Consider the following 71427-nt stretch of genomic DNA (forward strand, 5'->3'; position numbering starts at 1 on the left):
CGTTTTGCTCATCAATCTTAATTTAAGAGTTTTTAGATATTTGTACTGAAAACAAGACAAAAATACTAAGAATTTTTCTCTTGAAAATCAAGTTTTGCAGTTTACTTCACTGCAAAAAAATTATTTTCTTAGTTTTTTTATCTTGTTTTCAGTAGAAATATCTACAAATTCTTAAATCAAGATGTATTTTCTTGATGTGCAAAATGACCTAAGAAAATAAGTGTAGTTTTAAGATGAAGATTATACAATTTAAGTGAATTTGTGCTTAAAACAAGCAAAAATATCTGCCAGTGGGCTGAGAAAATTTTACTTGAATTAAGCGTTTTTTATTTTTTTAAATTTGATATTTTTTGTCTAAAAACTAGACTTATTTTCTTAGATCATTTTGCTCATCAAGAAAATGCATCTTGATATAAGACATTTTTAAATATTTGTACTGAAAACAAGACAGAATACGAAGTAAGAAGGTCATTTTTTGCAGTGTACAGATGTGTCTGTGTTTCTCATTGACACAGATATTACTGCTGAAATCACTCAATCAGAGCGTGACAGACTTCAACAGAGAGGAAACTGAACACACACACACACACACACACCTTCACTGTTTACACACCAGAAAACACTCAAGACAAATATGATGAAACTGTGAAGCTTACCAATTGACCCAAATTATTCAGTGGGACCCATCCATATTATTCTTTTTTCTTACTATGGAAGTCAATGGGCCTCTGATCGGTTTGGTTACAAACATTTCTTGAAATATCTTTCTTTGTGTTCATCAGAACAAAGACATTAACACAGGTTTGTAACTACATTAGAGTAAGAAATTCATGAGAGAATTTTTGGGTGAACTATCCCTTTCAGGGAATAACCATTCTGTCGTTATGTTGTTTTAAACATTGTGAGAAAGTCAATTGGATGTTTAGCAAATTAATTTGATTGAATTATTTTTGTTTTATTGAATTATTTAAACAATTTTTTTAACAGGTGTAACAAAAACTTTGTTTGTTACAATTAGAGGTAAGTTATTACCTATGGGGTAAGTTGTCACATTTGCACTCCTGTCAGTTTCAGTGTAATTGTACGATAATGGCAGGTCTCACAAACAAACTTTAATTGTTCATTTGTAGCAGAGAAATTTTTTTATGATTTTTTCAAAGCCAAATAGCGTTACTTTATGCCCCGCTCTCAACTGCACAAATGTGAAACCAGATGTATAATGCACAGATCTGAAAAAGAAATAATTTTAATAATTACAGTTTATCTAAAAATCAGTGCTGGTATAAAACATCTAAAGAGATTTCTTTCTATCAATGACAGTATGATGAGTCGTTTTAATTTAATGAGACACACAAGTAAAGTTCCAGACAGACTGAGAGGCAGATAAAATATTCAATCATTTTGCCTTGGCAAAGTGACACCAAAATAGTTTTTATTGTCAATTTATTTATTTATTATTTGGAGAACATCGCAAACATCTGAATTTAGATGTAGCTGAACCATCCCATCATAAACCTTTCACTTTCTGCCAACCCGGGAATCCCTTATTTCAATCAGAAGTCCCACCTGAGCATCCCACCTAAATAAAATCTAATTTCTTACCTTTGTCTTCAAAAACACAAGTGTGTTAAAATGAGAAACACACATTACTGAAGACATATTACTGTTTTAAATATGTTATATATTGTTTTAATGTTGTGTAAATACATAAAAGAAGCCTGAATTTACCTGAACTTCATGAAACTTCAGAAATGTCTAACTGCATCCCATAATCATTCATGTTCATAAACATTTATTAAATGCATTTATTTTCCTTATGAAGCAACATTAAAAATTGAACTCCATTTACAGGATTTCTACACAATGTTATTTCATTGCCCTTACATAAATGCTGATTTATGCAAGTTTAATCACTGAGAATATTGAATAGAATGGAGAAAGAAAATGTACATTTTATTGCAAACATATTGTGGTACAGACAAGTTTTTATGATCATTGATTATATTGTCAACATTCAATAACTCAATATGAGAACTATCTTCCATTATCTTTTAACTACATTTCTGCTCATATTTGCAGGGGATATTTAAATATGATTCTGTGGAATTCAGTGGATGTTTAGGTATGTAAACATATATAAGGGTGGTGAGGAAACTTCATGGCTTGAGGTTTAATCTTTCAAAGTCCAGTTATTAAGAGTCTGTTAACAGCCAATGAAACCATGAGAACCTGATTTGATCTTCATTATGGCTCGTTACACACACACACGTCAATCATTATGAATGAACTCTGAATGAGAGTGTGCGTCTCTGCAGCCTGACTACATGTGTGTATATATATATATACAGTATTTTTAAGCACCAAAAACAGACAGATACGAGAATGCTCATTGTCCTCAACACGCTCAAACCTTCCGGAAAACTTCAAAAAGAGACGCCACAGAGTGCATCCGGTAGAAGAGGTTTAGAGGGATGGCCACATTCAGCACGGTGCTCCAAACGCTAAAGCCGAACATCTCCTGCTCCGGAAGGTTATCGTACTGCGGACGGCAGCCGAAAGCCGGTAGCAGCCAAAGCTAAAGAAAATAAACAAGCTGTCAAATCTTTTGTACAGTGGGAATCATTTCTCACTCATACAAATACAATGTAACCCAAACTTTTGGGGCCTCATTTATAACATGTGCATACACACAGATTTGGTCGTAAAGAGTGCGTACGCAAAAATCCACAACAATCCACAAAAAAGTGCTTAATCAGGGTCTGCTGCAGGTTTTTAGAAAATAGGTTTTCTTGCTGCAAGAAAATGATTTAAACCTTGACAGGTGTTTAAAGGTGGAAATCTGCAACTTTTCAGCTGCACACAATTTCAAGCTCATTTGCGATTTATAGATTTACGTCTGAAGGTACATTCACATTATAAGCGACTAGCAGTAGCAGAGCGACGCAATCTCATTGATTTCAATGGAAGCTCGGTGGCATCCGGGGACACGAGCGACAGTGACCGTTGACGGCTGGATGGGCGTGTCCAGTCGCGCGACAAAGTTGAGAAATGTTTAACTTTATGCAAATTATGAGTGACATTTGGGAGCGACTACCAATGAGAACAAAGCAGGGGAGTTCACGTCATTGTCTCTCGTGGACATTACTCATTTGTTTATGATAACCAGATATAGAAACGCCTCTTTTGAAAGTGACGAGCGACACACAGCGACAATGTCGCTTATAATGTGAATGTACCTTGACACCCCATTCAGACCGCCAGCGACTAGCAGTAGCAGAGCAATGCAATCTCATTAATTTCAATGGAAGCTTGGCGACTTCTGGTGACACGAGCTAAAGTGACCGTTGGCGAGAAACCAAACTCAATGCGAGAAAGATCAAAAAAGTTGAACTATGCAAATGATGAGCGATTTTCGGGAGTGACTACCAATGGAAGCGTAGCAGTGGATTTCACGTCATCCTTCTATTGTCAGTTACTGGAGTGGAGGGTACTCATTTGTTCATGACAACCAGATTTAGAAACGCCTCATTGAAAGAGACGGGTAACACACAGCGCGAATGTCACTGGTGGTCTGAACGAGGCTTGAAAGTGAGTCGTATGCTTTTGAGAGATGATCGTGAGTAAAGATTTAGGACGTTTCGTACACTGCATTTTATAAATGAGGCCTCTGATGTTGATATAACGTCAATGAACGTGTTTCCCCCGATTTCCAACAACTGCGGAGCGGCTGCAGATCGGCTCTGCTGCGTTAAGGCTCCGCACTCCGCCAATACCCACCAGTTCCGTATTTGTTGCAGAGCGGCTGCATGCTGAAGTGACGAGGACCCATGAGGTCTCGCAAATTCACGTGATGATCGCGCGATATTTAGTTCTGTCTCTGCCCATTGTGACATTATGACGTTTTGCTGGACCAGCCCAGATCACAACACGAGATCTCGCGAATTCAGGTATGATCACGCGATATAGTCATGGCTCCGGAACACAGTCAGTGGAAAACACACATTGACTTGAATGGAAACCGATTGGATCCGCAGCCGTTCCTCAGTTGGTGAAAATCCGGGGTTATGTGTCATTTATGTGTATATCAAAATAATACAGAAATTCAGGCAAATTTTAGTCAAATAACCATCAGGTGAATGTTCGATGTTGTGTTGTGATGTTGCATGTTGTCATCACTACATTAAACTAAAAGACTTTGATGTTTGTGTGACTTGAGCTTTCTGCTAGTGTCAAATTTTTAGGGGACACAAGCATAGTTACGGTTTCTTACCGAGATGTTGCACATGAAGAGAAAGATGGTGATGTTCTTCAGAATCTGTCGATTTCTTCCAGGTGTCACATTGAGGCTTTTTCCGACAGGAAGTGAATTATTCCTGCTGCACACCTGCCGTTTCTTGGGCTGCTCCCCCTCCAGTGAAGCGCAGCACTTGTCCTGCGTCTCGTATGCCCGGTTTACGATGCCGTCGTACGGGGGAACCATCGACCCTGTGACAGAGAAGATCTCGGGCACCATTCCAGGACAGTCTTCGCTCCCCACATGTTCTCTGCATCTGCGGTACAGGGACTCTACGATGAAGAGGTTCTGGACGCACTTCTCCAAAATGAGCAGAAGCGAGTAGGCCAGACACGTCCATCGATAGCTCGGAGAACTTTGACTCGCTCCGACCGCCAGCACGCTGCACCACGACATCAGCCATGAACCCAACGAGGACCCCATCAACAGCTCCGAGTCCAGCTGGCGGGAAGGGTTTTTCCCCGTATCCATCGGCCAGTCCTCCAGCCGGTAAATGAGCAGTCCGGTTCCGCTGGCTCCGCACATGCAGGCCATCATCACCACCCCGTAGCAGTAGAACATGGAAACGGCCGCCTCACGTGTCTGCGAGGACTTCTCAACGTGGATGAGGTACACCACCAGCACCGTGATGGAGCTGGCCAGCGCGAGCAGACCCAGGATCGGGCCAAGCAGCAGAATCGAGGTGCGAGTCGAGGGCCGCTTACGGTTGTTGTGGTGGTCCAGGGTGCGACCGATGTTCTTCCACATGACAAACAGCATCGCCGACACAAAAATGTGATACTCGATGTTGAAGGGATACAGATAGTAGAGGCTGGAGGTAAACATGGAGCACATACTTGTGCTGCAGTTACAATTATGCTCTGGCTCTGCTGCAGACAGAGAGAGAGAGAGAGAGAGACATCAGTTTAAACTCTTTATAACAGATAAGGTCAGTGGGCATCTCTAAACATCTCTGCTGGGAGACACCTCAAAACCAAAATTGTAATAAGAAGTTCCCAGATTTCTCAAAAGAAGACCTAATGAAGAAGAACCGTCACTGAGGTTTGTTGGATAAAATCTGAATTGTTTTTAAAGCAAGATGCTTAAAAACATGACAACTCTGTTTTGCTATTTTCCCATTTCTACTTGTCATGTTGCAAATAAAAAAGTTGCAAATTAAAAAATTTGCTGCAAACAATGAGCGCATTTACATGCACAGAATAAGCCGATAACTATCAAAAATCTGTTTCTTGTAGAAAACGGTTTTCATGCGTTTACATGCGAATCAATAAACCGGCTATGCAGACAACTGCGATTACATGGGACTTTGAGATCCGTCAGGTTTCTAGCAGGCAGTGACATCACCACCTATAGAACGTAATAGTCATTCAAAAAGCTCAAGTCGAGCGGAGACTTTTACGTGTTGCTTTGCAATTACTTCCGCATGTGACGTTTATCTTTCACACGTGGAGACACCAGTGATGCGCGGGTCAATGTTTTAACAACCCTCACACGACCGACGTTTACAACTAACCCACCCGCAACTCGGACTACAAAAAAAATACATTGTACCCGACCCGCTTCCTGGCCCGCATTTTTTTCAAAGCAGTAATTGTTTAAAATAGTTACTTGGCATCTTTATTTCAAACGACCCGACCGCGACCTGAATATCATAAAAAATATTTTTGGATGAATCGTAACCGCGGGCACCCACTCATTTTGTATCAACCCGCGAATCACTGATGCGCACATGAACAAAATTGCGAGAAAGCCGGTTAAGGTGTTTACATGCCAAGCGAAATGTTACTACACTTATACCACCAGTGGCAGCCGGTGACGTCTCTTCCGAGGGGCGCAAATTTAAAATATGTGTTTGTTGCTTCATGTGAACCTATGTGCATCATGCGCATATATTCAAAATACGTGCCTGCAGCATACGCATCGAAAGGGTTTATGATAAAAGAGACGCTAAACTCTGATTACACACGAGATTAAAGGGATAGTTCGGCCAAAAACGATATTAAACCCATGATTTACTCACCCCCAAGCTGTCCGAGTTGCATATGTCCATCGTTTTTCAGACAAACACATTTTCGGATATTTTAGAAAATATTTTATATCTTTCAGTTGATTAAATGTAATGTTACGGGGTCCAGCAATAGTCCACGACCTTCAAGTCCAAAAAAAGTGCGTCCATCCTTCACAAATTAAATCCAAACGGCTCCAGGATGATAAACAAAGGTGTTCTGTGGGTAATCTGTGCGGTGTTGTTGTAGAAATATCCATATTTAAAATGTTATTAACGTTATAAACTACCTTCCGGTAGCGCCGCCATCTTAGACTCAGGAGAGAGTATTAGCGTAAGTGTACGCACTTTTCTTAGTGACGTATGACAAATTCGGAGGGCGGGGGCACAGAGCAGCAGCAGAGAAACTCTGTACGCTGCGTAAGCTCTCATCCTGAATGCGGATCACTCCAAGATGGCGGCGCTACCGGAAGGTAGTTTATAACGTTAATAACATTTTAAATATGGATATTTCTACAACAACACCGCACAGATTACCCACAGAAGACCTTTGTTTATCATCCTGGAGCCGTTTGGATTTAATTTGTGAAGGATGGACGCACTTTTTTTGGACTTGAAGGTCGTGGACTATTGCTGGACCCCGTAACATTACATTTAATCAACTGAAAGATATAAAATATTTTCTAAAATATCCGAAAATGTGTTTGTCTGAAAAATGATGGACATATGCAACTCGGACAGCTTGGGGGTGAGTAAATCATGGGTTTAATATCGTTTTTGGCCGAACTATCCCTTTAAAGGGACACTTCACCCATTTGCATTAAACTTTGTATTGTTAGAACCCCAGTCATGTTTTTGAATGGTCATGCATCATTTCCTCAGTTGCCGCTGAGACAGGAAAAATACAGATTTCAGTGTTGCACTTCCTTCTTTCAATGATGTAAAAATCATCATTTTGCATCATTGAAAGAAGAAAGTCCTATATCTTTGTTGAGAGAGTGAGACTACAAACACCCCTTTTCTTGGTCAAATAGGCACCAAATTCTAAATGTATGTTACATTTCGACTACAAATATGACACACTTTCAATAAAGATTAATGTTTCTATGGGTGAAATGCTCCTTTAAGCGAGGATCTGACAAATGTGAGCGTTATCATGAACCTGTTTGAAGTGTCTGCAGAAGACACGTATTTTGACATGATACGTGATGCACATAAGTTTACATGATGCGCCGAACACATATTTCTACATGACAGGCAAAATACATGTTGGACAAGCTTCGCATTGTGAGCCCTCAAAAAAAGTCAACGGCAGCCAATGTTTACCACAAAAAAACATTGCGAAATTCGTAAGGGTGTTTGAAAGTGAAAGGCTTTATAATAAAACTAAAAAAGTTGTTTAAGTTTTATTTTGTCTAAAATCTTTGAAACTAAAATTAGATATTGAGATGTTTCGCAGACAGAAAAAGCCTACATAAGTAAAAGTTTTAATGCAGAAAAACATGCTGAATGTTTCCTGGCTCTCTGGTGCCACCTACAGGTTCATTTCATTACCCACTCGAACATCCACACTACAAAAAATATGCAGCATTTTTGTCAAATCAACATGTATTTTTTTGTGACTTTAACTTAAAAAAAAGTTAAAAAATTTCAACTTGATCTTATTAGTTATGTCAGCTTTTCACAAGCAAAAACTTAAAAGAGCAGGATAAAGTGACTTGCAAAACCAAGTGGTTTTAACTTTATGCTGCACTTTTTTTTACAGTGCAATGGTGACATTAACAATGAAAATGGAATTTAAAAAATGAGGTATGTTTTATTAACACTGTTTTTTTGCTTTGCATGGTATTTTGTTAGCAGTCTGTATGAACACATTTATGTTAACTTTCTATATGGTTTGCTAAAATTGTAAACACAATCAAACAAAACAGTTCATGTATAGAAACATATCTGCGTGATTTGATATACAGCCAAGTTATATCCAATCAAACCAAAATTATCTAAATTCTTAGATTACACCACATACACCTGTAGCATCTGCTTGAATGTCCATGAGAAGAGGGAGGAGCAAACCAGGCATCAGCACCGCCCACCAGAGTGTACCAGTAGCTATACTCCAATCCGAAGCCTGGAGCTTTTGGAGGTTGCATATGCATGCCTATTTTTGTTAATAATAATTGTAATTATTCTGGAACAAGTCTTGATGCCTACATATGCAACCTCCGGAGGCTGCAGCCTTCGGATTGAGAAACGGCCCCTGAAACAGTATTGTTCACACACACATACACTGTACCTGGAGTGTAATTTGTGTATCCCAGCGCAGTTAATCTTCTCCTTTGATTGTTTAGAAAATGTTCAGCTTCTGACATCACTCCATTACACCACAATAGCAGGTTAGTGAAGACAGCGTGAATCACTCCAAACCTGATCAACACAAACACCTTATACACATCAGAGGCCATAAAGATTATTAGAGAGATAGTTCACCCAAAAAACTCTCATCTTGTTACAAAGCGTTTGTCAGCCCCATTCACTTCCATAGTTGGATAAAGAATACTATGGAAGTGAATGGCTCATGAACAGTTTAATTTCGAACATTCCTCAAATGATCTTACTTCGTGTTCATCACAACAAAGAAATATATACAGGTTTGTAACAAAATGAGAGTGAGTAAATGATGAAAGAATTTTCATTTTTGGGTGAACTATCCCTTTAAAAAAAGTTTACAAGTGTGTACAAGCATATACTGGCTATCAGGACAACCAGGAGATTCCCGGTGGGCTGCCTTTGTGAACATGTTAAAAGTTAGTAAATGTAACTATTTTACTTGCTGTGTTAGTCAAACTTCATACATTTGACTCACTGGACAAAAGAATCTAACGCACCTGCGAGACTGACAGCTAAACAAGAGTGTAGACTGCAACATCAAGTTATTACAAACAGTAGCTGCGTTCGACTTCATGCAGCGCTGCGCAAAGGGATCGATGTATGACGTCAGTACTGCGAGAACAATTCGCACGCTGTCCTCAAGCGGTATCTTCTTCTGATAAGTCTGTGTAGCGCTGCATGAAGTCGCACAACTAATCAGTTGTTAGGTGTTCAACGACAGAAATTGACTGAAACCTACTGAAAATTTTTTGAATGTACTAATGGAGAAATTGAGCCAAGCACTCGAGGCAAAGAACTTCAAATGTTTGAAAATTAATATTTTTTCATGGACCGTTGGCAAAGACATGATAAATTTATAGCGTGTTGACATTTTATATTTCATGCAAAACAACAAATAGGCTATGTTGTGACAATAACAAAGGCCTAAATCCGCATTCGCTTTATAAGGCCTTGAAATAATTTATAAACTCTTACTTGTTATTCTACTTTTATCAGTTACTAATGGATTCAATACAATTTATATAATTTTAATAAATATAATTTATTTATTAATACTCATATAAATTAATAAACAAATTATTCCGCTTTATAATAATAATGATTCTTATTCTTCTATTGTTCTTCTTCTTTAAAATCAGTAAGTAGCCTTATTTAAGTTTAATTAAAGAAAAACTTAAAAGTAAACAAATAAACTATTAGGCTATTTACAATTAATTCTGTTTAATATTTTTATTCTAGGCTATTTATATAAAGTTTTCTATTCTTTTTTAAAATAATTTTCTTGTTTATTAATTGGATTCTTTGTTCATTTGTAATTATAGTTTTGATTTTATTGTGTGTGTGTGTTTGCGCAAATTTAGTGGACCGGGTCTAGATGAGATCCAGGGACGATTTTTAGTCCCAGTGTACGAAGACGTTTCAAAGTACATTTCTTAGAGTTTATATAGTGTAGTTGTCTAGATTTTTAGTTTCTCTAATAATGTGAAATAGGCCTAAATATATTTTTAAGTTTTTAAATTGTATTCTTAAAGTGCAAATAAAATGACATGTGAAAATCAACATTACGCACTTATGTTAAAGTGGGCAATTAAGCAGCATTAAACAGTCAGTGTAAATAAACATAAATGCCATTTAAAAAACTTCTGCCAACATGTCCATATTTGACTTTTTAATTGTCTGTGCACACTGTGACCCCTTAAAAAACTTTGAGGCCCCTGGTCATAGGTCCGTTCGATCCAAGGAAACACACACAGCCTACTGATAAAATGAACAGCAAGCATCGGCTAAATGCATGAATGTAAAATCAATGTATCGTTAGAGAGAGAGAGAGAGAGAGAGAGAGAGAGAGAGAGAGAGATTTGTACCTTTCAAATGTTTCATATTTCTTAATGACATCTTTGATGTGGAACCAAAGGAAATGAACCTGCAACCACAAGCACATTCCCACATTAGGCGCGTGACAACAGCACTCTCTCTCTCACGTGTCAAAGTGTATAAGGGGGAATTATCTCACCTGAGAGATGGTGTGGAGTGCATGGATGATGGGATAAACCCCGAGCACCGCGGAAACGCACGAATGATAGCCCACAAAGTGACCGATGCGAAACGCGTCCATGATCAGAGACAGCAACGCCAGCATCGTCAGTCCACCTGATTCACAAACATCATCAACAAACAACTGTAGCCTACACCGTGTATCGTTTGCATTAATTCACCAATAAATGTACTGACGCGTCAGTCACCTCGTATCCATCTGGTCCCTGCGTGCGCGTCTCTCTCCGGCACCGGACTGCGCTCGCGCTCCCTCCGGATCATGTAGCACAGCATCCACACGAGCTGCACGAGCATCAGTACCGTGATGAAGGTGAGCAGGTGTTCCTCTTTCACGGCCGGACCGCGCTGGGCGAGCGCGAGCATTAAGGACACACCGATCAACAGCAGATTGGTGCCATACTGCGCGCTCAGCGTCTCCGCGTTCTTCTGTGGGTATTTCTTGATCAAACTCATTTTGAGCTTGGAGAAAAATTTATTTTCCGCTTCTGATGAGGATGTCGACGAGGAGCCGGGACTGTATTTGTTTAAAAACATGATGTCCAGGCCGCTGTGCTCCACCATGGTGCCGATGGTATTCGGGTGCGCGCGCGCTTTAGGTCCTTCTCAGAGATCAGACGCACTGGCCGTTCCTCCACACATATTTCATATACGTCCGAGTGAGGAACAGTGCGCGCTCATATAAAGCTTCTAGAAAGAGGCACAGATTAACACAGATTGGGTTACGTTCGCCTGTAAGTTTCAGGGAAATCGATGAAGTGACGATGCCAAGAATTCACTGAGAACCAAACCTGATCTTCTGAGAAGCGTTCACGTGCCAAGTGCTGTAATAAACGTCACCATTCGTCCATTCATTAATCCATCCATCTAGACCTGAACTCCACGTGCACGCGCAACTGCTGGTTTTACGGTGTTTCAGTCATTTCAGATGTGAAGCTTCACTGCGTCTCAATGACTCAAGCTCATGTTTCACTGGTCAATGGCTCTTTATGGTCGTTTCCCTTTGTTGCCAGTGGACTCATATAATAGCGTGGATTTGGTATCCATTAGAGTAACGCAGTGACTAAGCGAAATCTGCGCAAAACTTTCCTGTTTATCTGCACAACTAACGCGCTCCAAATAATACGCAACCTGTTTTCTTTTTACCAGCGGATTTTTTGCTATTAAAACAAACACTGACCTCGATTACTGACAGACCTACAATTAACTGAAAGCGATCCACACCAGAGTTTTAACAAAAGCGCTTTATATTAGCATGGATCCGACCTGGATTAACATGCGCATGATAAAACCAAACTAAAGTTTTCTGCTGTGATTTCTGCCTGGTCACAGGTCAGTTTCCGCTGATTATCGCATCTTTGATTGAGTTTGATCACAGGTCACAGATGCGATCACGCGCTTTGTCATCACAGCTCATAATGTCATCAGTGGGACTTTATTCTTCAGTTTCATCACACAGCCGATATCTTGACTTATTATAATAATCACAAATACAACCCTTCGGAAAATTAACAATGGTTTTACTACAGCTAAAGAAAAACATGGTTACAGTAGTAAAACCACGGTTACCACAAAATAACCATGATTTCAAAAACCATAGTTACTCAATGTAAAGCCATGGTTTTGCAAATAGTTATTAATACACAAACAATACTAAAATAGTTTTAAAAATTACATTACTACACTTTTACCACAAAATACCATTACTTTTTGTAATGATTTTCGCTCAAACAATCATTGTGTGTGGATAAGCGGGGGGGTTTAAACAGAATAAACAACCTGAGTGCATTAAACACTAAAAAATTCCCATTCAGTCAAGTTTAATTTTAAAGCTAAAGTCGGATATTAGCAGAAGTTACATAAATTTAAAATAAAACATCTTAATGTGTTTGGTTAATGAAGATACAAACTGCAGATGTTGCGAGTATCAGAGAGAAAAGATCAGGCAAAAAAAAGTTTTTATCAATAAACTGTCGGTTCTGGCTCCGCAAAAACTGACAGGCCGATGACATCACAGTACCGCGAGAGCGATTCGACAGCAGACTCTCGCGGTATTTTGATGTTATCGCCTGTCCTTCTTGCGGCAACACATGACGTCGAACCAGCTCACTTTCCGTACATTTTAATCAAATGCGTCAAGTCTATTCATGTGGTATAATTTATTTTAGATTGAAAGGTCACATTTCAGAAATATAAAAAGAGAAAATAAACATTACAAAGTTAGTATAGAGAGTCAATGTAAACAATCAGTACAAAAAATCTGCTAGAGCACAACATTCAAAGTGTTAAACTCTGGAGTTATTCGGCCAAAATAGTAATCTGCGTGTCATTTTCAGACACTCGTTTGACATTAACTCACAAACCTCCATCAACACACTTAAAGTCATCTCTGAAGTTCAGAAGAGCAAATTCATGAAGCTTTAAAACAACATGATGCTCAATCCACTAAACATTACTGCATAAAACGCAAATTAAAAAAAGTTTACTCATTTTTTTTAAAGTTAGATAATATATATAATTTTTTATTCTTTACCTAGCACCTCATTTTAATACCATCTTAATGTTTTTTGTTAGTGTAAATTTCCTGTCGATTTCATTGGAAGCACGCGCGTTGTTGTGGTTACGTGCATGAACCAAAATGAACTTCCGGTCTGTATTTATTTATAAATCAGTCTGGCTAGTGTGGCTAAACTGATCTCTAAAACAATTATCTCATAGAAAATGAAATGTTTTGGTTTGCGAAAGACAAGGGTAAGATGACGAGCATGGATCACAGCTGTGCAGAGAGGTTTGGTAGACGGGCAAGAATTAAAGTAGCTAACATTATATGTTCATTTTACACACTAACATTAGCTCAGTGCAATAGTTAACATCCGTTAGATATGATATATGAACAAATTTATTTTAAATTACTAGTCATTTATTTCCCTTCTTATCAGAAATAAACTACCGTAAAAGGACTTCATTTTATGTGGAAGTCTTTCAGAAGTTGCGCTTATTTAACAAAAGCTGTTTGTTTAGGTTGTTACTGCTGAAACAGTCATATGCTTTGGCAATATGGGTACATAACAAAATCATACTAATAAAAAATAATATAGTAAATAAATAGAGAGAGAGAGAGCGAAAGAAAGAAAGGAGAGCGAGAGAAACAGAGAGCGAGCAAGAGAAAGAGTAACTATTACGATATATTTAATGCAAATGAGTCTTTGAGTTGATGAATCTGTTAGCTCTGCATCACATCGATTCATGTTTATAATTGCAGAAACTAAAACACATCAATATTTGCCCACCCAAACATTTTTTACTTAATGTGTGTGATTTCTAAAAAAAAGCAATATAATGCAACCTGACTTTTTTTGAAGTCAGAAAATAATCAGCAATCTACAGGACCTCAGGGAAAACATGCCATTTATCTCATGTACCTTAAATGACCTCCTCCATGGAGCTATGAATATGGGCTTAACTTGAAATCCAAAACACTTTTAAGTCTCTGTTAATGTGAGAGGTCAGAACCTTGTCCGTGTCGTATTCAACAGCGTCTCACATTGGTCATTAAAGCGCATCCTCGGCAGCGGTCAGAGGTCATAGAGGGGTCGGCAGAGGTCACCTCACATCAATCAGCGGATATCCACAGTCAGCTTCAGATGACAGATCGAGAGAGTTCACCGTCTGCCATGAAAGGCTGCAGTTTGTCAAAACACAGACGGATTACAATGAACACAAATGTATTTATTTAAAGCTTCTTATACGTGACATGAGTGTGTTTTGATCCTCACCGTGTGTGTCAGCCCAGCAGTGATATCATCATGATGACTCCCATGAACTGAGTGAAGAGAATGACAGGGGTAAAGAAGGACCAGATCGGCCACAGAGCCACGTTAAAACTGCAACAGACACAGAAAACGTATTCAAATGAAAGTCACAGCATTGGGATGATCTATATAGAGCCATGGAACCACTTTTGTCATTTCATAGTAGGCTAATTTTACAAGTTTGACTCTCTTTCACTGCAAAACCCTCTAAGGGCAGGCAAGCTTTTGTGGCAAAAACCTTCTTCGGCGGCAAAAAATCCACTTCTTTGGACATGAAAAGTCACTGAAATCACTAGAAATTAAAATAATGAAATATAAAAATAAAGAAACTGAACCCGAAACATTAGGGGGAGCTGTGACTGCCACAAACGAGTTGTCACAAACGAGTCAAAGTGCTCACAAAGGATTTAAGCTTGTCGTTTTTCATCTTTAGTGCACTTTAGTGGCCGCATTTACGCTGCCAGTTTGAAGTGACTCAATTCCAATTATTTCCCTCATGTGGCACAGATCGGATATGACCCACAGACGTGTTAGCAGGAAAAAAGTACATAGATATTCTCTGATCAGGCCTCATTCATATGTGGAAATAAAGCAAATACATGCATTCATGTGCATGTCAAGATGTGTCGTGCATTAATGAAAATGCGACACTGGCAAATTATGTCCACTCAGATGTACACCACTTGGATCACATGGCTCTTCTTAGCAGCGCAATAGAGGACGACGGCTCCACTTAGTGGAGTAATGTTGAAGTTATATGTGTTGTTACAGAAATAAAGCTCTATAATCTTGTATAATCGTTTTTTCTGTATCCATTGCATATTTTACTTTCTCTGTGGTTTAAGCTGTTCCGGATCAATATGTCTACCTTGAATTATTTTGGTAAGTTATAAGTGTAAATGCAAATATCGGATACAAGTCACTTTTGAAAGATGTAAACAGGTCTTCAAAAAAATCAAATATAGTCAACAAATCGGAGTTGGGCATCAAGATCTGCAGTCTAAATCCAGCCTTAGAGGACAAGTGCACAAAGTCGATGTGGTGTTTAGCGGATTCTGACAATAACCCAGTATTGCTGAGTGGCACAAGGACGAGTTTACGCAGATTTGAAGCGAAAGTATTTGATGAACATGCCAACAACATTCGGTTAATGTCATCATCTTATTTTTGACTAAGGTGGCGTTTGCTTTGGATCTGAGCTCTTCATTTGCATGCATGTACCGTATTTTCCAGACTATAAGTCGCTCCGGAGTATAAGTCGCATCAGTCAAAAATGCATTTTGAAGAGGAAAAAACATATAAGTCGCAGTGGACTATACGGCGCGTTTATTTAGAAAATTATTTCACAAAATCCAAGCCGAAGAACAGACATTTCATCTGGAAAGGTAACTTATTCAATGAACAAAATAGCACAGAACAGCAGACTGAATAGGTGTCCGTACATGTTTAAGTAACATAAACAGTTATTTACACAATAAACAATAGCATACAGAACATCCCTGAGAGGCTTAATAGGCTAAATTAACACGACAAGCCAAATCAAGTTCAAAAAGGTCCCAAAGTCATTCCACATCACTGAATCCATTGAATTACATAAATACAGGAGCAGCATAGAGCGGACTCTCTAACAGTAATAGTTTTTCTGGGTTCATATGAAATAATTTTGACGTATAAGTCTCTCTCTCTCTCAACAGGAAACTATGATTTTGATGATGTTATTTAAGATAGGGGTGCACAGATAAATCGGCCGATGATGCTTGCAATGCTTCTCAATGAAAACAGTGAAATTATGCTACATCCAAAAGCCAAAGGGCACTCTCATATGCACGTTTTAAATTACTTAAATTAACAGTGATTTCAGATCGATAAGGACTTGAAATAGTACATGAATAGCTGTGTATGTTTATGTTATCAGCTGTGTGATTCAAAATAGTTATCGACCAGGTATTAAAGTGTATATCTGCATTTATCATCGCCTCTCTAATTTAAGACACTTTTCACAGAAAATAATATATTGTTATGGCCTGTAAAATCTTGTTATCATAACAATATAACTAAATATAACCGTTTGAAGAGTATAATGACTTTTGACACTAAATGTGCTCTCAAATATGTAATTGCCCACATTTGAGTTCAGTTCAGTTCAACTCCCTAACTCTGTTTTTATTATAACCATAAACTTAATTTTATAATTGATTTCTCTTTTGAATTCATCATGATGATCACAGGTGAGTTGTACGACAGGCAGTGTGCATAGGTTGGTTGATGGCAGCCTGTGTATGGACTGAAGGCATGTATTATGTTACTTACTTAAACAGCAGTCACTGTATTGTATGTGTCCAAGACTAATTTCCTTCGGGACAATAAAAGCCTATCCTAACTCTAATCTATTACTCTCTCTGTCCTATAGGGCCTGTCTGCTCTCACCTTTAAATATAGCAGCAAACCCTACCTTTAATAGACTGCATGTTGCTTTGCTTAAAATTAATAAGCAACTCAAAAGATAATACTGTCAAAATTTCCTTCAATTTTGGGGTAAAAATGACATAAAATAGTAGGTGTATATCACAAGATGCATCCATTTGCAGGACTCATTAGTTTTCAAATAAATGCTGACCTGCAGGACGCAGCAATGAAGGCAGCAGTTGTGACCGCTGGTATAGCAGGATATTCATGTTCATAATTCTTCATGCCTTTAATCCACTCAAGATACACGATACAGTAAGCCGCAAGACTTAGACAAAGTCCCAGCAACACCAGTCCAACAGCAAACCACCAACTACAACAGAAAAGAAAGGTTAAACATTAGGAAGATGGAATGAAGATAAACGGCTTTTTACTCCTCACTTTACAAGACTAAGAACAATTTACACTCGTCTGTTTATAAAGTGGCCAGAATCACTATAAGATATTCAAGTGTGAACTAAAAATGTGTTGTTGTGTTCGCTGCGGACCGGACTGGTCTATTGCTGCAGACCGGACTGGTCTGGTCTATCGCTGCGGACCGGACTGGTCTGGTCTATCGCTGCGGACCGGACTGGTCTGGTCTGGTCTATCGCTGCGGACCTGACTGGTCTTCACTGGACGTGTGTAGTGTTCGCTAGTATGTGACAAATAAACACTTGAACTTGAGTGATGGTACTCCTCACCTGTGTATGTCACTGCTGTTCAGCACCACACTAAAAAAATCCACATAGTAGGTGAGACTTAAAGATGCCACAATCCAGAAAACTGAATGACGATTAAAACGAGAGGTCTTGTACAACTTTACAGACTCCTCAGTTTGTACACCTGCACAAACACACAACATCACAACATGAGACTGAGCTCCACATCGCACATAAACACAAGCTTAAATACAAAATAGCAGAGCGGTTAAATAAGCGGTTTGTTCTTTTATGTGTATATATTTATGTGTGTTTCTCACTCGGCTCGTCGTCGTCTTCCTGTTGTTCTTGTGTCTTAAAGCGCCGCCGCACATTAACAAACTCGCTGATCTCCGCCATGACGCTGACGCGGTAGTGACGTAACGTTAAAGGGGCGGAAGCTCGTTTAGAGACGTCTCCATTATGTTTGATTTATTATGTAAATCTTTCAAGTTACTCTTGTTTATACTTGCAATAAAAATAAACAAATACAAATAAAATATTTGACTTACTAAAAAATAAATTATACATTTTAATTTCCAATAATTAAACTACTTTTTGAACACTGCCTTTTATCACCTCATCGTTGTTTCTGTTTTATAAAAGCTTTATTATTTTAGTACTAGTACAGAAAATCACTTAAACATTCACTTTATTAAAATCTTTAATGCCTGGTTTAGCAGACAAGGTTTAGCTAAAGCCAGGACTAGACTTTTATAAACCTTCCTTACAAAAAGGCGTCCCTTTTGTGTATCTTGAGACACATAAATGGCACTGGCATATTTTAATATCTCCCGGTGCAAGTTATTATCAGTTGAGACAGCTCAAACATGTGTTTTAGCCTAAGCCTTGTCTGTGATACCAAGGATCTGCGACTTAAAATTGCATGACTAACAACTTATTTTTAATCAGTTACCCACATTCTCTGCTCTGGTAACACAATGCTCTACCAACTGAGCTACAGGTGTATACATCTATAAACCCCATAAAATAATCACACACAATGAACTTTATAAACATGCTGAAATACTATATGGACTCTAGAGAAATATTTAATAGTAATTTAGTGAATATTTGATATTTGTTTGGGAGTTCAGCAGGTCCATGTGCAGCTGAGCATCACCTGTTAGTGAGTTCAGGAGGTCAGCTGTTCAGGTGTGCAGACAGCAGCACAGGTGTGGAATACTGTATCCTGCCAACAGACCCTGGGCTCACTAAATCTAACCTAGCTAAAGTTTCCTGCCAGCTGGAACCAAATTCTCCTGAAACAAAGCTCATCTACTACTACTTCTACTACAACACACACACACACACACGACAAATTTGACCTAGTCTATGAAAACCCAACTAAAGTCTTTTTGTGATTTACTGTTTTCTACATAAAAGTAGCCTAGATAATGTAAAGATCATTCTGTAAAAATATAGTATTGATTTTTTAATTGAGTAAGGCCATGTCTAGATTAAAATCAATGTGAAATCAAAATCTGATCCTCTGATCTCATTATGAGACTTAAATTCCATTTTGCACAGGATTAGTATGATTTAAAGGAATTACCCCCCTACTGTGTAGTACACTGTAACAAATGTAGCATTTTTGTCAAATCAACATATATTTTTATGCCACTTTATTTTAAAAAATGAAGTTCAACAATTTCAACTTATTTTTTGTATGTCCATTTTTTTAAGTGAAAACTTAAAATAGCAGGTTGAAATGACTTGCAAAGCCATGCCGCATTTTATTTTACAGTGTGGTGCCTGGGGAAAAGGGTATACTTTTAGTTAATTCCCCCATTTTTTAAAGTGGCTCAACTAAGATTGAGCGGCCTGTGTTATAAACAGTGACATGAAAGACTAGTCTTGCTTATTTAGTTCAATAGGCTTCATGCCCAGCTGCACTACTTCCTGAACTTCACCCAGCTCCTTGTTTCCTGTCTGCCATTATTGGACAAACTGATTAATCCAGGTGTGCCTGACCTCAGTATTCACAACAACAATAATCAAGACACACCTGGATTAATCAGTTTGTCCAATAATGGCAGACCGGAAACAAGGAGCTGGCTGAAGTTCAGGAAGTAGTGCAGCTGGGCATAAAGCCTATTCATAATGGGTCACACTGTAAAAATACAGTTTTGTTAAAGGTGCCTTGGCATGAAAATCTGACTTTTTTCATGTTTAAGTGCTATGATTGGGCCCCCAGTGCTTCCATCAACCCAGAAAATGTGAAAAAGATCAACCCAGTAACTTAGTTTTGATAAACCATTCTCTACAAGCACATGAAAAATAGGTTGTTGAAATTTGGCTCTCCTTATGATGTCATAAGGAGCTCTTATTGTAATAATACCACCCCTTAATCTGCACTATCCAACCACAGCACTGTCATTTAGTGCAGAGAAAAAGAGAGAGAGAGAAAATAATTCACAGCACAATTGAGTTTCAATTGCAACAAACCACCATCATTGTGACCAGTGTTTGAATTTCCTCAGCTCATTTGGATTTTAAAGGACACACCCAAAACGGCACATTTTGCACACACCTACAAAGTGGCAATTTTAACATGCTATAATAAATGATTTATATGGTATTTTGAGCTAAAACTTCACATATGTGCTCTGGGGACACTAAAGATTTATTTGACATCTTAAAAAAGTATTGTGCCATGGCCCCTTTAAATCAACAAATGTTTTATGATACTTTTACTTAAAAAATCTAGTTTAACAGTTTTAACTTGATTTTAGTATCAAGTAGTACTTTTAGTACGTTTCACAAGCTAAAACTTAGTAGACTGAATTTATTTGAAAAACCAAGTTGTTTTAACTTAATGCTGCACTTTTTTTTACAGTGAAAAATGCAGCATGAATTCTTATGTTACTTTAACTTTACAAATTATGTTAAACAATTTCAACTTGTTTTTTAAGTTATGTCAACTTCTCACAGTCAAAACTTTAAATAGTAGGTTTAATTGACTTGCAAAACCAAGTTGTTTCAAATTCATGCTGCATTTGTTTTACAGTGCCTCTGAGAAGTAAAACAGAAAAGTTAAGTGACAATACTGGATTTCATTATTATGAAATTAATATTAATGATTATTCTTGTCATTAAATAAAAATAAAATACCTTATGAGGCTGCATTAGTATGGCAAAAAAAATCATGTTTAAATAACATTTTTACAACTGCCTGATCTTTATCTAAACATAGTACTGCATCTGAAATAATTGTCTCAAAAGTTCAACACATTTTAAACTTTAAACTAAGCATTGCACAAATATATTAAAAGATTCACATATTGCATATGTTTAGGTGCTTTCTTATTGGCTTCATATACATTTTCAAGAACCAAAAACCAAAGGTTTATTTTTACGATATTTGCATTTAAATTATGAATATCAAATATTATGAAATGTGTGCTTCATTCGCGCTCTACATTCGCACTATAAACGCGCGAGGCGCTTGCGCATCTAATGTCCAAGCACAATAAACGCGTAAACCAATCAACAAGTGTCATTATATTGATCGGAATAATCTGTTAATGCACAGCTTTCCCCGGATGATTTCTCTGTGTCGACACAGTTTGGGAAACCGATGGTATGAGAGATGCAGCTTTGATAAACATTCCCAACGAGTTATTACGCAAATTATTGATAGTAGTAATGTTTTAATTGTTTTCATTGATTCGATCGACCTCAGTGGGCGGCCTTTGTCCCCACCACTTTTGAAAACAAAGTTACGCAACCCCGCACAGGTAACAAAAGCCTTGAAAAATGATATACGACTCCGCCAAATCCTGGCTAAATTACAGAGATGCCGATTCGCACGGGACTAATAACACCACAGGACCTTGGTTTTCTGCGAACTGGGGTTGGTCATTTAGCCTACTTTATCAATTACATGGTCGATTCGCATGGGATTAAGATCACAAACAATTTACGCAACCAAATGGTTTTCGTACAGATTTTGAATGTAATTTGATCATAAAGACTGATCATGCAGTGTCTTTTTCAGCTGTGCTCAGTCTTTGTTTACAATCACAGATAAAAATCATTTATGCAGAAACCTTTGTATGTGTTGACTGTTGGGTCCAATCTTAGAATGTTCCAGCAAGTTAGGTGTGTCCCCAGCATAAAGGTCCCCATGTAATACTAATCCCGTGCGAATAGGGTTTTAGACTAGATTTCACAAACATGGTCACAAATGGAACTACACTTAATTATTATACACATTATGCTTTAAACAAAGTTTTAAACAAGTTATAGAGACACTGAAGAAAAAACATAGAACTTAATGATGAATCACATCTCTTAAACATCTGGAGCAAAGGACTTTTGATATGAAAAAAACCTACACAAAAAAATGTAAAAACAGCATTTATTTCGTGAGGACGACTCTGCTTAGAACCTTAAGAGACAATCTTCACATCACTGAAGCCTTCAGAGACAGAAAATGGTGCTGGTCATCATATGAAACTACACCATAAAGATCTGCACACACAGTTTATAACTCCACCCAAGAACCACTTGAAGATCAACAGTGATGAGAAGCTCCACCTTCTTGAACATCAGACTTTTCACTGCCTATGTGTGAATTGAACCCGTATAAACCCAACATTAGCTTCTGTCGTGATGTTACTTTTTATTTCAATGGGATTTTAACATTCAGCTTTACTGAAAAAACAAGATATTTGTTAAGAATATACACAACACAACCATAAAATGAGTCCACGTAACAAAGTTTGTGCCATTGAGAACGGATATCACTGGCTTTATTTTACATTGTGGACTTAGAGAAGAACCTTTAAATGTCACAATTTATAAAACAGCAAAACTCTCAACTGTGGAGATGTTCAATTATTTGATTATGCTTAACTGACTTTACAGTGTGGCTTGAATTCAGTACCCAGGGGTCACCTGAGGTCCTGTCGATAACCACTAGACCCCAAAATTACTTTTATTTTCTCAATTTTTCTGTCATCAGGCTACTTAATGTTACACCATTTTTCTTTGGGCCAGTTGATGTGTTGATGTGATTCTGCAAATGCCTTTATTTCAACAATGCTGCTTTACGATGGCTTTTCGCAAACAGCTTAGCTTCAATCAGAAGTCTTCTGACTGTCACAGTACTTACAGATCATTTTAGATCATCTTTGATATTTCTAGAGATGATGAAAGGCTGAATCTTTGCCATCCTGACTATTCCTCCATCTGTTTTAACCGAAGTTGCTCGTTTTCTTCCATGCGCTTTGGGTTTTTGTTGCCATTAACCCTTGTATTGTGTTCGATTTTTGTGACGATTTTGATGGAGAGGGTCAAATGGATTCAATGCAATTCCTTAAAGGTGCAGTGTGTAATTTTTATAAGGATCTCTTGACAGAAATGCAAAATAATATACAGAACTATACTATCAGTGGTGTATAAAAACCTTTCATAATGAGCCGTTATGTTTTTATTACCTTACAATGAGACGTTTTCATCTACATACACCGAGGGTCCCCTTACATTGAAGTCGCCATTTTGTGCCGCCATGTTTTTACAGAAGCCCTTAACGGACAAACTTTTTTACTAAGTTATCTTCGAAGATGACATGTTTGTCCGGTGGCGGCTACCGTAGCTTCTCTATGCGTTGCAAAAGCGAGGGGTGAGCAGTGAACTGATCCATTGGTCGCAATTTGCAACCTCACCACTAGATGCCACTAAAATTTACACACTGCACCTTTAAATATAACATTATGAAAAACAAGAAGGACTTGTGAACAGGACCATTTTAGTATCAGTCTTTGTCACAAATTACAAACACTTAAAATTAAAAAGTATGATTTAAAAAAATGCATTTAACCACAATTTTTAACATGTTTGTTTTAACAAATGTTGCACAAAAACTGTTGCAATATTTAACATTTTAATTAAACATTTTTTTTTTACATACCCATGTTTAAAACATCCTAAATTAACAATTTAATATTGCTGTGAAATGAAATGAAGCTTTTCTTTTTCTAAAAAGGTTAATCTTTTTTTCTTGAGGCTCATTGTACAAATTCACGAAATCACTTTTTACATGATGTACACATATCAAACATGTGTTTTCTGACTTCTTGCATTTTACACAAATGGTGCTTATTTTGGTGTCATGTTTTGTGGGGCACAGCTGGCATCACCTGTATTCACCTCTGGATTTACTGTGGGTCTGAATTAATTTGCTTTACATAGTATTTCATATGCATTGAAAATAGAAATGATAGTTCACGTTTACTTTTCTGTGTCTGAGAAAGTCTTTATCAGTACTGAAAATAGTGAGGAAAAGCTCACTTCTCCCTTTCCAGGGTAGTAAAACACCAACATATATGCAATATATGTATTTAATTTGTGTCTATACACTTGCCTTGGAACAGACAAATATGGGTCAAATTGACCCGCGAACATCAAAATCGTAACAAAAATCATTATTTGTGCTAAAAAAAAAACACTTCAAAACACATCAGTGTATCCTAACTTTGCATGCATGTTCATGGCCCTAAATGAGAAAAAGTGACAAAATGTCTGGAAGAAAACTGTAACTTAAGTAGTATTTCATATACATTGTAAATAGAAATGATAGCTCACTTTTACCAACTGTGTCTATAAAAGTCTTTTTCAGTACTTAAAAGAGTTAGGAGAAGCATTTTTACCCCCATTTCAGGATAGTAAAACACCAATATAGCAACAAACACTAAAAATATATATTTAATTTAGGTCTATACAGTTGCTTTGGAACAAAACAAAATGCGGGTCAAATTGACCAGCGAACCTCAAAATCGTTACAAAATTATTTTGGTACACTTCAAAACATATCAGCATGTCCAAACTTTGCATGCATGTTCATGGCCATAAATGAGAAAAAGTCACAAAATTTCAAGAATAAAATCACAGGTTAACTGGTTTATCTGACAGCTTAAAAATCAAAGCGGGTCAAATTGACCCGGAACATAATATGAGGGTTAAAGGTGCAATGTACACACTTTAACTTTAAAGGTCTTGTTCTTTTTGTGTTTTGGAATTTTTGATTGTGTTTACAGTGTGCAATATAACATGTGTTCATCTTTCACGTGTAAAAAATGCTGTATTTTTTACACAATTTACTAATCTCTATAGCACTGTTTTTACTGTTCTAAAAACAGGCTGATGCTTGTCCTATGAAGTCCCTGCTTCAGAAATACGTAACGAGTTCTGATTGTGTAGTTTGTTTAGTGTGTCGTGATTCGACAGCAGCTTAGCAGAGCCGTTTGTCCTGGCGACTGATGCATTCCTATGGGCGAAGTTTAATCAAAAACTGTTTATTGACATCATTAAAGCAGGAAGTAGAGGGCTGTAGTCCAAACAGGGCCGTTCGCTGTAAGCTTTAAAAGGCGAATTCTGTTAAAGAAAATATATTGCCTGGCAGTGAACTTTGAGCTTTATCATTTTGCAGGTATTATTTATGCTCTAACATCAACATTACACACTAACTAAAGATTGAAAAATGGGATCAGGAAGAATGTGACCTTTAAAGCATTCGAGATGAGCATTCTAAACGTTTCTGCATTTCTTTGTGGGAGATTCTCGCCAAATTAGACTTATGAGGTGTCATGAAACATTTTGATAAAAAAGTAAAAGCTATCAAAATAAGCAGCATACAGTACATTTACAAACATCTCTTCATGTACTATTTTGCACATGATTTTAAATGACATCATATAAACCAATTTTGTTGTTTTTTCACATTTAAGGGGAAAGTTTTCATTACCGCAACGTGTCCATGACTGGATTTGGGTTCTCTGACATGGAATTATTTATAATTAAAAAATCTAAAACATAAAAAGCTTCAGTGCATGTTATACTATAAACATTTACAGTAAAGAAACATGTGGTACTTGGTGATCATTGGTAAATGTAGAGACAATAATAAGGAATATAAATGTGTCCAAGACTAATTTTCAATCATTGTTTAAGCCCTCAAGGAACTAATATTTTCAACAAAAAAATAGTTGGAAGGGACATAATTGACTGTGACACTTAAGATGGCTACCAGGTAAGCAGTTCTTATTTTTTCTCTCCAGATAAAATTGAAATTTTGTTTGTCATAGTACCTAGACAACTTTTAGTTCTCATTACTGAAACATGAGTTAGTAAATGCATATATTTAATCATTTAATAATATCATGTTGCGGTAATGTTTACATTTTTGATAATGATAATCTAAAAAATATATTTTTTAACACACATTTGCTACCAGATCATTACCAATGGGTCTATTGTATTTCTATTACACTACTACATCTGTAAGTAAATCATTTGCAATGCAGAAACATTACTACTAGTAATAACATTAGTTTATCAGGGTAATGATGTTGCACTGCTATTTTTTAACACAACTCTACTAAGTTGAGTGTGTGTTACTCTGAGAATCAACAGAATACATTTGATTCTCACCCAAACAGACAATAACATCATTTCCTGCTGCTGCAATAAACCTGCTTTTCTTCTCCAATTTCCCAAAGGCTTTTGGGGCAGTGATGAGGAGAACAATAGTGTTCTGTGAGGAAGGAGAACCGAGCCGCTTCTATCAAAGATGTATACCTTACACACACACACACACACAGCTTGGGATTTGCTGACTGCAGTGTTGTGGGTTAAAGCAAGTGAAGTTTAGATATTTAGTATATTCTGATTTAAGTCTGTTCTTCACGTGCCTACAGAAGAGAAATCTAACATTATGATCTTTTCCCTTTATCTCTTTATTTCTAAATGAACATGTGCTTGAACAAATTGAAACCTGCTTACAGGAAAAAACCTTGTAACTGAAGTCGGAGGCAGAAGCAGAGTTAAACTCCTGTTCGCTGGCTGATATGATTACATTTAAGCGCAGGATCAGCGCGGCACGCCGGGATTTATCAGAGCTCCGCTGTGTGTGCGCGTCTGTGTCAGACAGGCGGCTCATTCTCCAGGTAGAAATCGGACTGCGGCGAGTCTTGACCTGCGGGTCCGTCGAGCGCTCGCACCTGTATGGAGCCTCTGTGTGGTGGGCCAACTGAACCCTGCCATGAGAAAAAAAATCCCACACAAGAGACCGATTCAGCCCTTACGCACCCCCCCCAACCACCACATTAAACAACGAGTCTCACGACAGATGAGCGGGCAGAGGTCTCACAGCGCTATCTAAACTACAGCTGATGCTGGAACTCACATCACAGGACATGTTCAACAAGATTAATGACACAAATCCACATGTCACTTTAAATGAATCAGAATTTATTTTAAAAAATGATAGATGATGTGCAGAAAATACCAGCATTATTTCACAAGTCTAACTTTGTCTTTCAGGACTTTAAACTTTGGGTTTTTGTTGATTTTCTTGTTGAACAGAGAGAAAACTTCATCCTCTGACCTGTAGTTGGAGTCTCCACTGAATGAATAATACGCTGCTAAAACCTGGAAATCAATGATCAATTAGATACAAGAACCACAACCTTCTCTCAGTCTATAGGCCTCCATCACTGCGAGTTAGTTAAGCCGTTGGGTAAAAATAACCGATACTAATGATATACAGAATCACTACTAACAGGGGACTCTATGAATAAGTTACATCTCTAAATTCATTGATTGTTAGGATACTAAAACACCACTGAAATTTAATGAAACCCACCTTCTTCCTCAGTTTTTTAATAGCAAGTCCGTCCTCTGGAGCGTCTCTTAGAACAGCCTTTATCGTTCCTTTCCAATTAAACTTTCCTATAACATAAGTCAGATATAACCAGATGAATATCATATAACATAATGGGGGTGTGGTTTCACAGACAATGTTAAGGTAAAGCCAGGTCTAGGCCTTAGTTAAATTAACATGTTTAAGCATCTTTAATAAACAAGGATGTTACTGGTGTGACAAATCAAATGGCATCTATCTATCGGGTGTGTGTGAGTATGATAAAACAGCTTATAATACAGGTTTTACTTAAAAGCACTCTTTTTCTTCCTTCTTGGACAACCAACCAATCAAAGACTTCAAATAAATGTATCCAGCAAGTTCCCAAAGAGGAAATCAAGTAGCTTTTATATGTATTTACTTTACAGGAATAACAAATCATTGTGCTTTTTTATATTTAAACTTTTCATGAGATACAGGAAACCCTTTCAAAATGTCCCACATCTAATAAAGAAAAGTATTGTATTAATGCTTTCCATTATTACTTGTAAGAATACAATACCTTTAGCATTTGAGTCGCACTGCTCTTCTTCGTTTGCTGGCTCCTCCCCCTCTGGGTTTAAACTCTCTGATTGGTCAAAACAGACAGGAATGAAATGATGGCGGGCGAGAGAGAGAGAGTGTGTGTGAGAGAGAGTGTGAGAGAGAGAGAGAGAGAGAGAGAGAGAGAGAGAGAGAGAGAGAGAGAGAGAGAGAGAGAGAGAGAGAGAGAGAGAGATTCTCAAGGATTAATTACCATCAAACTCCTCTTGTTTAGATTTCTTGTGTTTCTTCTTTGCTGTTTTCTCGTTGTTTTCTTCTGTCTGTCTTTTCCTCTTTTTTCTCATCTGTTTCTCGCAGGTGTTGTGTCCGTTCTGGTCTGAATTCTCATCTGATCTCACCTTCTGCTCTCGCTGGCTTTCGTTTGGTCCGTTGTTTATGTTTGTTTGGTTCTCGGTGGAACATTCAAGTTTATTCTGCGAATGGTTATTTTGAGTTTTGTCCTGCTCAAAAACAAATGAACAAATTCTGAATTATTTCATTCACAATAATATTCAAAAGATTTTTTAATTAAATTGAATGCAGTTAGCAGCAATTAAGTTGATCAATTCAGTTCAATAACTTCAAACACTTAAGCACGGAAAGGGAATAATTGTTGAAATAGTTCATGTTAAAACAATTACACTAATATCCTTAAGATTAATACAGCATTACAGTAGATCTTAAAACTATCTGTCTCAATGTCAAACAATAAAAGAAAGAAAAAAAGAAAAAAAAATTCCTAGATATTGTTTTTGACTTTTTGTGTACAAAATCTGTTAGTTTTGATATGATTTTTCTCAAAATTGGCTTTGTTGACTATCAAAATCAAACAGGTGTAGCTCTGTCATTTTTTATAAGACTTTTTTTCATACATTGATTTGAAGTTTAGTTTTATAATAGAGAGTGTTAAAAAATAAATAACTTTGAAAATTTGCCATTTTTGGCAGGACAGGTCAATTGATCTCTCCTCTCCTCTGTATCTTAGTACTTCTCATATTATTAGGATAAATCACTTAATTATTTTCCTAACGTTAGCAATAAGTATCGGATAAAAGCGTCTTTTAAATGAATAAATGTAAAAGTCACATATGAAAGAGACAGAGAGTGATTCAGGACTGATGAAGAACCGTGAAGAAGCACTTACAATGCTAACAGCTGATGAAAAAATCTCCCAGACCTGATCGATTAAAGCGGAGCCGTGGATCTTCAGACTGTTCTTCATCCAATTCTGCATAATTACAAACGCATGACAATAACAAACAAGCTCACAAACAACCACGCTGAATGAAGTTCCATCACAGTTGCTTTGAGATCTTCACCTGAAACTTTGCTCTCTTCCTGGGCACATTCTCATACGAGCTGACCTGATCCAGAACCTGACGCAGTTTTGGATCGATGTCGGGTCGATCCATGGCCTCGTGTATCCTCTGGAAAGCGACAGAAGCTTTGAGTCATTGAACTGAAGAGAAATTGGTGTGACGTTAGAGCTCAGGCTTTGTTTACCTGAATCCACTGCAGCTGTTTCACGTCGCCTTTATTTGCCTTCGCCTGGAAATCTTTCCCTCCGTATTTCTGATCTTCACTGATGCATTTGTTGTGGTTTCTGTAATCATCACCCCTGTACACAGACACAATCCGTTAGAATTACCAGTACACAACACACACACACACACCCCATCTACACAACTTCACAACAACTGACCAGAAATCTTTTCCACAGTCGATGCAGGACAAAACCTGACATGCGTGACACTTCAGCACGTGCTTCTCCACCTGAGCTTTCTTCAAAGACTCTCCACAGGCATCACATGTGAAGACCACCATCCTGAAAGATCAGTCTCCAGTCCTCTGATCAATCTGATCTCTCCAACTGATCTCCTTTTTTAACCTACTGAGTGACATCAGGGAAAAAGTCTATAGTTACTTAATAATTCTTGAATTTTATTTATTAATTGTGTATTTTTTAAATACTTATTTCAAGCATTAATAACAACCTATTACTACATGCACGTCCCGTCCTTCCAGCCTGGCAAAGCTGGTTATGAGTCAGCTGGTATTTCAATCTGACCAGCTAAGTCCAGCTAGACCAGCTTAAAAAGTGACCAAAACACAGCTACACCAGCTAAAACCAAGCTGTAAAACCAGCTAAAACCAGCTCACCAGCTTAACGTATGCTGGTCTTAGCTGAATTCTTCAGTAGGGGTTCATCCATTCGTTTTCATTCTTTTAAATTTTAATAATACATGCTCAACTGTTTCAGGTATATCACATCTGTTACAACATCCAGTTTCGTGCTTATCAATAAGATGTAAAGGTAATTTAAATAGCAATATTAACTTCTAAGGCGACACAAACGTCTTTTCTACTTTAAAAATATAAAAATTTTACTCCAAACTTGCCTTTGAATATTATATAGATGGCGTCCTGTGTTTCCTGAAGGTCTGGACTGGTAACTTTGTGGACGGGTCCAGCGAATGAATCACGTGCTGGCGCAGACACTCGCCGGTGCGCAACTGTTTTTATTCCGGACTGAAACCGATAACACAAGTGAAAGAGATCCGATGAAAGAACATAACGCCATTATTTGAAAATAAAATAAACATTTAATTCCGGTATATTTTAATAATCACATGCGCTTGAAGAAGACAGCGCAGGGGTTGACATCGCACGTTGTGGACGACGAGGTAAAGTTAACAAACTGCTCGATTGATTGAGACTGGAGTACGGATGGTAAAAAGTGACGTACTTGGTCAATCAGGAAATGATAATTCTTTAATTGTGTTTTTGAAAGGAAACTGAGTTAAATAAATATAATATAAATATATTTTAAAATATTTTTATAGAAATATAATAAGTTCTGGTAGAACGTTGGTGCACCCGCCATAAAAAAAGATACAGAAGGAAGTGACGTAGATTCCGGAAGCGTTCCGGAAATGGAGGATGATATGAGGGATAGTGAGGGAAGTTATGTGTGGAAACTGGTTGAATTAACGAAAATTCGTGATTTAATTTCAGATACGGATAGTGACAAGGGTAGTCAACTCTCAAGAAGGAGAAAGAAGAAGTAAAGTTAACTAATAAGGTAAAGTTTGCTACCGACTCAGTGAGTAACATCATTCCTTTGAAACTCACAAAAGCACTTGAGGTTATTTAGTCTCTGAAGGATGGAAGATTGTTCTGCAAAGATAGTAAGCAACTTTGGGAATTAAATCAATGATCGGACATAAAATGCATGGAGAGGTAAACAGAGATGTGCGAGATTTAGATGTGATATTAAATATTTGCATACAGCAACGATTCGTTTGCAGAATAAAAGTTTTTGTTTACATCATATATGTGTGTGTATTGTGTGTATAATAATTATATTTATATAAGTACACACACATACATTAATAATTTTAATAAGAAAAATATATTTATATATTAAGTTTTCATATGTTTATGTAATATAAATTATATATCAATATAAACATGTATATACACGTGTAAATATATTTTCTAAACGTATACAAGTATGTGTGTGTATTTATATATTTCAGAATTATTATATATATATACTTTGTTGTTTACATCATTTACATCTAATCATTATGCAGCCCTACACAGGAGACGATCTTACTGCTTAACAACAAATCTTTAATGCTTGAGTCTAGATTGCCTCAACTTTTGAAAGTTGAGTTTTTGACCAAAAACTATTTATCATGCTGCCATAATCCACAAATAGTTGCTCCAATTTGTGCCACATAAAGATACTTTTGAGCGATTGACCACACAAGTTTTTAAAATTATATTAAAATGGTACATGTATTGGTAAAATGTAAGGCTTATGTAAGCTTATAGCTATCCAGACATTATTAGGTAATGGCCCAAAGCAATATAAAATCTATGAAGAATTATTTAATTTCTTAAAAAAAAAAGATTAATAAATTGAAGTCACTAATATCATATTGTGCTTCACACTCCAATCTTAGTAGGTGGCGGGAATGCACCATTTAAGTTTGGTTTGCCAACCGCCATTAAACTCGAGGGGAAGAAGATGAAGATGACAGAATGATGTAGGACTTTTAATTTGAAAAAGGAAGAACTGACGTCATCCACTGTGTGCCCAGTATCCCAGTGCAAGGTGAGATGAGTTACAATTGCTTGAAATAGATATACAAACACTTTAAATACACAAGCAACACACAAATCGCAAAAGTTTGAGGCTCATTTTATCATGGCTGGTCAATGCACCTTAAAAACCTGACTGCCACACTGCATTATTAATGAGTGTGTTGATCTATACACCCATCTGAATAATTATTATCATTATTTACAAAATGACTGCATGGGCTGAGAAAAAGATTGTAATTATGTGCTCCTCTATGAGACGATAATCTAAAATCGAAACATTGAGACATGGCTTGCTGTTGTTATTATTAAGTGTACACTTCTGTATTATGTGCAGATGGACGGTTTGAGCAGTCATAGTGTTTATGTGCTACAGCAGTTACAAGAGCAACGCATTCAGGGTTTACTGTGTGACTGCATGCTGGTGGTGAAGGGCGTTTGTTTCAAAGCACACAAGAACGTGCTCGCTGCCTTTAGTGCATACTTCAGGTATAGCACACTACAGTCATCAATGCACATCCAATTCTGCATACTACATTATGAGATGCTCAGTGTTAAGTGATTTTTGGTTAGATCTTTGTTTCAGAACTCTCCGGCACAGAAAAACGATGTTTTTCACCTGAGCATTCAGGATGTGGGTGGGATCGGTCAGGTTCTGGATTATATGTACACCTCACACCTGGAGCTCAACCAAGACAATGTTCACACACTGATGGAGATTGCACAGATCCTGCAGGTGACACATCATGTTGTGGGTGATTTTTATCATTACTCCAATTTGTAATTTACACCCAACACTAGCTAAAACCAGCCAATCCGTTTAGGCTGGTTTTAGCTGGGGGGTTTCAGTTGGGACAGATTTAAAAAAAAAAAAAGTAATGTTACATGATAATGATTTTTTTGTTTAAAATATGAGCTGGACTGATTATGTCTAAATGTCAATTCTATGTGCATTCATCAGAGGTTTGTGTTTGTGCAGTTGTCTAGTATCCTGAACATGTGTCAGATGTTTCTGAAGCCCTGCGCGATGGTGCCGGACACGTCCTTCTGTCTGCCTGCCGCCGATGTGGTTTATGATCAGGACTGTGTGTTGAGAAACTCTGTGTCCTCAGATGCGGATCTCCACAAACATTTGCTCATTCCCACCAACGACCAGTACAAACGAGCACAGCCCGCATCGGCCCCGAGCAACACCTTAACGGAGATGGATGCTTTGTCGCAGCCGGACCGACAGCCGCCACACGGCTACAAGCTCAGAAACTTCTACACTAAACAGTATTTCAAACAGAACGCTAATCAGAACCTCGGCCCGTGTTTCGGGGCTGGCGCTTTCGGAGGGACAGAGGAACGATTAACAGCAAGCGCTACCAACCAATCGCTGCCACCGAACCAAACGCAAACATCCAGTCTTGTGACAGACACCGCCCACCCGCCCATGCCTGAGCCCGCTGCCCCTCCCACCGCTCGTATCCTACGCCCTAAAAAAGCTGTGTACCTGAAGAAGTTCAACTACTTGCGTTCTCACGTCAGCATGGACGGGGAAGAGGCCGATGTCCGATGTGATCAGCAGGAGGCGACACTTACCGATCCCAGCAGCACAGACGTGCCCACTGAAGTCCTGACCTCTGACCCTGCTGATGCTGACCCCGCAGAGACTGTGATCTCTGACCCAGCGGAGGTGTCTCAGTTAAAGACGACACCTGCAGAAGACACTGCTAACCCTGAAGTGAGACCTGACACGGAGAGGTCAGAGGTCAGGAGTAATAAATACTGTTGTGAGCTTTGCGGAAAGACCTTTAAACATCCAAGTAACCTTGAGCTGCACACGCGCTCACACACAGGTGACACACACACATATGTTTGTTTGGCTATATTAGTGAGGTCATCGATTGTATATCAGGTTAATGATAGTTTCTATTCTTTACAGAAATGTGCATTACCATAGATTAAAAGAAAGGCTCGTGACTGCTCATCCGAGGGGCGCAAATTCAAAATAAGGGTTCGGAGTGTCATGTGTGTTGCTCATGTTTTCAAAATATGTGTTTTTTGCGTCATGTGAACCATGTGCATCACGTGTTTTGTCAAAATAAGTGCCTGTTGCACACGTGTCAAAACCATTTATGATAAAAGAGACGCTCACGTTCACAAAATACACGCAAGACACTCCCTTAACACTAAACTCTGATTACGCATGAGATTATGCGAGTATCTGGCAAACGCGAGCGTCTCTTTTATCATAAACCCTTTAGACGTGTCTGCAGCAGGCACTTATTTTGACATGCACATAGGATCTCTCGACGCGCAGAATACATATTTTGAAATTACGAAGCACACACATGACGGGCTACATGCATATTGTGACAAACTTCGCATCGAGTGCCCTTGAAAAAAGGAGTCATCGTCCGCCACTGTTAAAATGTACATGCAAAAAATAAAAGTAAACTCAGGTCACGGGACAGGGCCAGTTAAGAGGTTTAAACAATTGTGAAAAGCTCTAAATAAATAAAATTTTATTGAATCCTACATTGATTTGTTTCTGTTCTTCTTGTGTCACAGGTGAGAAGCCATTCCAGTGTAACCTTTGTGGTAAAAGATTCTCACAGGTATATTTAGTCTGACGTTTGTTACTCTAGCACAAAGAAATACACGATTAATAAATATGTGTTTGTGTGTGTAGGCAGGAAACCTCCAGACACATTTACGACGTCACTCGGGAGAGAAACCCTACATCTGTGAGCTCTGTGGTAAAAGGTGTGTGTTATTTCTAACAGTATTGTTAATATACTGAGACATGAAATTGGGATTCTCACTTGTCTGCTTTGCTGTTACGAGGTAAACATTTGAACTGAGAGTTTTGTGCAGAAAGCATCTGACATTTCTGCTGTTTGCGTTGTTGTTGAGTTTTGTGGCGGCAGGTGATGTTCAGCGTCACATTATGATTCATTCGGGAGCTCGACCGCACCTGTGTGATGTCTGTGGACGAGGTGAGAAACACTAAAAAAACAGCAGATATAAAACTTAAAAAAGATGACCGGTGATTTAAATAAGTTTGCATTTGTGTTTGTGTTAGGCTTTAGTAACTTCAGTAACTTAAAGGAACACAAGAAAACTCACAGCACAGAGAGCGAGTTCACCTGCGATCAGTGCGGAAAATCCTTCAACATGCAGCGTAAACTCATCAAACACAAAGCGAGACACACAGGAGACAAACCGTACAGCTGCCAGACCTGCGGTGAGAAAAACAACACACACTGACTCTTTAAATGATAGAGATCATTGACTGTTCTCAGATCTGAAGTGCGTGTGTGTGTATCTGTGTAGGAAAGTGTTTTGCGGGGTCAGGTGACCTACAGCGCCACGTGCGCTCACACACAGGTGAGCGGCCATATGCGTGTGACACCTGCGGGAAAAGTTTCACACGCACTGCAGTTCTGCGAAGACACCGCAGCTCCCACTGCACATCTGCAGACGCTGAACAGACGCTATGTGCAGACGGACCACCACGCATGTGAGATCAAACCCTGTTGGGGGCCGGCCACAACAACTGATGATAACTGGACCAGTGGGAGTCAGCCGTATGCTGTGTCATTCCTGTTATGTTATTATTTTTGTGTAAAATACACTCAGGGATTATATTTGTTTTTGTCTCAATTAAATATTATTTAGTAATACACTGGATTATTTCTTTAATATGCATCTCAGTTGTAGTTTCATGTTTTATTGCGTTAACTATGTCGTTTGTGTGATGATAGCTTATGATTCCTGATCACAGCTCACTGAAAAAAATGAATCATTGAATTTAATCAATTTTTTTAAGGTAAGTGGTTGCAATCAATTTATTTAAGCTACATTTAAACAAAAAAGATTAGTAAAGTAAAGTAAAATATAAAACTTTTGTTTAAATGTAGCTTAAATAAATTGATTGCAACCACTTACCTTAAAAAAATTGATTAACTTCAATGATTCATTTTTTTCAGTGCTGTGCTTTTGTTTATTTATCTGTCAAACCCAGAATCTCATTTAGACTGAAGTCATCATCAAGAAATTTATTTCGTAGCACTTATCCACAAGCTTTAGATAACTTTCCAGGAAGACGTTAGAAAATGACATGCACACATAGACAAAGCATACAAATGAAAGTTATGATGATATTATATTTTCACTTCACACTAAACCCACCAAATTCTCACCCACATCAGAAACTTTATACATTTTTAATACAAATGTTTAGTATGTTTGCTGATTTTAATTATGGGGACAGCTGGAATGTGCTCATGACGCAGATAGATATTAATATTAAATACTTTGACATAAGAGATCATTTTACCTTAAATTTGACCCTAAAAGGGATAATTCACCAAATAAACTTTTTTTTGATGATGATCACACAGCTGATGGGAACCATTTGCTTCCATAGTAGGAAAACAAATATTATGGAAGTACTGTGATAAATGATGAAGAAGATATTTTGATATATGATGGTAAGCAATGCATACAGCTGATGGGAACCATTGAACTTTGTAGCAAAAACAAATATGATGGAATTCAATACCGTAAACTGTGTGCTTATCATCATTTTATCAAAATATCTTCATAATTTATCACAGTACTTCCATTATATTTGTTTTCCTACTATGGAAGTCAATGGTTAAAATCAGCTGTATGCTTACCATCATTTATCACAATACTTCAGTAATATTAGTTTTCCTACTATGGAAGTAAATAGTAACAATAAGCTGTAAGCTTACCATCATTTTTCAAAGTACTTCCATAATATTTGTTTTCCTACTATGGAAGTCAATGGTTACAATCAACTGTATGCTTACCATCATATATCAAAATATCTTCATCATCATTTATCACAATACTTCAGTAATATTAGTTTTCCTACTATGGAAGTAAATAGTTACAATCAGCTGTAAGCTTACCATCATTTTTCAAAGTACTTCCATAATATTTGTTTTCCTACTATGGAAGTCAATGGTTACAATCAACTGTATGCTTACCATCATATATCAAAATATCTTCATCATTTATCACAGTACTTACATAATATTTGTTTTCCTACTATGGAAATCAATGGTTACAATCAGCTGTGTGCTTACCATCCTTTATCAAAATAAAAAAAAACTCATTCAGGTTTAGAACAACAAATTTTACTTTGAATACTTAACTGGTAAATATTGACTGCTGTTTAATCTAAAAAAAACAACACAACGTGAATTGTGTTAACTAGTAACTTTGTGTAATCACTTCTTGTTTTATTGCCTCCCTTGTTTCCAAATTTTTTTAAGTTGCTTTGGATAAAAGCGTCTGCTAAATTGTAATTGTCAGATATTTTTAAGGGTTTGCCAAACTGGGGTTCGATTAGAGTTTGTGAGTCGATAAAAAATGAATCGATTACAATTTAATCATAAAATGTAAATAAATAATTTTAATATAAAAAGCTTAATAAAAACACAAAAATATATACTGTACACTTACTAACAATAAATATATTTTTATTTGTTTAATTTGCATGCCATGTGACCATTACACAACACTACAATATATCAGTCAACTGAGTGAGATAAGAAAATTACCTGATGAAGGTCCCATAATTTTATTTAATACAGGCCAAGGTTAACTTTTGCAACAATTACATTTTTAATATAAATAATAAAACAATTTTGTAGATTGTTTAAAGGGATAATTCACCCAAAAATAAGATTACAAACCTGTATAAATTTCTTTGTTTTTACAAACATGAAGGAAGATATTTGGAGGAATGTTTAAAACTAAACCATTCATGAGCCCCATTCACTTCCATAGTATTCTTTTTTCCTACTATAGAAGTCAATGGGGCTCAAGATCGGTTTGTTTACAAAATATTCCTCAAAATATCCTCCTTCATGTTCATCAGCACAAAGAAAATTATACAGGTTTGTAACAACATGAGAGTGAGTAAATGATGACAGAATTTTCATTATGAGGTGAACTATCCCTTTAAGGTTGTCAGTCACTTCTATCAATATATCAACTAATCGAAAGTTTTTATTCAGTGTGTGTTTTATATTATTATACAATCACTGCAGAAAAACAGTAAAAGTACTTCATTGAGTGTTTATTGAATATGATTTAACTGTACATGTTTGACACTCATGATATTTCAATGTTCTGTACACATTGTGCTCCACTAGAGGGAGCTGCAGTCTGTCTGAATAACATGAACATCTCTTAACACAGATGCATTACTGACCGCAAGCACACACATGCGTTATAGCTGAATTGGTCCTTTAGCCATACCAATCGAGGAAAAGCAGTGAGAAAGAGCACATGACCAGGAAGAAAATAATCCATACACGGAAGCCAGCGTTGTTTTTCATAGCCTGAAAACACACACACACACACACACACACACACACACAGATGTGAACATCATGGACTGAGTGAGAGTTCCCTGGAGTATCAATAAAGTACCAATCTACTCTACTTATTAATATAGACATCTTAATCATATTATAGAGAAACACAAACAATCATATCTGCAGTATTTCAGGTATATTCTTACCTCTCTAATATCTTCATTTCCTTCCTTCACATTTTCTGTTGCACCAACAACCAGCTGATGGATGTTGTCGATCTCAGTCTCCTACAAAACACCCGATCATGTGAAATCTCATATTAGCTTTAAGTGTTTTACTGAGTGTATGTGATGATGTCTGACCTGGTGGAGGACTTTCTCAGCGAAGATCTCCTGCAGACGGGAGATTTCCACAACCTTTCCCTCAATGTGCCTGTAACACACACACACACACACACACACAATTATTATGGATCCGTATTGTGTCCTAGAGTTACCTCATATACGTCCATTATCTGAAAGTAACTCAACAGTTTACAGCATTAAAGACGATCAAAAGCATTCAGCAGGGCTGTTGGTATAGTTTGTGTTAATAAATGCATGTTGCATACAAACAATAACAATTTAACAAATGTAAAAAAAAAGTGTGTGTCTAATCTCACCTGACTTCATCTAACAGACTGTTCATCTCCCCGACCAGCCTCTGATTCTCCTGCTCAAACTAACCCAAACACATGCACAGTTATGTTTCTCATAGACTTGCATTGATTTCATATCAAGTTAATATTTTCTATCCTCTAACCCTAATAGAGACGTGTCTAGAGACAGATTCCCACTCTAAGCCAGATGTCAAATGACTTTTTATGACTAAAAAGCTGAATTTCCTTGACCTAGGATTTATGGAAAAATATCTTTAAAACGTACAGTTTTCTGTTTTGTTTGCTTTAGTTAACAGATACAGGTGACTGCATTTGACTTTGTGAGCGGGAAGGGATTAAAATGAGTACCACAGGGATGACATATTTTTGTAGGCAATGTTTTTATTTTATGTGGTTTTGCTATAACTCAAGATTTTGGGTTAACATAAGCTGAAGATATTTTCACGTTTTACTCTATGACATAAAACACACCAGTAATACCCCACTTGTGACTTTTTATAGCTTTAAAGTGTCTTTAAATGGACGGTTGCTAACAAGGTTTAATTGTTTTATTTATGAATGTGTTCAAGTTCATCTTGAAAATCCGACTTTTTCCATGTTTATGTGCTATAATTGGGTCCCTAGTGCTTCTATGAACCCAGAAAATGTGAAAAAGTCAGACCTAGTAACTTAGTTTTGGTAAACCATTCTCTGCAAACATAGGTCATTGAAATTCATCCCCCTTGTGATGTCAAAAGAGGATAATACCGCCCCTTAATCTGCACTATCCAACCACGACACTGCCATGTAGTGCAGAGATCAGCTCATTTGCATTTTATTGCACACACCTACAAAGTGGCAATATTAACATGTTATAATAAATTATCTGTGTGGTATTTTGTGCTAGCACCTCAAATGCGTACTCTGGGGACACCAAAGTTATTTTTTGCACGGGCCGGATTCAAATGTGCAGCGGTCCTTGTATTTGACATACCGGTACATGTTTTATGGGATTGCTGTGAAAAACCTTTAAAGCACCTTCATTTTTAAGTATGTTTGTCCCACAAACTTCCAGGTTGGCCTTCAAAAATATGTCATCCCTGTGTCTGAAATAGACCTTTTAAAATTCCATGATATTCCAGAAATTTCATGAACCGTGGGAACCCTGGATATAAAGGCAAACTGTGTGTGGGTGTACCATCTGTATTTCTTCTGGTGAGAGGTCATCCTCCACTCTGCTGTCCTCCCAAAGGTCAACATTACTGTCTGAGACTGCCTTTTCTGCAACACACAAACGGGCACACACACACCTGTGATACAGAACCTGAGATGGATGGAGATTCATGAGTGTGTGTGCGTGTTTGTCTAACCATTGCTCTCCTCCACATCACTTTGCTGTTTCTCTTTACCGAGCAGCTCGGGTTCTAGTCTGGACCTGTAAACACATCCAACAGCCGAGTACATGAGATGTGCGGTCAGACCCTTCAAAACTCACAAAAACAGTCAAAGTGTTCAAGAAAACCTTGTGCAGTTAAGAAAATAATTTTAAACAAAACAGCAACACATCAATTACATGGATTCGTATTTCCTGTTTGACAAAGAGCCTGAGAGCCAATCAGTAGCTGCTTTTCCATTACCCTTTAAATTCAAAAATTGACATTGCGAACTGAAAATACGGCCAATTGAAACATGTTAATTTTGCAAAAACTCGGAAAAGGTGTATTTCGCAGTTTATTCGCATTTCCAGGTCACCTGATGTGTGTTAGTCATATAATTGTTATTTAAAGATGATGTGGTATGAACGAAAACCTGCCAGAAACACCTCAGTATGTGTCTGCTCCATGGTATAAAAGACTTTCCTTGCCAATTATTTTAGTTTGGATAACACACCTACATCTATTTTGATTTAAAATAATGACTATTACCTTTAAGAAACACCTATACATTGCCGCTCAAAAGAATAAGGGGCTTTCCTTGGCATTAATGTTAGGATAGTACTCTTTTGTCTCCTTCGGTTAAAAAATAATGTCTAGTGCGGTGGATGTGATATTAGTAAACCTACCAACATCAGTCAGCATGATGTTTGAAATGACTTCTCGCCAGAGGAAAAATAAGTTTCAGTCGCATATCACCGGTTAATAGAAACATCTTTTTTCGACATTTAGAAAATAAAGCTTAAGTTTTGCGCAAATCTGCAATGGAAACGTAGCTAGTGACAGAAAACCAATCACATCTCTTATTTCCACTGTGGCAGACAGTCATCACCAATGAATGTTTTTTAAAATCATAAACTTGCTAGTTCCTTTGATTTCAATTTTAAAATTGATAGTTGCAGTCCTTGATGTACTTACAGTCTCTTTTTGTCCACAACTCTTTTCACACGTACTGCTCTCTGCTCAGAATACAGTTTACATACACCTGCACACACAAACATATATAAAGGGTCAATAGATTTATGCTGACTCAGTGACTCTGGATGTAGTGATGAAATCAAACCTTTAAAATCTGATCGCAAGAGGTCACAGGAGTGGATCATCATATCACATGTAAACCATCAAGTCATTTTTATTGTTAGATATGTAGAAAATCAGACACTCAGGATAAACGTCCTAATCCTCCTCATGACAAATATCAAAATGTTATAATATTAATACAATTATGATTTAATATGTCAGTAAGTTTCAATGTTAAAACTGCAATCAGATATTTCAGGTGTACACAGGACAGTGTGTGTGTGTTCACCTTTGAGATAAACGTCTATTAGATCCAGCACAGCTGCACGATGATCCTTCACCTGCGATGAGACCACCTGTCTATCCGCTAAAAAAAATCACACACAATTTAAAGAATGTGAATTTAGGTGATTAGATGACAATGAGTAAATATCTGATCTCTGCATGTATGTGTGTGATGTATACTTTCAGATCGCAGCTGGCTGATGGCATCTGCGCAGGTTCTCATGAAGATTTGAGCATCTTGATCGATTTGATCTCTCTCGCCGTCTGTCATGCGAGACACATCTGAGGACATTAAACTGTCAACACACAAACATCTCTCATTATAAGGTTACTGTTTATATTGTTCACTGTAAGTTCATAATAAAAAAACATCCACAAACACGATCTGTCAGAGAAACACAAATAGTAAGAAAAATATTAATAAAGAAAAATAATCTTTACAAACATTAAAACTTCTGAATGTAACAACAACACTGCAGTTTGGGTTTGCAGTGGGTTAGTTGAAGCTATATTTAATATACAACAGATATTGTATATACAGTATATTTAAAGAAGTCAAACCAGTTTAATTTAGTTTATAGCTTCAATAAGCTTTTAGATACAGTTCTCCACAGAGAGTAACGGTTTTGATAGAAAATAATTGACAGGACAACTGAGTTTCAATTTCAACAAACAACCATCATGGTGATCAGTGTTTGCATTTTATCGGCACATTTGCATTTAAAGGGGACATTTCACAAGACTTTGTTAAAACGTAAAATAAATCTTTGGTGTCCCCATATGTGAAGTATTAGCTCAAGATACCATATAGATAATTTATTATAGCATGTTAAAATTCCCACTTTGTAGGTGTGAGCAAAAATGTGCTGTCTTGGGTGTGTCCTTTAAAATGCAAATGAGCTGATCTCTGTACTAAATTCCAGTGTCGTGGTTGGATAGTGCAGATTGGGGGGGGGGGTATTATCCCCTTCTGACATCACAGGGGGAGCCAAATTCAATGACATATTTTTCCACATGCTTGCAGAGAATGGTTTACCAAAACTAAGTTACTGGTTTAATCTTTATCACATTTTCTGGGTTGATAGAAGTGCTGGGGACCCAATTATACCACTTAAACATGGAAACAGTCAAATTTTCGTGATATGTCCCCTTTAAAGGGCCACACCCAAAAACGTCACATTATTGCGCACACCCACAAAGTGTCAATATTAACATGTTAAAATATATTATCTATATGGTATTTTGAGCTAAAACTTTACTAAAATGCATGCTAAAATATTTTATGTACTCTGGGGACACCAAAGATTTATTTTACATCTTTAAAAAAAGTCTTGTTAAATATCCCCTTTAATATAAACATCTATTTTCTTTAAATTATACATGCATGTGTGTGTATTTATTTTTACATAGTTATTATACAGAGTACACATGATATAAACAAAAACTTTTATTCTGCAAAACGATAAATTGCGATTACTCGTTATGCAACCCTAAGATTAAGAATTATGTTAAATAAAGTGTCAATTTCATGACTTACCTCCCTGCGTTGACATAATCCTTCCTGTGCTGGAGCAGAAAATCCTTAAGCTTTGAAATGTTAGAAATCTACAGCGGAAAAAAATAATTACATATCAACACTGGAAAACCATTAAAATGAATAACATTATCAGCAATGTGCTCTTAGATCACACTGAGACTATAACAATAAATCATTATTTTATTGGTGTGACTTTATTGGTTGTGTTATTTGTGGTCCGTATCTTTTCATTTCTTTTGTTATTCTCATCCTTTCTAACTAATTTCGAAACACACATGGAGACACACATGTAACTTTTTATGTAATTTGTACAGTAATTTACTCCCATCTAGGGATGTAACACTTAACTGGCTATACGATTCATATATTCAAATATAAATAGAAAAAATGACTTTTATTGTGTTGCACATTTCTTTTTAAAATATGTAAGGTCAACATGAATCATTCTGCATGTACAAAAATTAATTCTGCATATAAATACAATATGAAACAAACATCGGAAACCATAAGATTCACAATGATCTCTCCTAACAGCAGAGGGCAGCAGCGAGCTGTGGGCGCGTATGTGCGTGTTTCCCACAGTGGTCCTGCTGCAGGCCTTGTATGAGGTCATAGGGATCAATTGCTTTGGTAATTTAAGACCCTAAAGAGCAATTAATACCTAAACAATGAGCACAGCACAAGTGTGTGTGTGTTTGAGGCTAAAGGAGACAGTCTGCCTGGCTGCATTTAATCTCAACATCAGAGACCCTTCGTTTACCTCACACACACATACACGCGCGTGCGTGGTTTCAGAAATCACGCGTCTGTTCTTCTTCCCTTGGAGAACGTCGCCATAGAAACTCGATAGTGATCATCAGTTACGGGGCTTGGGTCAGTTTGGGGTTTTTCTGACCGGTTTAGTTTCTGCTGAATAGAGAAGCGGTTACCGCGGTACAATACTCTCTTTATGAGCCAACACTCGGACAAGCGCTTATGCAGCTCAAGTATTAAAGGTGAATGTAGTCTTTTAACTGAACATAAACAGACAAACCGAACAAAACTTAAGAGATGAACAGAGAAGAACAAATCGCTCGCGGCCATTGTGAATGATTCATCTGTAAAACGAATACAAATCAAACAGGCCTAAATATGTTTACAATTCGCTTATTCACTCATCGTTTAAAGAATTTACCCTTAAAGGGCAAAGAGTTTGTGTTAAATTTGCGGAGCTGATTAAAGCGATTCACTGTTTACAAAAGAGTTTTCTGAAAATCAACTGCGAGCTGATTGAAGCAAACAACACAAATGCAACATGGAAACGCGTCTCTAAACATCATTACTGCGTGGAGTTTAAAGCGCATGCGCTGTCTATCGTCATACATCAGGTAATAATTTCACCTGAACGCCTCGTCGTCAATGCAGACTGCAGCGAATCAAATTGAGCAGTTGTTCTCCAGAACTAAATAAACGCATATGGATGTTTGATTAGCATGACAGAAAAATTGACCTAAAGACTACAGGAGCTCTATTTCTTCACAAACACGTTTGCCTTGTTGTGATCCACAGAACGCGTTTCTGATGTAAAACACATGTTAAGTCCATTTGTGCCTGGACTTTGGTGTACACTCCTGCAATGATCATCTTAACGTGTTCAAATAATATTCTGAAGTTAGTGATGTCATAAACATGAGATAAAATGTCCTCAATGAATGAAATTTTAAGATGAGAAGAACTTTTGGTTGCCAAGAAAATGTTACATCTGTCAGACTTCTTGAGGAGTTTTGGTCTTGAGGAAGACAGACCTGTACACACCAAAGATCTGTCTAGCAGATGATACAAATTTGTTTGAGACTTTAGCTGCATTCACATGCTATCGGAAATTTGATGATTTCCACTTCTGAAGTCATGATTACAAGTTTGTTGTGTTTAGATGCTTGGTGTATCAGAGGATGCTAGGTTCATACTTGTGGGTGTATTGCGTGTACTACTTTATCGAGAAAACAAGGCAATGAAGGGCTGCGTCCGAAATGGCATACTGTGACAGGTACTAGATGAAGTACCTACTCATCGACCCTTAGAACAGTAGGTTCTCTGTAGTATAAATACATCAGCCATGTTAATACATAATGTGACATACGTCATCAAAGCAAAAAGTAAGGCCCTGTCTCAAATGGCACACTTGTGGTGTTCCTCCTTGAGTCTACACTTTGATGACATCATGTAGTGCAGACTTTAGAGACCCTTGATGCGAGTCCACGTGGGTGCACCGGAGTCGTATTTTGGGACAGACTCGAGTGTCACGCTGGAAATAGGAAGAGAAGTTGCCCGTCAGTGTGAACTCCTCCCTTCTGTCGTCTGATTGCTCTTTCGCAAGAACTTCTGGGTTGGTAAAGTGCGCGAAGCCTGCTGCTGAAGAGCGCATCAAGGGGGCGCTGATGAGCACACTTCGAAGCGTAAAAATGACAGATGGGACACCCTACGGACTCATAGACTAAGCAAGCATACGCAATTTAAGGCCACGAGACCGAAAGTCCACATGCGCCATTTGGTACAGGGCCTAACTGGAATGTCCATCGAATGAACACTTCTGGATCTTGCCGGAAGTAGTAGGTCATCTGGGTAATTTCTGCCTACTGTTTTTCGAATGCTATGAATTCGGACATACTACTCGCCTTGCCTACTGCTTTCGTCTACTAAAAAGTATGGAAGTAGGCGGTTTTGGATGCAGTCAAGCTGTTGCGGATAATAAACGAATAAAGCGCACCTGCCACAGCAGAAATCATTCTCCCACCTGCCGGAAACTTTCCATAGGAACTTAATCTGGGGAATTTCAGAAATATTCCAATTTAGAAACAGTATTTAAATGAATTTATGGGAATTCTTTGGAAATTTATATTTACTAAATCATATACAAACATAAACAAAAAATAAATGCAAGGTAATACAAATTTTTAAGAATCCTGATACTTATCCATAACATATTCCTATATATTCCCATGGAAAGTTTCCAGCCTTGAAAAAATTCCTACATTTTGCAACCCTATCAGCAGCGATGGCACAATTTTCGACACTGCTGAGAGTTTAACTTTACAGACATCAGACAGACGTTGTGCTCCGGGCCCGTGACTGACTCAGTTTCCATTAGTCCATCAAATTCTCCAGCGCTCTCTTAGCCTGGAGCAGAAAGCATCCAGACACATTTGACATTGTTTATTTTCCTTCTTCATTTTCTATCTGTCTCATGAAGTGTGGTGGGGAAGAGAGCACATCTGCTGGGCATTAGGACCTGAGTCCCAGTCTCTACGCTGGTACTGGTGAACTAATTTAATATTGACTTGTTTTGATCTTCCACCTCTAATCACGGCCTCCAGCGGATCGACTTTCTGAGAGAAACACTTAAAAGCTGAATGAACATGTTATTGCTGCATGTTTACAGAATCAAAACAGGGCTGCTGAGATCAAACATATCAGATCGTATCCATCCACAACATAAAGGTTTTTATTGCACTGTACAAGAGTAATACAGCCAACAAACTGTTACAGCCTCAGAGAAGTCTAGTCTCAAGAATGTGTGCGCAACAAACAATGGGAACCAAAGCACCGTAAACACAATGTGCAGTCCAGTTCTGTGCTGTGTCTGTGTTTCGCCTGACACATTATCATTTACAGCATCATTTTAACTAACATAATTATTGAATTGTATTCAAGAATTTTCATTTAGAATTATAATTTTTCTAGGGCTGGGAAAAGATTAATCGCGATTAATCGCATACAAAATAAAAGTGATTTTTGGAATAATAAATGAGTGTGTGCTATGTGTAATTATTATGTACATATAAATACACACACATTCATGTATGTATTTAAGAAACATTTACATGTGTATATATATTTATTTATATTTTTATATATTCTATATTATATATAAATTAGAAAAATTGATATATAAATGTAAAAAATCTGACATGAATATATGTGTGTGTGGTTAAATATACACAATAAATACACACAGTACACACACATATATTATGCAAAAAATAACTTTTATTTTGTATGCTATTAATCGCGATTAATCTTTTTCCAGCCCTAAATTTTTCATTTGAATAATCACCAACCATCTCAGCGATCCGTGAGATGACTGAAACTCATTCCTTATTTCCAATTTTTTATATTTGATAGTTTAGTCCAAAGCTAATCAAAACTATCAAATATAAAAAATGTAACTACAGCAATTATTTTGTGACTAAAAGCATCCAAAATAAATCAAAACTGTTCTCACCCTTTGCCTAGAATTTGCTAAATTATACTTTTGCATTTATCAAGAAGCTGAGCGAGATGCATTTAAAAAAAATATTTCACATTTATTCTGGGCTCTCATTGAATGCTTCGATATTTAGTGTATGCAATCAATTTTAAACAAATAACAATAATAAAATGTTAGATATTAAGGAAAGATTTTGGGGTGGATTCAGGACTTAGCTATATTAGGAGTTTTTACAAACATGGCTTACAAAAAAACCAATACTGGTGTGCATCTTGAGACAAAACAATGACAATGATATTCAGATGTCAGTGCAAGATGTTTTTAAATGAAGAAAGCTCGAACATGCATTTCAGTCTGGGACTAGGATAAACCCTGCCAGGGAAACCACCCCTTTAAGACATTACAACATTTTTTTCCAAACTTTTGATCTGTATACTAAATCTGTGCTGTATTTCACATGGTCTTATACTTATTATTTGTGTCTAACTGTTATAAATGTATCAGTTATTATATATTCATTTCATTCTACACATAATTCTATTCTACATTATTTTCAGTATTTTTATTTAATCTAATATTGGATCTCCCTGTGTCAGCGTGGGATTACTCCGGTTTCCTCCCACAGGCCAAAAACATGCAAGTTAGGAAAACTGGAAATGCCAAATTGTCCCTCCCCCAATCTGTGTCTGGATTAACTTGTGTGAATAAACTTGTGTATGGAATAACCAGTTCTCGCCATGAATATAGTCATAGATGCTGGAATGGCGTATAAAGAAGAAATAATTTTATGCCGTTTCCAAATCTCTCCATGCATCTAAATGGTTTTAATAAAGTCAAAGTTACACCGTGAAGCAGGATTTTCCACTGTCTGCTGGTATAAAACATGTTGAAAGTCAGACTCACTGAGCACTGAAACACAACCAAGATTATTAAATAAACTCAATTTTTTTACTAACATCACTTTGTCTCATGCCTGCTGTTCTACTCTTTTATCTCTGTATCTGAGCTATGAGAGATATAGTAGACATTAAAAAGAAATCTTTGAAAGAGAACCGCTCCTGTCTCTATAATACTACTTTGAGATGTTGCATGAGCATATTCTTCAATTAAATATCAAAAGACAGAAACATGATTAAAAGCTTTGCATAGAAATCATCAAGGTATAAATTTGTGAGATTCGTTTTAAGCTTTGTGCTGAAGTATACACATCTCACATATAGTTATTTGTGTACAGTATGATCAGTTATCATGTCAATAAGCATGTGATATCTACCAAAAACCTAATGAGGTATTGCTGACTCCCACTTTTAATAGCTTTTCTGCTACATTAATACATATTCATAGTAACTCAGTTAACTATTAAATTTTGATTAAAAGTGATACAGTAATGCATTGCAGTTTAGAAAAAACAAATTTCTGGCAATAAACAGCAGAGATGTGCAATGAAAACTAACATGAAATAAGAAACATGGACATCTGAAGTTAAATGCACTGTGGGCAATAATAATTACAGATTTATAAGTATTCTGATAGTGGGGAGCCACGCAACAGAGACATTTAGGCTAAAATGGGATGCATACAAGCACAGAGATGTAAAGAAATGAATAAATGAATGAATGCTTAATTGTTAGCAGCACAAAGGTCATGGGTTCGATCCCACAGAACACAAACACTGATGGACTATCAAACAGTAATGACACAATGATCTGAACACTATATCTACACATGTAAATAGTTATTCTGTCGCAGACATTGTCCTTTAACGCTAAAACAAAACATAATCTCATCGATCTCGTGACTGTGAGGTAAAATATGATGACATCCTACTAAAACTACAGTGAATAGACTCTAAAGTGAAAACAGATCGTCTCACCACTTCTTTAGCTTTAGAGCTGAATGTGTTTCTCTGTCGCGGTCTCTTCGCGCTGCTCGTCTCTGTCAGTCCAAGCGCTTTATTGCGCGTTTTCACCGTTTTTACGCTCGCTTTGAATAATAATGTAATATCAGCGGCCATGACTGACACGTCGCCGCTCTGACGTCACATACCTGCGACGGACACGCTGGTTACCGTGGTTACACACGCGTGTGACGCCTTTGCTCAGTGTAAAGCGCGCGCGTGTGAGAGGGCTCGATAGGCGCACAGGCTCGGTTCCAGAGTGGAATTGAATATTTTGAAGCATGACAGTCCTGCTGTTGTTGGAATTACATAAATTGTTTAAAACATATAAGGAGCAGCTTATATAAAGCAGCAAATTATTTTTTCTCATTTCCTGTTTGTGTGCGCTGCCAAATCCTGTCTAGTGCTGAAGAGAACAACGCCCTTCCCATCATGCACTGCAGCAGAAGAGAAGGTTCTTTCATAGGCTTCACCTCAGTGCCATGGAAATACTTGGTGACATCTTTCATTGCTGTAATTACAGTGGATGAGATATGAACTAACATGACTGGAAACTCTTAACTCATAAAGGAAACACAATATAAATGTGTTCGTCAAAAGAAGACCTGAGACCTCCAGGAAGGAATGATTTGAAAACTGAAACCTAAAAGCTTCATTATCAACATGGCACATTTTACACAAATGATGTCAGTGTCCTAAAAACATTACAGCTTTGAATCTAATACCACATAATCTTTTGTCTTTGTGAGCACAGATGTTAAGCAGAATGTGATCTGCTCTGCAATAAAGAGGATGGTGGTCTGCAAAAGTCTAGCAACTGAAAAAATGTTAGTTGGTCTAAAAATCCTCAAGTGCTTTAAAGCATGACCAAACAAATTGAAAGATACACGCAGTGAAAATGGACGTGACACGCATGCAGCTGTGCGATTTAAACTGCAAGTTGGAACTGTAAGAAATTTAAAGGCAAAATGACTAGCGTCTCACAAACCAACTGCAGCGGGACGCACAGAACACATTCACAGTTCATGAATTGTCATCATTTAGAGCTGTCATCAACATATAACTGTTAAGAATAAAATAAGGGAAATGTTGTGTGTTACTATGACATTAAAACACGTAACCGAACATGGAGTTTGTTCCCAGCTGAATTCTGGCAACCGTTGGTGTATTTCAGAGCAAACGGCCCTTTCAGTGAAACTGGATCTGCTCTAATTAACCCTTATACAAACTTTGATTTCTTGCATGGTTTCCTCTGACATTCCTCTATAATGTGGCATTCAAGGCTTTGATGTCTTTCATCATCAATGTGTCACTCTCAATAAACACAACTAATAGCCGTAGAGACGTCGCCCCTGACAGTGATACTGAATTAAGACTTTACTGCCCTCCAATCGGCCTCTGAATCGCCCCTCTGTGACGCCAGCGGTCATCATACATTCATATACCTGCCTTCATACACCCACATCATTTTCAGTAATGTCCACCATAAACGATTTTTGTTTTTTCACTGGACTACCTCGTAACAAAGTTACTGGCTGTATGGAGAATGTTTCTGAGTCATGCTGGTGTATGTATTTCATTTTAACATTCACTTGTAGTTTTCCATTTGGGCTTACGCTACTTTTAACCCCAGGTTATTAAAGGTTCCTATGGAGCATTAAGTGCTCTGGGGTTTAACCCACACACTGCTGTGTATTTACAGTACTGAAATACTTTTATTAAAGGATCTTTTCACTTTAATTCACAACTGAGATGATTTCAACTTAATAATGACATATTTAAAGGTGCTGTAGAATGTAAAACTGTTTTATCTAGGCATAGATGAATAATAAGAGTTGTGTACATGGTAAGGACATATCGTGAGTCTCAAACACAATTGTTTCCTACTTCTTTTGTGAACCTCATGCATGCAAAAGACCGATGGAATACAGGCCAATCTGAACATAACACCAACTGTGATAACAGTCAAGATGTATTCCCCAACATTAAAGTGGTGGTTCAATGGTATTTTATGCATTCTGACTGATTAACACAGTTTAAGAGTTGGTTTCCTCATGCTAAATGTAGGCAAAGTGTCAAAAAAGCAGTTGGGCATGTTACAGAGTATTTCTGTGCTGAATGCACTTCGCCAGGGTTCGTACAAGTTTCAGAAAGTTTTTTTCCATTACAGGTCAAGCTGACGTTTCAGGGGGTCTATACGTATCACTTATTTTTATGGGCACTTCCCTGGAAAACCCCGCCCACCCGTCAATCAGCGGGAGACGCTAGAACTTACAAACATCACATCACGCGACAAAGCTTTGTTTATTTTTTAAAACTCAACAATGGCACGAAAGAAGAAGTGTGTTTTTGGATGTAAGGAGAAGAAATCCAGCCTTATGAAAACAATGGATATAGTTTATTATCCGGGATAGCAGTGGACTTTTGTGTGTGTGTTTGATGCGCTGGATTTCATTGAAAAGTCCCAACAGGGTCATGAAGAGTTGCACGCAGCAAGTAAGACTGTTGGAAAAATGTTTGAAATAGGCGCGTGCATATTATATAAATGACACGAACATGTAGTGAATCATAAGTTAAAATAGTGTTGTATAAAGCGTTGCATGACTTGTACTCGCTCCTCCCGCAGTATTAACTCCTCCTTCTTCATTTTATCGTACGTTAACGAGAAGATTAGGTAAAACTTATCTTTCTTTTATAAATCTGATTAACCAAAGGCTCTTCAGAGATATAAAGGATGTAATACTACTCTATAGGTACTCCAGATTAATATCAGAAATGCAGAAACAGAGTGTGTTATGTGAGCTTTAAATTAATTACAATGTTGTTAAAATACTAAAAACAAAGGTATGCTGAGTTAGCATTATATGCTAGTTAATGCTTAAAGCTAGCGTTTAGGCAGAAGTTCTACTTGATGTTACAGTTATGTTTTGCAGGTCCATACTGAAAAATCAAACAAGAAGAAATATCCATTAACAATCTTCAAACAATTGATTATTCCTCAAATTCTTCATCTGATACAGACTCTAACACAAAGTCTGTTTACACACATACACACATTCTGGTTTCCATGTTTTGCAGGGACATTCCATAGACGTAATGCATTTTATACTGTACAACCTGTCTATTTTATTCCCCTAACCTACCCCAGTCCCTAACCCCAACCATCACAGAAACCCTTCTCCTACTTCACATTTTCAAGATACATCATATTGTTTGATTTATAAGCTTGTTTCCTCATGGGGACATCAAAATGCCCCACAAGGTCACAAAAATACTGGTATTCTTATCTTTGTGGGGACAATTGGTCCCCACAACGTGATAATTACCAGGGACACACACGCACACACGCACACACACACACAGTTACTGAACTGAACTGCTCTGTAAAACCCTTTTAAATAAGGTAATATTATATCAGTTCATTCTAAAGGCATCTTATGTTGTGGACATGTAAAACGTCTCTGGATAATTTTTACCTTCTATGTAGAACAATTTAGCATATTATTTCAATGCTTACTTTAACACATTAACACACAATGACATCAATGACAACAACACACAAAACCCAAAACACACTGTGGAGCCTCCCACCACATTAACACATCACAACCACACACAAACCATAACAGACTGACTTCAGACAGTCCTAATTATACTGTGTGTGATTCACTGTGAATCTGACAAATGGTTTATGAAGATTGGGAGAGATTTAAAAGCATGGACACAGATTAAATTTGTTTTATCAAACATCTGTTTCAATCTGATAAAAGCACATTAAAACTGGGTTGTGTTTCGAAATTATGTTATCATTCTGTAACTTTCTGTAAACATTTCTTATGTGAAATAACTTACAGGACTACAATGAAAACAAACCTTAATCTTTACAATTCTTATGGTGGTGAACATGGTTGTGATTTTGTCCAGGGCTGTTTTTATCTCCTCCCTCTCTGCTCCTCCTATGTTGACGCTCCATTATTTGCATAATTATCATATAGCCAAACAGGCAGTGCGTCGCTGGTGTTGAGTCATGTGGTGGTGTCATTTTCACACTGAAATTGCCTGATTTGTAGATTTTAAGAGGTCTGTCAATTCATTCCTAGCTACATAATCAGCCTTTCACAGGTCAAGCTGACTGCATAGCATCCCATGTCCTGGTGATCTGGATTACGGTGCTCCTCTGCAGCTGTCTGGTCTGGGCAGACACTCCTCTCTGGCTGATGGGCCATAAATCCACATTCAACCTCATGTTTCAGTGAAGCTTCACATCCTAAACTGCAGAGAGGAGCTTTGATTATGTATGTAATCATGTGCGGCAGAGAGATGTGTGTGGATCCGATCATAAATGCCACAACAGCATAAATCAAACTTTATCAAAACCACACAGAGACACAGTGATTATTATTTATTTTTATTGTATCAGGAAGTCTTATTGAGATAAAAATCTCCTTTAGAGACCTGGTTACAACCACACATGCAAACCACCTATTTTAGAAACAACATGAAGAATTCATATGCACAAACAAATATCATTCTGTTTAAATGAGTATAAATGACACTGTACACTGTAAAACATTTTTGTAGAAATTACAGTATTAGTGGCAGCTGTTGTCCAGTAACTTACTGTAGATTTAAAGTTATGTAATTTACTGGCAACAGTTTTTTCAAAGTGAAATGAACATTAAACATTAACAAGGGTTTATCTTTACAGAATAAAACTAAAATAACAGCCTCATGCAGAGCATGAACAAACAGTTGCCAGACATATATTTAAATCTACAGTAAGTTACTGGCAAACAGCTGCTGTATATCTGAGCCAGATGAACCAGTTTATTCTAATCTCAAATCAGTTAATCCAGGTTTGTACCTTGCAGAGACAAGGCTACAAATCTGATCTCAGAACTGTCGCTAAAAACTTGTGCCATGCACACACTGTAAAAAATTTCACTGTTAAATTACAGTAATATACTGGCAGCTAGATTTGCCAGCATATAGTTGTAATTTTACAGATTACCTACTGTAATTTACAACAACAGTTTTTTACTGTACAAATATTACGAGACAGTACTGTAAAAAAAGGGAGCTGCACAGTATAATACTGTCAGATGTTTGGATGCATTATACTGTTATTTTAGGGTTCCTGCTGTTATTTATACTGTAGAATGTGATTTTTCTAGCATTGTTAAAATGTAATTTTAAAATAAACACTTAAAATTGCTTGCAAAAAAATTCTCAAACAAAGGATGATGATAAAACACTGTTTTTATTAAATATAACAAAATTCAGTGCATTCTTAAATGTCAGTTTCTGCCTCACTAATGAGACTGGGCTGAATAAAACATAATGCTGTGATGTCACATAAATATCACAACACTGCAGAATACAATGTGAAAGCCACTCAAAGTCCATGAAGTTTTTGATGAGGGTGGTCACATGGGGATTAACAGTTGCTGCGTTTTTCTGGACAAGCTTTCCTGTCTTCTCGGACACCTTCACCTGCCTGGCTTTTGTTCACCTCTTAGGGTTCACACCAATTAAGCATCTACAAAGTACAATGAGAAAAGTAAAGATTAATTGCAATGAAGACAGATAAAACCAACTGCATTCACAGTATAAATATTCTGGTTGTTGCCATTCTGGCAGTAATGAGAGAGAAATACTTTATTCAAAAACTTGTAGCATGACAACAAATTTGGCCAAAACCCAGTGTTATGTCTATATGCACATGCTAGCTTAAACTTCGACTTACTATTTAAAAGACCTAATGCAATTAAAGTCAATTTACAAAAAAGAAAGAGACACTAATTTAACGCAATGTGACATTCTTGAACAGCTAGTAGAGGATTTACCTTTGAACAAACTCCAGTGTCCTCGCAGCTTCATCTTGCCTTCACAGATGATGATGTTTTCACTGCTGATCATCCAACCTCCAAATGTTACTTCATCACCAGCAACTGATGCAGACAACAATTATAGTTAATGTCCCAAAAAACTATCATATATTATACTGCTACAAATCCATTACTTAGAAAAGCTAATGATATTAATTACAGTGCATTGAAAATGCGCTGTACTGTTCTTACTGGGCTTTTTATTATTATTATTATTATTATTATTATTATTCTTCCAACCAAATTTCGGCAATTAATACGGCTCGAACCGCTTAACTTAGAAACTTCATTCAAACTCTCAAACGTGCGGACTATTCGGGAATAGTGGGCTATGACTTTTATAAGCGATCGGGGGTACGGTCTTCGCCCCAGGGGCGAAAAAGCAGCCGAAAAATCCCATTGACTTAACATGGAGACAAACTTTGACGAGTCGTAGCTCAGACCTAGAATTTCACAGAAACTTGTGACTTGCCACATTTGAAGAGGCTGGCAGGCTCTGTAAGAACATACCTCACAATGGGGTGAAAGTTGTACCCCTGGGGTGTAAGAGGTCCCCAAATTTCCCCATAGACTTATAATGGGGCAGGAATCATGCCCATATAAGGAACTAAAAACGTCCCGAATGGGATATCTTTGCAGCGCAGTGTCATAGAGACATGGGGGTGGGCTCATTTTACTCAGGCATCCAATCAGTCCCTTAGGATCCTTATTGAGCTATCAAGCCACGCCCCTAGCAACCATTTTGGGCACCCTAGCAACATCTCCCATAGACTGCCATTATAAAATGCCCAGATGGATATCTTTGCAGCACAGTGTCACAGAGACATGGGGGTGGGCTCATTTTACTCAGGCATCCAATCAGTCTCTCACCATCCTTATTGAGGTATTAAGCCACGCCCCTAGCAACCAAATATGAGCAGCCTAGCAACATAATAAACAAAGCCTTATATCTCTGGATCCGGACATCATAGAGACATGGGGGTCGGGTCTTTGGGTCATATTAGCTTCATGCTAGCTTCATGCTAAGTCATGCTAGCTTCATGCTAGTTTCATGCTAGCTTTATGCTAATTTTATAATAAATCTTGCTAACTTAATGTTAAATCATGCTAGCTTCATGTTAAATCTTGTTAGCTTCATGCTAAATCATGCTAGCTTCATGCTAATCATGCTAGCATCATCTTAATCATGCTAGCATCATGCTAATAATGCTAGGATCATGCTAATTTCATGCTAAATTCATGCTAACTTCATGGTAATCATGTTAGCATCATGCTAGCTTCATGCAAATTATGCTAGCTTCATGCTAATCATACTAACATCATGTTAGCTTTATGCTAATCATGATAACATCATGCTAGCTTCATGCTAATCATACTAGCATCGTGCTAGCTTCATGCTAATCATGCTAGCATCGTGCTAGCTTCATGCTAATCATGCTAACATCGTGCTAGCTTCATGCTAATCATGCTAGCATCGTGCTAGCTTCATGCTAATCATGCTAGCATCGTGCTAGCTTCATGCTAATCATGCTAACATCATGCTAGCTTCATGCTAATCATGCTAACATCATGCTAACTTCATGCTAATCATGTTAGCATCATGCTAGCTTCATGCTAATCATGATAGCATCATGCTAGCTTCATGCTAATCATGCTAGCTTCATGCTAACTTCATGTTAATCATGCTAGCATCATGCTAGCTTCATGCTAATCATGCTAGCATCATGCTAGCTTCATGCTAGCTTCATGCTAATCATGCTAGCATCATGCTAACGTCATGCTAATCATGCTAGCTTCATGCTAGCTTCATGGTAATCATGCTAGCATCATGCTAGCTTCATGCTAATCATGCTAGCATCATGCTAGCTTCATGCTAGCTTCATGGTAATCATGCTAGCATCATGTTAGCTTCATGCTAATCATGCTAGCTTCGTGTTTATCATGATAACATTATACTAGCTTCATGCTAATCATGCTAGCATCGTGCTAGCTTCATGCTAATCATGCTAGCAACATGCTAGCTTCATGCTAATCATGCTAGCATCGTGCTAGCTTCATGCTAATCATGCTAGCTTCATGCTAATCATGCTAGCATCGTGCTAGCTTCATGCTAATCATGCTAGCATCGTGCTTGCTTCATGCTAATCATGCTAGCATCGTGCTAGCTTCATGCTAATCATGCTAGCATCGTGCTAGCTTCATGCTAATCATGCTAGCATCGTGCTAGCTTCATGCTAATCATGCTAGCATCGTGCTAGCTTCATGCTAGCATCATGCTAATCATGCTAGCATTATGCTAATCATGTTAGCATCATGCTAGCTTCATGCTAATCATGCTAACATCATGCTAACTTCATGCTAATCATGCTAGCATCATGCTAACTTCATGCTAATCATGCTAAAATCATGCTAGCTTCATGCTAATCATGCTAACATCATGCTAGCTTCATGCTAATCATGCTAGCTTCATGCTAATCATGCTAGCATCATGCTAACGTTATGCTGAATCATGCTAATCATGCTAGCATCATATTTCATCATGATAACTTTTTTAAATCATGCTAGCTTCACACTAAAACATGTCAACAGCCAGGTAAACTACTAGACTAAATTTCTTTTACATTTCTATCAATCAGCTTTTTGCATTTTCATGCACTGGTAATTCCTTGGGAATTGCATATCTAGTTACAGAAAGAGATTTTTTAGACAGACTGAAAGACTTTTCTATAGGCATACTGTTTTATTGTTTTATACTCCATACCTTAGTGTTACACTTACCCAGCAGTATCAGCCTTGGACTAGCCGTTTTCAATATTTTACTATGTTCTTACCTCAACTTAGACGAATTAATACAGCCCTATCTTTTTTCAATGCGTGCACTTCATCTTTTACAGTGCCTCGTGAATGTAGCGTTTAGCCTAGCCCCAATCATTCTAATGGCTCCAAACAAAGGTATTATTTTGTGCCACCATACTTTTTTGTGTAACTACTCATGTAACAGTCTTTAAATAGGGAAAACATGCAAGTGTTTGGTGGCTTCTAAATTCATCCCTGTTTGGAGCCATAGGAATGAATGGGACTAGGCTAAATGTTAACACATTCACGAGGCGCTGTACAAAGATTAAAAGTGCACACATTGAAAAAAGATACAAACAAATGGTAAAACAGAGCCCAATCCCTCATGTAGATTTAAAAAAATATCAATAGATAATCGCACATCAGTCAGACATTTGATTAGATTGCAAATTAACATTAGCATCTTTATTTGTATTTAACTTATATAGCTAGTTGCCAATTCGTTTAACAATCTGCCCTAAATATGTCAAAATCAAATAAATCATATTTAGAAATATTTTAAAAATAAGCAAATATATATAACATTTTGTCAATTATTTCACTTAGAAACACAGACTCTGTTCAGTTTGTGCTTACCTTGATATACAGGCGAGGAGTAAAAAACAAGTGAATTCGTCGTCCGTCTCAGTGCTGGTAGGGTCACAATCGGAGTGAAAATGGATAGACAGTCTTTAATTCTGCTTCCTTCTCGTATAATAAAATGCAGAAAAACAGTGTAGTTAAATCAGTTTTACTCATGGTTGCAGATGAGCTCGTCACATGTCTGACATGCCTGACCAAACCAAAAAAAACTGTATTATCCCGTAAGACTGAACAGGAGCTTGCTGTTATTATTTTGTTTGTCATATTAATGTTTATTTACAGTATTCAACTGTATTTATGAGAAACGGTAAATTACTGTCCAAAATTCCTCGTTTTTTTACAGCAATTTTTTACAGTGCACGGTTAATGTACCGTTTTATCTCTCGTAACTCAACCATATTAAAGGGAGTAGCAGAGATTGATCTTAAAAATGTCCACTATAAATAAATAACACTGGATTGTGTCTCAGTAGACTCAGAGCTCAACACTGAAATTACAAATGATTTCCTCAGGAAGGATAAATGAAACATGCTGAACAACCCACAAGAAATATCACATCCGCAAACACACAGCAACTTACACAAACACACTGTAAAAAAAAGGGATGAATGAAACTAAATTCAAAACAAATATGTGAGCAACTAAACTATAACTACAGCAATAACAAAGTCATTTAGATGAGTGTATTTTAAATGCAAGTGAGGCTGGCGGTAAAAGTGTTTGATCACTTTAGACCACACAGTTCTGCCCCTACACATTAGATTAGCAACAGATTTCCAAAAGTAATTTTCTTTGGAAATTTGTAAAATTATGTATTTTCTGTGTTTTGATGGCTGAATGACGAGCATCCTGATACAAAATAGGTTTATCCATCCATCACAACCTCGTTTTGGAATCAACATGGCAACGGACTGAATAAGGTGTATAACTCATTCACAGCCCAGAATATGTGTTTCAGTAAAGCCGTCTCACACATTTATCCTAAAAAGGTTGATGAAATTAAACAAATACACTGTAAAAGATTCCGTAGAAATTACAGTATAACTGGCAGCTGGATGCCAGTAACTTACTGTAAATTTAAATTTATGTTATTTACTTACAACAGTTTTTTCAAAGTTAAATGAACATTAAACATTAACAAGTCTTTATCTATACAGAATAAAACTATAAAATAACAGCCTCATGCAAAGCATTCTGGAAACCAAAAATCCTCATTAACCTTTTTCTGGGGTTTCCTTCAGATTTTGTTTCCCAGAATGCTTTGCTTGAGGCTGTTATTTTAGTTTTATTCTGTAAAGATAAAGACTTGCTAATGTTTAATTTTCATTTAACTTTGAACAAACTGTTGCAGGTAATTAACATAAATTTAAATCTACAGTAAGTTACTGGCAACCAGCTGCCAGTAATACTGCAATTTCTATGGAATCTTTTTACAGTGTATGCAGTAAAAAAAAACACTTAAAAATGCTTGTGCTTAAAAGTTGATCCCTTGCCATTACTTTTAAAATGAAGGTGTTAAGGTTCTTTTCAACGATTCCATAGAAGACAGATTTTTTATTTTGGATATTAAAGGTTTTTTTATGCAATACAGCCAAAAAGAGTTCTTCTAAGTCATTATGTAGCTATATTTTTATTTAAGATTTCTTCTGAAACTTGGAGATACCATGGTCTTAGAAGAAACATCTGAGGTGCCGTAGATTTTAATGCTAAATGTGAAAAATGTTTCTACGGTTAAAAATCCCACACGTGGGCTTTATGGAAGAGTGGCCAGAAGCCTCACCTCAGTACAAAACACATGAAAGCCCACTTGGAGTTTGCACAGAAGCACCTGAAGGACTCCAAGCGGGTGTTCCTGCGTTTTGCACTGAGGAGGGGAAAAGCCCATGATGGGTGGGGGGCTGTAGTCCCATCTTCACACCTTTGGAGCACAGAAAATGTGTCTGGGATTTGTCCAGGATCGTTTTAATTTTGGTTCATTCACACTGCTAATGATTTTTGGGAATCTGTGTGTGCATTCATACTGCAAAGACCTATAAAAGACATTTTACATATTTAAAATCCTGCCATTTGGTAGGTTTTTCCACAGGTAGGTTTGCTTATCCGTCATTTCTAATAATCATAAGGAGTGCGTGATATGTTTGCCAACATTTCTCTTTGTGAATGTTGATTTGTGTTTAAATCCCTGTGTCAAAGAGCTGATACATAACTTGTTGCGATGGCACGTGCGTCCTCAGTACAGCACACCCTTTACGGCATTGTTTCTGCCCCTTTGTGGACACACAACGCTTTCTGTAAATGTTACAGCAATGTTACTATGTCCTCTTTACATGAGCAATCCCAGAACATTAACTGGATGTGTTTGTGTTCACACATAAGCCTCTGTGACAATTTTACGGAAATCTTCTTGGACCAAAGTGCTGTGTGAATGGGGTTTAGGGGAAATGAGAGGCACCTGAGCAAAATTATGTGTGTTGTTGCAATGAGTCAGAGTTTTTTTCTTTTTAATAAATGTAGAATAATGGAAAAGAAATGAAACGATTGTAGTATCAGGCTGCAAAATGATCTCTTATCCCCAGTGTCATAATGCAGGTTTTATCTGCTAGAGAGAGAGAGAGAGAGAGAGGAGAGAGAGAGAGAGAGAGAGAGAGAGAGAGAGAGAGAGAGAGAGAGAGAGAGAGAGAGAGAGAGAGAGAGAGAGAGAGAGAGAGAAAGAGAGATACTGAGAGATCAGATATATTTTCAAAAATATTTCTCTCCTGCTATCTTTGTTGTTTTTAGTATGTTTGTTGACATGATCAAACATTTTTAAACCACAAAGAGTGAACGTGTAAAAAGTTATTTTATTAAAAGCAGTTATTTATCTTAATAGCACTTTACACATACACTATCTGAGAATATACCATAGACTTTTACTGTACTTTGAAATAAACACAGACCAATTGAAAAACTAAGAGAACACTTACAAAAACATTATTTATGAATCATTTTACCATTGAGGACGTCATGGCTGCGATTTAACTCGCTTCTGGAGACGATTTTGTTGTTAAAGTATAGGTAAGTAAATATACACCCAAAGTAATGTCAGGAAAATGAGTCCATGCTGTTGTCAAGGTCAGTGAGGTGTGTAATTGTGCACTGAGGGTGAGAATATAAACAGTCTCCAGCACTCAGTCATGGGCGTTTATCAGCTCGAGTTACAATAACAAACCAGAAGAAACATGTTTCATTTATTTTAACTGCCCTGACTGCTGACCCACATACATGTAAGTGTGTGTGCGCATGCATGCTTACTACTGAGCAAATCAATGCAGTAATGCCGAGCTGTCAACAGGGACGGACACTAGGAACACTGTCGAAGAGCTTGTGATGAAGATGTGCATTAAAGAGGACGGTACACACATGAGTTTGGTCCCTGATGCTGAGAATTCATGCATTGAGTTTTTTGTCACCATGGAAACTTCTGAGGCGATGGGCAGAAACGTGCAGTAAATGCATATAATATGGTAATCTCTAAACATAATTCATTCAGATTGTAAATCACTGGATTTCAAATTTCTTTTGCTCTTTGCTGAAATCTAAAAGAAAGGAAATAATATTATCTTCATACTGAAAAATGGTTTCGTTTAACTGCTAAAGATAATAAATGTGTCTTATTGTAGTGAGATTTACATCAGTTTCTCTCTTATTCTTCACTCTTTGTGAACCTGCCAGCTGAACTGAAATGAATCAGAACCAAAGAGCGGTAAAACTCCTGTGCATTTCTCAATATTTCAGTTTAAAAAAATAATAAATACACAGGGACTTTCATTTATCAAAAGACTACCATTACAATCATTCACAAATAAATTAGCCTATATGAATTTATTGTCTAGTTATTTTAAATGCAATGATTCATTATACACATGCTTTTATACACAGTATACCTGCTGTATATTTCTCTCTTTCATTTGCTTTCACTTCAGAGTGTTTTTAAAGCGGTGTGTGTATATATACAGCCATAATCACTCTTGACCTTTGCCATCACATGCTTGTTCATCATACTGTGTGTGCGTTGGTTTGACTCAGACTTCATAAAGCAGCAGACTTTGTTAAACAGAACAGAATAGAAAACTTTCTGTGACATGACAGAGTTTATGAGGTATGCTGTGACTGTAATTTCATGTTATTTATTGTCTGAACCCTTCCAGCACTCTGTCAGAATCTTTATTAGTGTGATTCACAGATGTAATCGTTTTCTTTCTAAGACAATGATACTTTTATGTACCCCAAAACCTTCACACAAACTTGCTCATAATATGGAAAATATGAAACTTTCAACCACTTTTGGGTAACAGATGTTGTTTGATATAACATTTTTACATTTATCTGCAACAAATTAAAGGTTGTATTTACTACAAATTAAATTGATCCCTAATATGTCTGCAAGTTAGTGTCAAGAGTGCCACAGCTGTTAAACTTTTTCTGTAGAAATTACTGAATTACCGGCAGCTGTTTACCAGTAACTTAATGTAGATTTAAATGTATTTTATTTACTGGCAACAGTCTGTTCAAAGTTAAATGAACATTAAACATTGTCTTTATCTTTACAGAATAAAATTACAAAATAACACCCTCTTGCAAAGCATTCTGGGAACCAAAATCTAAGGGAAAAAAGAGAAAAAGGTTGATGAGGATTTCTGGTTCCCAGAATGCATAACTTAACATTTTAATCAACAAAATAAATCCAAGCAAAAAAAAGCTAAATTTTGTCAGATTTGTTGTCAGGTCCAGTAGAAGTACAGAAAATGTGTTCCTGTAAGTCAACGTTGCGTCAATACAGGCTCATGCTACGTCTAACTGGTTAAAGTCTCACTATAGAGAAATACACAGGCCTACGGTCTCACTCTCTATAAAGCTGAAGACCTCAGGCACAGATAAACGTGAATTTGTAGTGCTGACTTTTACAATTAGGCCTTTAACAGAAATATATGGCTGTGATGGCGTTTTAATAAGTTCTGTTAAATGGCTTCACCGAGGCGCGAGAGAATCTGTCAGAGGCGTCTGAGCACAAAACCGCCCGCTGGCTAACAGAAGGACAATTTATAGCGGCAGAAATACAGTGAAGAAAATTAAACCCGTTCATTTTTCAAGACTCCTAAATTTTGTAGCAATTAATCTGCCCAATTTGATTACGAACTGCACAAATTAAACAATAAAGAGCTGTCTAATGAGGAATTAATTATGAGGCGCGTGGGGTTTGAGAGGCGGGGCAGTTAACGCGCGAAACTGCGGGCCACGAGACAAACTGCCCCGCGCTCAATGTGCGGCGGGACTGATAGCGGCTTACGAGCTGATCGCGAAGATGAACCGAAATCAATCGCGCTTTAACGGGCTCATCAACGTCTACAGCGGCGACTTGACCTCATGCACAGATGGAAACCAGAAGCGGAAAACGTACTGTTGCAGATTTATCGTGGTAATCGTGCACGTCAGTGAACTCCTGAGGGATATTTTCATTTAACTGTCACGGGCACCCGTGATTAAAAGCCCGCAGGTCGAGTGCGTTACCACAGAGACAGAATTACAGAAAAGAATCCACACGGGAAAAAATCCCCATGAGGTTGAAAACGTTTTAATAATAACAACAATTCATGTTAAAAATGTTGGAATCCGCATATAAAGACTATACAATAATACATTCACATTTATTCATAATTTAGCAGAAGCTTTATTTATGACGGATCATTTAATGTTTTGTCTAAAACATTTCTATATTTACAATTAAAAATATTTAGAAATAAATGTTATATACAGAGATATATTTAAATATTCATGAATAAATATTTGTTGACAGAAAAAAATAAAAAGCCAAGTCTGAATAAAGTGTATCACTTCTTTTCGATGTTAAACTGCTTGTTGCATTATTTAAAGGGATAGTTCACCCAAAAATGAAAATTCTGTCATAATTTACTCACTTTAGTATTGTTACAAATCTGTATAGATTTTTTACTCCAATGAACACGAAGAAAGATATTTTGAGGAATGTTATGTGAGCCCCATTCACTTTCATAAGTATTTTTTCCTACTATGGAAGTGAATGGGGCTCAAGAACGGTTTGGTTACAAGCATTCCTCAAAATATCTTCCTTCGTGTTTATCAGAACAAAAAAGTTTTATCAACATGAGCGAGTGAATGATGATAGAATGTTCCTTTTTGGGTGAACTATCCCTTTAAGGGTTTAGATTTTATCTGATAGAGCTATCATGACCAGCAAAGCCAGCTTCTGCACTGCATCATGTAATCAAGGGGGATTTAAGCTCCGGGTTATGTTGCTTTGCTTGTTTTACAGCTAAATTATACATTTTTAGGTTGTAAATAAACTCAGTATCATATTTAGTTCTGACACACACTACAAACAAGAAACAAACGAATAACTTAGTATGTCTAGTCATAATGATTCATGTCATGTGACTGCGTAAATGTTATGTGGATATTCCTATACTTGTAACAGACACATCATAGAACCATACATAACCAACAATACATAATTATAGCCTAAAATATATAGGCTATCCTGAATACTGCGTGGCAAAACTAAATTTATTAAGTTGCAATGATGTTTTAGTTTTAAAATGGACTTGACCTGATAAAAAAAATGTTACGGTATTCAATTTATAAACAAAGATTAAGGTTAAAAGAAGATAGGAGTTTTCTCAGACTGATGACAATCTCACCCATCATATTGTTAAAATAACCTACAGAACAAGTTAAAAGATACACAATATACACTGGAAATGCATTTGTTGCCCTTAAAATTGTGTAAATATAAAGAAATTATCTTGTTGAGAAAGATCAGACTAATTGGTTCTATTTTTGATACGCATGAAGTGGATTTAATGTTTTGATGGGGTGTCAAAATTATTCGTATTTACCACATTGTGTCAGTATTTGATTTGTTAGCTTGTTATCCGCTTATTAAGCAACTCATTATGTTTTATTAAGCACTCAGCAGAAGCAGATCAAGTGCGTTATTCAGTTCACTGAGTTGAGATTAATGTTATTAGCGAGCTCAGTATGTATTAAGCGCTAATTAAATTTCATCTGTAGGTAATTGAGACACGCGCTCATTCAGAGTAATGCGCTTTTATCGAACAGTACCAGCGCGCCACATGAGTGTGTATGCGCGCATTCAAACAGTGTCGCGTGTTTAAGAGAGTGTCATGTGGAGGTCAATCGCTAAGAAAACTGCCAAATTAAAAATACATATTGCGTGGAGATTACGCATGGAAACACAATGTGTACAATGTCAAAGGCCAGAAAAATACTTGAAACGAAGCATACAGGAATACAAATGTAAAAAAGTTCTTAAAGCATTCATATGGGCATATTTACTCAACTTACTTTAATCCTTTTAATTTGTGTAGCCTACATACAAAAATACTGATGTCACTCACTGACATAACAAATTGAAAAATACGTCATCTGTCAATCACCGACTGACCGTGGTGCGGAGGAATAGAGAAAGAGCGAAAAAACGGAGGTTAGAGAGAAGGCAAAACTAAACTGCGGCATTTAGGAGCTTAAATAACCGTAAGGCATGGAGTGGCGCTTTATGGTTGATTGCGCTAATTGCCTTGAAATAGGAGACATTATGTGTAATGATTCCTGCAGCCGCCTCTTTCATCTTCACCAGCATCATAATTTTGCGATCAAAACTCTCAAGCGCGCGCATTCTTTTCTTCGCGTAAAGAGTCAATCAACGCATCTGTCGTGATCTCTTTACTCATAATCCAGAACTTTATTCCAGAAGAATCAACGAACGTATGCGAACAAGGTTTGCGCGTTTAAACATACTGTGATGGGACAAATCACTGAGTTTTCACTTTAGGGGCAAACGTCTCCCTCTCCCCGTCTTTTGATAAATACGCGGAGCCTTTTAAGTCAGAATTGACAGACTCTGCATGAAAAGGGTTAAGACAACTCTCGGAGCGAGACGACAAAGGCTCTTTGTCTCACGTGCCTGCCTCTAGACTCAGAATCAAAGGTGGAGTTTGTGAAGTTAAACAAAGCTCAGATGCGCTTTGTATTACAGATCTGCCCTCATTTGTTGCTGTGAGATTTCAATAAAAAACTATGGTAATCACCTTTTCCACAGCACACCATTGCCTTTAAAAGTGTTTGGCATGCTAATTGCCCCCGACTTTGTGTCCCCACAAAGCTCGCGCTCACTGTGTACCAATACAAACAAACAAAGGAAGATATTTACTACTCTGTAACAGTGTTAATGAGATCAACAAAGAACAGACTTTTTCTTCGGAGAGTTGGTGGCTATAATGTATTTCGTATGTGCAGATCTGTGTTTATGCAGCTTTTTTTACCGCGCGAGGATCAAACATTCCTGCAGCGCGTGAGAGCGCGAGACTTCAAAGCGCACAAGCACACAGCGCCACTCATTTCATCTAATGGGCTCTAAGTGTCTCCAAGCATAATTACAGATTTATTCCGCTTAAGCGCCGGATGTGAAATTAAGGAAATGCTTGCGTGTAATTTTATCAGTTACAACCAATTACGGTTTAGGAAAGTAGTCAGCTGGTTCAAGAAAGAAAGTTCTTAATTCCGTGAAGCTATGAATTAGGCCGAGATCATTACAATCCATCTTATTAAACATTTGTGTTCGTTCAGGGAAACATCATGACACCTTTTTGTACATAGGAGAGGTGAGTAAATATGTGGGATAGTTAAGAAAGTGCGTTTTTGATGTCATGCGGCTCTGTGCTTTGATCCGCTGCTGCTGGCACCAAAAAAACGCCAAAACTCAGTGATTGCCCACAAGACACCAATCACCGCTGATTGATTGTATGTAACGATTAACTGTGCTAAGACAGATCGGGAGACTTCATAAATCATAAATCTTACAAAAGTCTTGAGTCGAGCCTTAAACCAGATCTACGACTTGTGATTGACTTGAAAATTCCAGCTAAGACCAGCATAACCTGGTAGCTTAATGAGCAGTAGCTGGTTTAAGCCAGTCCTCCCAGCCTGGCAAAGCTGGTGGGTCAGCTGGTCTTTAAATCAGCACAGCTTAAAAAGTGACCAAAACACAGCTAGACCACCTTGTTACACCAGCAAAACCAAGCTGGGAGACAAGCTAAAACCAGCTCACCAGCTTATGCTGGTCTTAGCTGGATTTTTCAGTAGGGTTTATATTATAGTAAAAAAAACATAAATTTGGCAAAATGTAGACTAATTTAAACAACATTGTCCGCCATACATTTGATAACCACAAACTGTTCTGATACCATCTAAAAATATTATGTTAAGTGCACCATTAACCGTTAATGGGCCACCTAAAAGTGACACCAGGTTTCATTTAAGCACAAAAATGCAACTTCGTCATTTAAAGCTTCATTCTATGCACCACACAACAACGCATAACAATACACGACACAAAAGTCAAACTTCAAGAGAAACTTGAAGCGCCTCCCCGCTCTCCTCTGATTGGATCATGTGCGCGTTATTAGCTCACACGAGTTCAACACCATGATGTTTTGAGCATCAAATCCTTCATCACAAACTGACGGGACAACTCAGATCCGTGACTCGTGTATGGCCCCGGTTGTCGCCATGTCTACTGAAGATGCTAGTTTTAAACCTGGGGATCATACTCGCGTAATTATAGGACTTAAAGGAGAGACGCATGCCGGAGTGGGTGTGGAAGACGACGGAGAGAAACCCAAGATTCTTCCCTTTAGCGTTGAAGCCCTGATGTCAGACCGGAGACCGAGCAGCTCACATGCTGGGACATCACACCCCCTCACTCAAGATTCGGATCGGTCCACCGTTCGTTTCTCGATTGACGTTTTGAAAGTGCAAGACGACGCGCCGCTGAAGGCAGAGAGCCCAGAGTGTGCGGAGCGGAGTGCATGGATACAAAATCCCCGTTTCTCTCCCAGTAAGTTAATGAATGTTTCATGTCTAAATTGTATTTGGACAGTTGTGTTTGGACGCCACTATGATTAAACATTACAAAAATAATTAATCACACATGAAGGCTAATGTATTAAATTACATTTTAGGAAAATTATAGCCATGGGTTAACTTAAATAAATATGGTTTGGTGGTTTAACATTGGTAATGGAAAGAAATGTACTTCAAATATCATGGCAAACTATGGTTGTTGTGATGAGGCCATAGCAAATTTGTGGCTTTTTTGCAGTGCATTTTAACAAATGTGTATATATATTTATTTATGCATACAAATAAATATTTAAGATGCATAGAACGTAGACAAAGTGCACACTTGTTAGACTGATTTGCTCCACATACATAACAGGACAGTTTTAATCCTCAATCACCTTAATTTTTTTTGTTTTGTCTACTTCAGGGCGTCTCAGTCCTCCCGCGTGTCCCCTAAGAAAACATAAAACCAACAGGAAGCCTCGAACCCCGTTCAGTACGTCGCAGCTGCTGGCGCTGGAGCGGAAGTTCCGTCAGAAACAGTACCTGTCCATCGCTGAACGGGCCGAGTTCTCCAGCTCACTGAATCTAACAGAAACTCAGGTGAAGATTTGGTTCCAGAACAGACGAGCCAAAGCCAAGAGGCTCCAAGAGGCCGAACTCGAGAAACTGAAGATGGCCACCAAGCCGATGCTTCCTCCGGCCTTCGGCATTTCGTTTCCACTGGGCGCTCAGGTGTCCGCCTATACCGGATCACATCAGCTCCACAGGCACTCGATGACTCCAATGGGACTGTACACGCACATGGGATATAGCATGTATCATTTAGCTTAAGACACCTTGTTTCTCAGACTGATCAGACATTTGGCTGCAGCTCTTAGCAATTCCGTTCAGATAAAATTGGAGCTGATTCAATCAAAAGGTGGCATTTAACACGGCCTGTACTTTCACATAGTAATAAGTCAAAGGTAGGTTGGGTGGAAGCAGTCCGTATCTCACATTTGCATTCATAGCAATGCGTATATGAAACTCATGAATGTTTTGAACCTAGCATTTAAAAAAAAAAATAAACAACAGTGACTGTTGTTTTAATGATTCCCTTTGAAAGGGAACTGGTAAATATTGTACATTTGGATGAAAATACATTTTATACTATGAATATATTTGTTAAATAAATTAACAATAAATTGAATTTTTTTATTAGTTTCCTTGTCTTTAAAGATTGTCCAGAGGCAGATTCTGTAAAATTATATGTTAACGTTTACGTTTATCTCACACATCACAATGTGATAATCCAGAAGTGTTAGGCGCTTTACTCATAAAATAAAAAAAATATATACCTATAAATGTACTAAAACCAGATTCATTGTAACCCTTACGGAAAGTTACGTGTTTTATTATTGTGGTAAAAGTGTAGTGATATTTTTTGCGTGTATTGATTACGCATTAAAATTCTGTAGATATTACAGTATTACTGGCAGCTGTTTGCCAGTTACTTACTGTAGATTTATATTTTTGTTTTTTTACTGGCAACAGTTTGTTCAAAATTAATTCATTTTAAAAATAAACAAGTCTTTGTTTTTATAGAATAAAACTAAAATAACAACCTCATGCAAAGCATTCTGGAAACCAAAATCTAAAGGAAAAAACAGAAAAAGTTTGAATTTCTGGTTCCCAGAATGCTTTGCATGAGGCTGTTATTTTAGTTTTATTATGTAAAGACAAAGACTTACTAATGTTTAATGTTCATTTAAAACTGTTGCCAATAAATAGGCTAACATATATTTAAACCTACAGTAAGTTACTGGCAAACAGCATAACTACAGTTAATTTTCTGTATTATTAGCACAACCATGTTTTTACTGCAGAAACCATTTTTTTGTTTGTTTGTTTTGTTTTTACTGTAGTAAAACTACGGTTAATTGTCGTAAGGGAAAAGCTGAACACCCAGAACAACAACAACAGAAAGTTTGAAAACATTTGCTGGCACGTGACTTCTCAGTATGGCATAATTGGGTCTATCGATTAGTTGACCAAGGCTAACATCAAAACACGGCAAAAGTAAATCATCTCTTGCAGAAATGTAAGCCCCCACGGAGAACAGACAGCCTTTGAGTGTCACAGTGAACGTGTATTTAAACTGTCATCTGACTGCAGCTTATTTCCACAGCTGTTGCTTATTGCTCTGAAATAACCCACTTAGATTTTCTTGGCGCCGCTGGACCTCGGAGAGACCAACATCTACAAAACCGTCACTTGTGAACAAGCTAGGCAAATTACCTTAAATGATACTGCAATCCTCTTGTTAAATGGATGAAATTACAGCGCAGACAAACTTGGAGAAACTGTATCATATAAGAAACGAGAGGTTAAAACTATAATGTTTCAGTAACACAGCGGAGACGAAAAGGCAATTACGTATTTTATAAAGATCGTTTTAACGCTACGTGAAGTGTTTAGATCAGTTAAGTTTACTGATATAGGACAACAGAATTTTTGTTAAAAAAACTTCCTAATGAAAATAATATCCGCAGGCTCAGAGAATGAGTGTCTTTCTGGTGATCTTAAGTTGAAAACATTCTGCTCGGATTCTTAAGTAATTAATAAAAGGTCTAATGACAATAAGAATCATACGGCTGAGCGCGCAATCTGAAAGTAGGGAAGAGTTCTCACAAAAGATCTGAGGGGGATCTGTCCTGCTCTTTACTCTCTCGCTCTCCCTCTCTCGTCA

At 37.4% G+C, this 71427-nt stretch overlaps 6 protein-coding genes and 1 long non-coding RNA gene across 13 annotated transcripts in view; 2 read left to right on the forward strand and 5 right to left on the reverse strand.

Annotated features, from left to right (window-relative positions):
- Positions 1-1934: 1934 nt before the first annotated feature.
- On the reverse strand, positions 1935-12753 carry otop1 (otopetrin 1). Of its 2 annotated transcripts, none has more exons than XM_065274365.2 (6): positions 10931-12753; positions 10702-10838; positions 10553-10611; positions 8593-8723; positions 4271-5160; positions 1935-2575 (listed from the first exon to the last, which is right to left on the reverse strand). In XM_065274365.2, the coding sequence occupies exons 1-6, from the start codon at positions 11301-11303 to the stop codon at positions 2405-2407; spliced, it is 1761 nt and encodes a 586-aa protein (XP_065130437.2). In that variant the 5' UTR covers positions 11304-12753; the 3' UTR covers positions 1935-2404. The 2 variants fall into 2 exon arrangements, with proteins under 2 accessions (XP_065130437.2, XP_065130429.2); XM_065274357.2 differs by having other exon boundaries at positions 4271-5163.
- A 126-nt stretch (positions 12754-12879) lies between these two features.
- tmem128 (transmembrane protein 128) lies at positions 12880-18074 on the reverse strand. 2 transcript variants are annotated; one of them, XM_065274410.2, is made up of 5 exons: positions 17979-18074; positions 17701-17842; positions 17169-17330; positions 14516-14623; positions 12880-14408 (listed from the first exon to the last, which is right to left on the reverse strand). In XM_065274410.2, exons 1-4 carry the CDS (start codon positions 18055-18057, stop codon positions 14524-14526), a joined length of 483 nt encoding a protein of 160 aa, XP_065130482.2. In that variant the 5' UTR covers positions 18058-18074; the 3' UTR covers positions 12880-14408; positions 14516-14523. The 2 variants fall into 2 exon arrangements, with proteins under 2 accessions (XP_065130482.2, XP_065130474.2); XM_065274402.2 differs by having other exon boundaries at positions 12880-14421.
- An 8857-nt stretch (positions 18075-26931) lies between these two features.
- Positions 26932-30467, reverse strand: lyar (Ly1 antibody reactive homolog (mouse)). 2 transcript variants are annotated; one of them, XM_065274476.2, is made up of 9 exons: positions 30325-30467; positions 29628-29813; positions 29429-29543; positions 29245-29352; positions 29070-29153; positions 28140-28386; positions 27906-27971; positions 27347-27432; positions 26932-27132 (listed from the first exon to the last, which is right to left on the reverse strand). In XM_065274476.2, the coding sequence occupies exons 2-9, from the start codon at positions 29747-29749 to the stop codon at positions 26995-26997; spliced, it is 966 nt and encodes a 321-aa protein (XP_065130548.2). In that variant the 5' UTR covers positions 29750-29813; positions 30325-30467; the 3' UTR covers positions 26932-26994. The 2 variants fall into 2 exon arrangements, with proteins under 2 accessions (XP_065130548.2, XP_065130539.2); XM_065274467.2 differs by having other exon boundaries at positions 29628-29816; positions 30325-30464.
- Positions 30468-30854: 387 nt separating this feature from the next.
- zbtb49 (zinc finger and BTB domain containing 49) lies at positions 30855-35706 on the forward strand. Of its 4 annotated transcripts, none has more exons than XM_065274436.2 (10): positions 30855-31165; positions 31897-32048; positions 32373-32524; positions 32609-32786; positions 33015-33876; positions 34592-34638; positions 34713-34786; positions 34937-35019; positions 35106-35267; positions 35357-35706. In XM_065274436.2, the coding sequence occupies exons 3-10, from the start codon at positions 32373-32375 to the stop codon at positions 35545-35547; spliced, it is 1749 nt and encodes a 582-aa protein (XP_065130508.2). In that variant the 5' UTR covers positions 30855-31165; positions 31897-32048; the 3' UTR covers positions 35548-35706. The 4 variants fall into 4 exon arrangements, with proteins under 4 accessions (XP_065130508.2, XP_065130501.2, XP_065130529.2 ...); XM_065274429.2 differs by having other exon boundaries at positions 30855-31007; XM_065274457.2 differs by having other exon boundaries at positions 30855-31007; positions 32609-32771.
- Positions 35707-37621: 1915 nt separating this feature from the next.
- stx18 (syntaxin 18) lies at positions 37622-49590 on the reverse strand. Its single transcript, XM_065274484.2, has 11 exons — positions 49411-49590; positions 43292-43359; positions 41935-42050; positions 41759-41836; positions 41368-41434; positions 40387-40451; positions 40215-40297; positions 39041-39099; positions 38742-38811; positions 38586-38666; positions 37622-38403 (listed from the first exon to the last, which is right to left on the reverse strand). The coding sequence occupies exons 1-11, from the start codon at positions 49549-49551 to the stop codon at positions 38311-38313; spliced, it is 921 nt and encodes a 306-aa protein (XP_065130556.2). The 5' UTR covers positions 49552-49590; the 3' UTR covers positions 37622-38310.
- Positions 49591-68152: 18562 nt separating this feature from the next.
- On the forward strand, positions 68153-70008 carry msx1a (muscle segment homeobox 1a). Its single transcript, XM_065270811.2, has 2 exons — positions 68153-68691; positions 69124-70008. Exons 1-2 carry the CDS (start codon positions 68346-68348, stop codon positions 69528-69530), a joined length of 753 nt encoding a protein of 250 aa, XP_065126883.2. The 5' UTR covers positions 68153-68345; the 3' UTR covers positions 69531-70008.
- The window catches only part of LOC141280882 (uncharacterized), a 5507-nt gene continuing 3431 nt past the window's right edge, over positions 69352-71427 (reverse strand). The window contains exon 3 of the long non-coding RNA XR_012335205.1: positions 69352-69488. This is a non-coding gene — a long non-coding RNA (uncharacterized lncRNA). The remainder of the gene's footprint in view (positions 69489-71427) is intronic.

Source organism: Paramisgurnus dabryanus, chromosome 16 (assembly GCF_030506205.2).
Source record: "Paramisgurnus dabryanus chromosome 16, PD_genome_1.1, whole genome shotgun sequence".
In the NCBI taxonomy this organism is placed as follows: domain Eukaryota; kingdom Metazoa; phylum Chordata; class Actinopteri; order Cypriniformes; family Cobitidae; genus Paramisgurnus; species Paramisgurnus dabryanus.

Coding starts and splice junctions, on each gene's coding strand:
- otop1 (XM_065274357.2), bottom strand. CDS start 11,303: ATGGTGGAGCACAGCGGCCTGGACATCATGTTTTTAAACAAATACAGT. Junction 10,612..10,701: donor CACTCCACACCATCTCTCAG/GTGAGATAATTC, acceptor TTGTGGTTGCAG/GTTCATTTCCTTTGGTTCCA. Junction 8,724..10,552: donor AAATATGAAACATTTGAAAG/GTACAAATCTCT, acceptor TGTGTTGATCAG/GTTTGGAGTGATTCACGCTG.
- tmem128 (XM_065274410.2), bottom strand. CDS start 18,057: ATGGCGGAGATCAGCGAGTTTGTTAATGTGCGGCGGCGCTTTAAGACA. Junction 17,843..17,978: donor GGAAGACGACGACGAGCCGA/GTGAGAAACACA, acceptor GTGTTTGTGCAG/GTGTACAAACTGAGGAGTCT. Junction 17,331..17,700: donor AACAGCAGTGACATACACAG/GTGAGGAGTACC, acceptor TTTCTGTTGTAG/TTGGTGGTTTGCTGTTGGAC.
- lyar (XM_065274476.2), bottom strand. CDS start 29,749: ATGGTGGTCTTCACATGTGATGCCTGTGGAGAGTCTTTGAAGAAAGCT. Junction 29,154..29,244: donor GGAAGAGAGCAAAGTTTCAG/GTGAAGATCTCA, acceptor GTAATTATGCAG/AATTGGATGAAGAACAGTCT. Junction 27,433..27,905: donor GTGCGACTCAAATGCTAAAG/GTATTGTATTCT, acceptor CTTATGTTATAG/GAAAGTTTAATTGGAAAGGA.
- zbtb49 (XM_065274436.2), top strand. CDS start 32,373: ATGGACGGTTTGAGCAGTCATAGTGTTTATGTGCTACAGCAGTTACAA. Junction 33,877..34,591: donor GCACACGCGCTCACACACAG/GTGACACACACA, acceptor CTTGTGTCACAG/GTGAGAAGCCATTCCAGTGT. Junction 35,020..35,105: donor GTGTGATGTCTGTGGACGAG/GTGAGAAACACT, acceptor TGTTTGTGTTAG/GCTTTAGTAACTTCAGTAAC.
- stx18 (XM_065274484.2), bottom strand. CDS start 49,551: ATGGCCGCTGATATTACATTATTATTCAAAGCGAGCGTAAAAACGGTG. Junction 40,298..40,386: donor TGATGTGGAGGAGAGCAATG/GTTAGACAAACA, acceptor TGTGTGTTGCAG/AAAAGGCAGTCTCAGACAGT. Junction 38,812..39,040: donor AGTCTGTTAGATGAAGTCAG/GTGAGATTAGAC, acceptor TGTGTGTTACAG/GCACATTGAGGGAAAGGTTG.
- msx1a (XM_065270811.2), top strand. CDS start 68,346: ATGGCCCCGGTTGTCGCCATGTCTACTGAAGATGCTAGTTTTAAACCT. Junction 68,692..69,123: donor AAATCCCCGTTTCTCTCCCA/GTAAGTTAATGA, acceptor TGTCTACTTCAG/GGCGTCTCAGTCCTCCCGCG.